A 72,089-nucleotide genomic window follows, 5' to 3' on the forward strand; every position below is an offset into this window, starting at 1 on the left:
TATCTCCTAATGCTATCCCTCCCCCATCCCCCCACCCGAGGACAGGCCACAGTGTGTGATGTTCCCCACCCTGTGTCCAGGTGATCTCATTGTTCAGTTCCCACCTATGAGTGAGAACATGCGGTGTTTGGTTTTCTGTTCTTGCGATAGTTTGCTGAGAATGATGGTTTCCAGCTGCATCCATGTCCCTACAAAGGACACAAACTCATCCTTTTTTATGGCTGCATAGTATTCCATGGTGTATATGTGACACATTTTCTTAATCCAGTCTATCATTGATGGACATTTGTGTTGGTTCCAAGTCTTTGCTATTGTGAATAGTGCCACAATAAACATACATGTGCATGTGTCTTTATAGCAGCATGATTTATAATCCTTTGGGTTCTGTTTATATGATGGATTATGTTTATTGATTTGTGTATGTTGCACCAGCCTTGCATCCCTGGGATGAAGCCAACTTGATCATGGTGGATAAGTTTTTGAGGTGCTCTTGTATTCGGTTTGCCAGTATTTTATTGAGGATTTTTGCATCAATGTTCATCAGGGACATTGGTCTAGAATTCTCTTTTTTTTATTGTGTCTCTGCCACGCTTTCATATCAAGATGATGCTGGCCTCATAACGTGAGTTAGGGAGGATTCCCTCTTTTTCTGTTTATTGGAATAGTGTCAGAAGGAATGGTATCAGCTCCTCTTTGTACCTCTGGTAGAATTCGACTATGAATCCATCTGGTCCTGGACTCTTTTTGGCTGGTAAGCTTTTAATTATTGCCTCAATTTCAGAGCCTGTTATTGATTTATTCAGGGATTCAACTTCTTCCTGGTTTAGTCTTGGGAGAGTGTATGTGTCCAGAAATTTATCCATTTCTTCTAGTTTTTCTGGTTTATTTGCCTAGAGGTGTTTATAGCATTCTCTGATGGTAGATAGTATTTCTGTGGGATCGGTGGTGATATCCCCTTTATCATTTTTTATTGCATCTATTTGATTCTTCTCTCTTTTCTTCTTTATTAGTCTTGCTAGCAGACTATCAATTTTGTTGATCTTTTCAAAAAACAAGCTGCTGGATTCATTGATTTTTTGAAGGGTTTTTGTATCTCTACCTCCTTCAGTTCTGCTCTGATCTTAGTTATTTCTTGCCTTCTGCTAGCTTTTGAATGTGTTTGCTCTTGCTTCTCTAGTTCTTTTAATTGTGATGTTAGAGTGTCAATTTTAGATCTTTCCTGCTTTCTCTTGTGGGCACTTAGTGCTATAAATTTCCCTCTACACACCGCTTTAAATGTGTCCCAGAGATTCTGGTATGTTGTATCTTTGTTCTCATTGGTTTCAAGAACATCTTTATTTCTGCCTTCATTTCATTATGTACCCAATATTCATTCAGGAGCAGATTGTTCAGTTTCCATATAGTTAAGCGGTTTTGAATGAGTTTCTTAATCCTGAGCTCTAATTTGATTGCACTGTGGTCTGATTTCACTTTCAACGTCTTCATTGATCCATTGGTTGCTCAGGAGGGTGTTATTTAATGTTTGTGTATTTGTAAATTTTCCAAAATTTCACCTGTTACTGGTTTCTAGTTTCATATTATGTGGTCAGAAAAAATACATGGTATTTTCATCTTCCAAAATTCATTAAGACTCTTTTTGTGGCTCAATACATGATCTATCATAGAGGATGTTCCATGTGCACTTGAGAAGAATGTGTATTCCACTAATGGTGTGTAGAATGTTCAATGTATGTCTGTTTACTCCATTTGTTCCAAAGCGTAGTTTAAGTCTTGTATTTTCTTAGTGGTTTTCTGCCTTGATGATCTTTCCATTGCTGATAGTAGGGTATTGAAGTTCTCTGCTATTGTAATATTACAGTGCATCTCTAACTTCAGATCTACTATTATTTGCACGATATAATTTCTGCTCTGATATTGCATGCATATATATTTGCAATTGTTATATATTTTTTCATGAATTAACTCCTTTATCATTGCATAATAACCTTATTTGTCTTGTTTCACAGTTTTTGACATAAAGTCAATTTTATGATATAGATAGAGCTACTCCTTCTCTTTGGTTTTCATTGGGATGGAATATTTGTTTTTCACTTCTTCACTTTGAGACTACCTGTGTCCCTGCAGATGAAGTGACTCTTTCGTAGGCAGTGTATAGTTGGGTCTTGTTTTTACAAGAGTAGAAAGACAACTTACAGAATAAAAGGAAATATTTGCACATAATATCTAAAACATGTAAGAAACTCCAATAACAAAATAATAAGAAAACAAATAACCTGATTAAAAAATAGTCAAACAAATTTTAATAGACATTTCTCAAAAGATGACATACAAATTGCCAACAAGTATTTATTTTAAAAAGCTCAAAATCATTAATCAGATAAATACAAATTAAAACCACAGTGAGATATTACTTCACTCTAGTTAGAGTGGCTGTTATCAGAAAGAGAAAAGGAAACAAATTTTGGAAAGAATGTGGAGAAAAGGGAACTCTTGTATACTGAGTGTAAATTAGTAACAACTATTATGAAAAACAGTGTGAAGTTTCCTCAAAAATTAAAAATAGAACTATCATATGATCTAGCTACTATTGAGTATATAGCCAAATAAAATAAAATTAATATGTCAATAATATATCTGTACTCTTATGTTCATTGCAGCATTATTCACAATAGCCAACATATAGAATTAACCCATGTTCATCAGTGAATGAATAGACAATGAAACTCTGGTATATTTGCATAATGGAGTACTATTCAGTCTTAAAAATGAATGAAATCCTGTCATTTGCAACAATGTGGATGAACCTGAGGGACATAATGATAAGTGAAGTAAACCATGCACAGCAAGACAAATACCACATCTTTTCACTTACTTGTGGAATCTAAAACTTTGAAGTCCTAGAAAGGAAGGATAAAGTTGTGGTTACCAGAGGCTAGTGTGTGGGTTGGGTTGGGGAGTTATTTGGCAAAGAATACAAAATTACAATGGGATATGAGCAATAAATATGAGACATCTGATGTAAAACATAGTGGCTATAGTTAATAATAATGTATTCTTGAAAATTGCTAAGAGAGTAAATGTTAAGCGTCCTCACCACAAGAAAAGATAAATATGTGAGGTGATGCATGTTAGTTAGCTAAATTTAATCATTCCACACTGTATACATATTTCAAAACAACATACCCCTAATAAATATAAACAGTTTTTAATTTTCAATTGAAAAATAAATTCAACACAATTTTTAAAACTTTGTTGACACTCAAAAAAGACAATTTAAAACTGTTTCTTAACAATGTCATATCTAGAAATTTAGGCTATTTATATGATTTAAGCAAATAATATGTGAGTTAATATTAGTGTTAGCAAATTATTTGTAAATTCTCTTAAAATTTTCCTCAGAGAGATAGTCCTTTCTCTTCATATTTACTTTCATTTTGACTTTTACATTTTCTACCCTTTGTCATGCGTGCACATTTGTTAGAGGTTTGCTTAAGTATTTCATTCTAAATTTTGTGATAGACAATTCAATATAAAAATGTAAAATTATAATCCAAATATAAATTTGTGTTGCTATACCATAATATTATTGTAAATTCTAGTCATTAAGAAGGCTACAAAAATAGAATTACCCACCTTTTCTGTCCTGGTGTGAAGTTCCATATTTAACTATTGTTAAGGAAAAGTCAAATTTAGTTTATTTTTATTATTTGCTACCATACAAATATAAGGTTTGTATTATTATACAAATGACTAAATAAATATATGATAATAATTCAAGCATGTAATATTAGATACAGTAAATAATATTAAACAAACTTAAGTTTAAAATTATCAAGGAAAATTATAAAATTAAGTCAGAGCAGCTTTATAATACTGATTACGAAGAAACAGTGCTAATTCAATAAAAGAATATTTCATGAGGTTTTATTTAGAAAGGTAGGTAAACACAAAGGTAAAAAGAAGACTAAAAAGCTTTAAGTGCATACAATGATAAATCAACAAAAGATCAACGATGGTATTCTTCTGTAAAGATAAGAATTAAAATGCATTCAGTCAAAAACAAGACTTTATTCTTTTGTGCTAAGAAGTAAACTGGCCTATTAATGATGTGATCGAAAAGAAATAGAGCCTTATAGGAACTAATGACTCTATATGTAATACTGTTTCTCTCTCACCTGTCAGCATTTCAGAAACTCTTTTAGTATAAGAGCAACATAATGTGTCTTTAGGACAATTGTTCATTTTTATTATCTACTTCATACTTTTTTTCTTTTCTAAACCTAGTATCTTAGCATAAATTGTTTCACTTTTTGAATAAATAGGGATAGCAAAGTGCTATAGTTTGAAAGCTTCCACCAAAACTCATATTAAATTGAATTGCCATTGTGATGGTATTAAGAAGTGAGATCATTAAGAGGTCATTAATCCATGACAGCTTTGTCATCATGAATGGGTTTGTGTGGTCAGTACAGAAGTGAGGTAATTATTGCAAAAGTGGGCATTTATAAAAGTGACTTCAGTCTTTTCTTGTCTTTCCACCTTCCACTATTGGATAACTGAACATGAAGGCTCTGGCAAGATATCAGCACCTTGATATTAGACTTCCCAACCTCCAGAACTGCGATAAATAAGATTATTTTCTTTATAAAACACCCCAGTCTGTGATAGCCACACAAAACAGACTACTATAGCAAAACACACACAAAAAATAAGATACAAATACATGTCATGTGTGTTCTTTTATTCCTCCCTACCCATGTGAACAGTCCTAATTAGACTGACTTCAGCAATCTTTTATAATGTGTCTGATGATGGTCTCAGAAGTCTCAGTATAAAACTCCAGCCAATCAGCCCATACTTGTTGATTGACAAGGCCACATGGGCAATTAACATAAACTGTTTCATGTCACTACTCATCAATTTGGGTGAAGTGTCTGTCTCTCTATCTATATTGTAAGCTTTAAGTGTTACATACATATTGTATCTTTGTAACTCAATGTTTCCCTTTGACTAAGTATATGATGCAAATTTAAATTTAATAATAACTATCAAAGGAATGACTAGGACCCAACAACAACCATGTTTTTCTCATATTTTATCTCGTGTTGTATTCACTATTATTAGTCACAAAATATTTCTGATTGTCTTTAAAACACTTAAATTGACTGCACATTCCCATTTCTTTGAGGTTAGTTTTAGACAAGGTTTGCCATAGACAATGGTTTTTAAACATCATTGAGCATCAAAATCTACGAAAGAGCTGGTTAAAACATAGATTACTAGGCCCCAACCCCAGAGCTACTGACTTAGTAATTCTGGAGCTAGGGACAGAAACTTTTTACATTTCTAACAAGTCCCTAGGCAATTCTGATGTTACTGGTCCAGGGAAAATACTTTTAGAACCCAGTTTTGTAAAATGTGAGTGAAAGGGAAGGGACTTTTAGAGTCAATTAGTGACTTGCAAATTCTATTTTTTAAAAAATTTATTCTTTTTCTGTCTAGCATGGCAACATCCACATGAAGACCTTGCTGTTATTCTGGATTACAGACTAAGGACACATAAACGATAGCCTATGTTGTAGAATATACATGGTACACAAATGACATAAATAACAAGTAAATCTTCTTGCTTCAAATAACTTCAAATAACTAATATTTTTGAGTTATTGGTTTCCATAGCATGCATGACCTAACCCAATGTTATAAATAATTATGCTTCACAATTATTTAAACATCAGTAAGTTATATAAAATAAATATCTGATGTTAAGCAGGAAAAAGTCATTTTTATGTCTTTTTCTTTTCCTTGATTGAGCGTCCTAGATTAAGTTACTTCATACACCAATTTAAAAGTATATAAGAGTTTGTAGGTAATTATGTAAATTAAAATGAAGCATACCTTTTTACCGATCAAGTTAAATAAAATGTACTTTATTAGTATTTTGTAAGATCTGATTTTTAATAACTAAAAAAGTTTGTTGACTAGTTGTTTGCACTGGTTAGAATAATAATTGCTTAACAGAAAAACAACAATGCCAATCAAACTATATCAAATACAAGCTTACAATAGCTAAGAAATAAATAAATAGCATTTTATTTTTAAAATATGTGAATTTTAATCAATAAGTGAAGTTTGATATTGGTATTAAGAGAAGTTATTCCATGTTTTCTCAAAGTCAGGATGTAGGAGGTAGAGAGAATATTTCCTAAATAAAATATATGCCCTCAAAATGGTAGTACTTTTAAATAACTCCATTGTACTGATTCTTATTTTTTCTATCAAGCCTCAGGTGTTTTTACATTAGAAATGTAAATTGAAGGATCCTTCATATCTCACACTCTGTGTATTGGCTTTCAGATAGTAGTACTGGCAACATTTGAACAACTACACAGAAAACAACCTTTAAACCAATTTCATTTGACATGTCTTGGAAAATCATATTACACATGTGAATCAGATTAATGTGTCTTAAATATCCTCCATTTTCATAAGATTATATCAGTATTATGAGATCATCCAGTTTAGAAAAGATTAAAGTACCAAGACTTACAAATTGAAAAGATAAGACAAATTTTTATTGTTAGCTTTATCTGATTAAAGTACAACAACAAACTGCATATCAAATGCTGTTGAAGGATGGAGAATACTTTGTTTATCCTCTCAGCAGTGAATTCAACTACATTATATTTATTAAATCACTGCTTAAAATAATTTCTGTATATAGAAATTGTCTGGCAATTTTAAGAATAAAATGTGATATTAAGATAATATTGCTTGAGTGATATAATGTTTTGCCATACTATGTAAATGATATGATATGTACATGTGATGTAATACACATCCCTTTTGCAATAATTTTGTCAGGATAAAAAAGCCACAACAGTTACAAAAGACAAAGAGGGACATTATATAATGATACAAGGACTGATTCAACATGAGAGTATCACAATCCTAAATATATTCACCTAAAACTGGAGCTCCAAAATTCATTTATTTATTCATTTATTTCTTTTTCTTTTTCTGTTTAAATTGAGACAGGGTCTCTCTGTGTTGTCCAGGTTAGTCTTAAACTCCTGGGCTCAAGTGATCCTTCTGCCTCAGCCCCTCAAAGTGTTGGGATTACAGATGTCAGCCACCACCACACCCATCCTGGAGCTCCGAAATTTATAAAACAATTACTACTAGACCTAAGAAATGAGATAGACAACAACACAATAATAGTGGGGAATTTCAATACTCCACTGATAGCGCTAGACAGAAAGTCAGCAAAGACAGAAAGTCAGTCATCCAGACAGAAAGTCAGCAAAGAAGCAATGAACTTAAACTACACCCCAGAGCAAATGGACTTAACCGATGTTTACAGAACATTCTACCCGGTAACTGCCCAGTATACATTCTGTTCATCAACAAACGAAACATTCTCCAGCATAGATGACACGATAGGCCACAAAACAAGCCTCAATACATTTAAGAAAACTGAAATTATATCAAGTACTATCTCAGACCACCGTGGAATTAAACTGGAAACAAACACCAAAAAATCCCTCCAAACCATGCAAATACATGAAAATTAAATAATCTTCTCCTGAAAGATTGTAGGGTCAATAATGAAATCAAGATTAAAATAAAAAATTCATTGAACTAAATGATAATAATGTCACAACCTATCAAAACCTCTTACAGTAAAAGCAGTGCTAAGAGAAAAGTTTATAGCATTGTCTACATCAAAAAGTCAAAAAGAGCACAAATAGATAATCTAAGGTCACACCTCAAGGGACTAGAGAAACAAGATAAAATCAAACCCAAACCCTGTAGCAGAAATGAAATATCAAAGATCAGAGCAGAACTAAATGAAATTGAAACAGACAGAAACAATACAAAAGATAAATGAAACAAAAAGTTGGTTCTTTGAAAAGATAAACTAAATTAATAGACCATTGGTGAGATTAACCAAGAAAAGAAGAGAGAAAATCCAAATAAGCTCAATTAGAAATGAAATGGGAGATATTACTACCAATACCACAGAAATACAATATATCATTCAAAGCTACTGTGAACACTTTGATGTGCACACACTAGATAACCTAGAGGAGATAGATACACTCCTGTAAATTTACCACCCTCCTAGATTAAACCAGGAAGAAATAGAAACTCTTAACACACCAATAACAAGCAGTGAGATTGAAATGGCAATAACAAAATTTCCAACAAAAAAGAAGTTCAGAACCAGATGTATTCACAGCTGAATCTATCAGACGTTCAAACAAAAATTGGTGCCAATCCTACTGAAACTGTTCCAAAAAATAAGGAAAGAGGGAATTCTCCCCAACTCATTTTATAAAGCCAGTGTCACCCTAATTCAAAACCAAGAAAGGCCATAACCAAAAAAGAAATCTACAGACCAACGTCTCTGATGAACATATATGCAAAAACCCTCAACAAAATACTAGGTGAATTCAACAGCATATCAAATAGATAATTCACCATGATCAAGTGGGTTTCATACCATGAATGCAGAGATGGCTTAATATATGCAAGTCAATAAATGTAATACATCACATAAACAATATTAAAAACAAAAATTATATAATCACCTCAATGAACACAGAAAAAGCATTTGACAAAATCCAGCCGTCCTTTATGATTAAAACCCTCAGCAAAATCAGCATAGAAGGGTCACACCTTAAGGTAGTAAAAGCCGTTTATGACAAACCCACTACCAACATTTTACTGAACAGAAAAAAAAAAAAAAAAATTGAAAGCATTTCCCCAGAGAACTGGAACAAGAACATAATGCCCACTTTCACCACTTCTATTCAACATAGTACTGGAACTCCTAGTCAGAGCAATCAGACAAGAGAAAGAAATCAAGGGTATCCAAACTGATAAAGAGGAAGTCAATCTGTTGTTGTTCACTGATGATGTGATTGTATAGCTAGAAAACCCTAAAGACTCATCAAAAAAAAAAAAAAAAAAAAAAAAAAAAAAGAAAAGAAAAAAGCTCTGATGAATAAATTCAGCAAAGTTTCAGAATACAAAATCAATGTACATAAATCAGTAGCACCACTATACACCAACAGTAACTAAGTTGAGGATCAAATCAAGAACTCAATTCCTTTTACAATAGTTTCAAAAACAAAATACTTAAATATCTTAGGAAAATACCTAAACAAGGAGGTGAAAGATCTCTACTAGGAAAACTACAAAACATTGCTGAAAGATATCAAAGATGACACAAATAGATAGAAACACATTCCAAGCTCGTGGACGGGTAGAATCAATATTGTAAAAATAACCATACTGCCAAAAGCAATCTACAAATTTGATGCAATTCCCATCAGATTCCATCATTATTCTCCACAGGAAAAAAAAAATCCTGAAATTGATATGGAACCAAAAAAGAGCCTGCATAGCCAAGGAAAGACAAAACAAAAACAAACAAAAACCACAAATCTGGAGGCATCACATTACTATACTACATGGCTATAGTCATCAAAACAACTTGGTACTGGCTTAAAAATAGGCACATAGATCAATGTAACAAAATAGAGAACTGAGAAATAAAGCCAAATCTAGTCAACTGATCTTTGACAAAGCAAACACAAACATAAAGTGGGTAAAGGACACCCTATTTAGCAAATGGTGCTGGGATAATTTTCAAGCAACATATTAAAGAATAAGTCTGGATTCCCATCTCTCATCTTATACAAAAATCAACTCAAGAAGGACCAAAGACTTAAATCTAAGACCTGAAATCAAAAAATTCTAGAAGATAAAGTTGGAAACTCTTTTAGTCATTGACTTAGACAAAGAGTTAATGACCAAGAACCCAACAGCAAATGCAACAAAAAACAAAGATAAATAGATGAGACTTAATTAAGCTAAAAAGCTTCATGCTGCAAAAGAAATAATCAGCAGAGTAAACAGACAACCTACAGAGTGGGAGAAAATTTTCATGAGCTATGCACCCAACAAAGGACTAATATGTGGAATCTACTTTGGGAACTCAAACAAATCAACAAGGAAAAAAAATTCCTTCAAAATAAGGGCGAAGGACATAAATCGACAATTCTCAAAAGAAGATATACAAATGGCCAATAAATATATGGAGAAATGCTCAACATCACTAGTTATCAGGGAAATGCACGTCAAAACCACTGTGCGATACCACCTTACTCCTGCAGGAATTGCCAAAGTAAAAAATCAAAACATGATAGATGTTGGTGTGGATGTGGTGAAAAGGGAACACATTTACACTGCTGCTGGGAATATAAGCTAGTGCAACCCATATGGAAAACAATATGAGGATGCCTTAAAGAACTAAAAGTAGATTGACCATGTGATTCAGCAACCCCACCACTGGATATCTACCCAGAAAAAAAAAAGTCATTATATGAAAAAGACACTTGCACATACATGTTTTTAGCTGCACAATTCACAATTGCAAAAAGAGGGAAGCAGCCCAAATGCCCATCAATCAATGAGTGGATAAAGAAATGTGATATATATATATGTGTGTGTGTGTGTGTGTGTGTGTGTGTGTATATATGTATATGTGTATATATGTATATGATATAAAAATTCCTATATATATATACACGCACACATATACACAGACGCACACACATGGAATACTAAGCCATAAAAAGGAATGAAAGAGTGTATATACATATATATACACACAGAGATACATATACACAAACATATACATACACACACACACAATGGAATACTACACAGTCATAAAAAGGAATGAAATAACAAATCTATTTGTCTATCTATCTATCTATCTATCTATCTATCTATCTATCTATCTTCTAGAGAGAGAGATGGAGAGAGAGAGAGAAACACACATACACACACAACATGGAATACTACTCAGCCATAAAAAGGAATGAAATAATGTATATACGTATATATACACACACACATACATATACACACACATATACATATATACACAAACACACACACTCTGGAATACTACTCAGTTGTAAAAAGGAATGAAATAATGAATCTGTCTATCTATTTATCTATCTATCTATCTATCTATCTATCATCTATCTATCATATATCCACAGAGAGAGAGCGCGAGGGAGAGAGAGAGAGAAACAAACATCCATGCACACACACGCACACGCATAAACACACACACCATGGAATACTACTCAGTCACAGGAAAGAATGAAATACTGGCATTCGTGGCAATCTGGATGGAGTTGGCAACCATTATTCTAAGTGAAGTAATTCAGGAATGGAAAGCCAAACATTGTATGTTCTCACTTACAAGTGGGATTTAAGCTATGAGGATGCAAAGGCATAAGAATGATACAACGAACCAACGGACTTTGGGGATTCAGAGGGAAAGGAGGGAGGAGGTGAGGGATAAATGACTACACATTGGGCACAGTTACACTGCTTGGGTGATGGGTGCAACAAAATGTCAACAATCATCACTAAAGAACCTAGCCATGTAAACAAATACCACCTCTTCCCCAAAAATTACTGGAATAAAAATCAACAAAATAAAAACCATAAAAAGAAGAGAAACTTAAGCTAGCATGCTCAGCCCTCTTACCATACCATACCCTGTGCAGCCCTGGGATTCCTCACTGTCCCCACCAGCAGGAAAGGTCTCACCAGATGTGGCCCCATGACCTTGGACATCTCGGCCTCCATAACTCCAAGAGTATTTCTGATCCAAGGGGAGACCTCTCTATTTCCTGTTGGCATTTCCCATATGTTCTCAGGGTAGCTAAGAGTCTTTGGAAGCCTGTTACCACTAGGAAATTGAAAACTCCAGAATGGTTTCATTACAGTAGGAGTCGAAGACTAGATGAAGATTCTAGCAAACACCTTGCGCAAATCCTCAAACAAGGGTGGTGGCTCACAGCTGTAGTCCTAACACTTTGGGAGGCCAAGGTGGGAGGATTGATTCAGGCCAGGAGTACAAGACCAGCCTGGGCAACATATTAAGAACTGTCTCAACAAAGTATCGAGACGGGTGGATCACGAGGTCAGGAGATTGAGACCATCCTGGCTAACACGGTGAAACCCCGTCTCTACTAAAAAATACAAAAAACTAGCCGGGCGTGGTGGTGGCGCCTGTAGTCCCAGCTACTCGGGAGGCTGAGGCAGGAGAATGGTGTGAACCCGGGAGGTGGAGCTTGCAGTGAGCTGAGATCCGGCCACTGCACTCCAGCCTGGGCCACAGAGTGAGACTCCGTCTCAAAAAAAAAAAAAAAAACTTTCATTAAAAGTAAAAAACTCTGTTACATACTATGAACTATGTGATATACTATGTATCCTTTATCAAAAAAAATTATTAGGATAAAAAAACTATCATAATGTATCTTCCTTGAAATCAGGTAGGACTTTCAAACAACTGAGAAAGATTTAAGTCACTTTGAAAACCTTGGAGTCTCCTAGGGACTTTTGTTCACACCATTTAAATTTGGAGAAAGGGGAAGTGTCCAACTTAACCAATTTTGAAACATTTTGGCTTTTTTCCTCACAATTTAGAAGCTGTCAAAACACTTATGAGATTGTACATGTCATTTTTCATTGCAGACTTTCCATAAATCAATGAATTATTGTGTGTAAAGGACTATCCTAAAATTTAAAGAACAATTACTTTGAAAACTCTGAGTACAGTCTATGTATTACTCACAAACCTCACACAAGACTATGAATATAATTTGTGTGTGTACATCAGGAATTTTATCAATATCCTCATCATAAAAAAAATCCGTATTACCACAATCTTTTTAGTAATGGAAGATCAGGAAAACTGGGCACACATCCCAAAAGAAACCAAACAGCTAGAAAAAATGCAAGAACTGCTTTTCCAACATTTTATCTTTTCTCCCAGAGATATGTGGGTCAACACTATAGATGACCTCAATACTTCTGTAAGCTGAGTACTGTAATTTGAAGTCTCCTAATCCAAAACTCACATGTATTTTGAGAAAGTGAGCATTTTATTTTTTCATGGTAGTCTACACATTGTAGTTTGGAACTATTCTTCTTCATTGTTTAAAATGCTAAGCCATAACTGGTACAGAGAACAAGTTGCACATCAATTTTCTCTTTCCTGACTTAATGATTTGAACAATCATAAACATTGGAATTTAAGAATTCCATTTTCTAACATTTAATTTTTCCAACCATTTGAAACATGGTACTCCTACTCTATGGAACTTAAAGATAAAATAAAATTATTATTTCTACAGAAACATCTCATAAACACCTTTATTATTAACACTGGATAAATTATTCTGAATTTGGCAATAACTTTAATCCTACAGCAAAGCATTAGTAACTGGAGAGCTTTCAGTATATTGCAATTCATTAAAGCAATCAACCACAGGTAGTGGGCAACAACCACCATACTACCGAGATGTGCAAACTGAGATTAGATTAGTTAAATAATTATACATTGAATTAAATAAATAACTGTCTAAATGGTAAAATATTTGCTTATTGAATCTGGGCCTGTACACAAGCTTTATAAATCACTTTCAGAATTTTAGTGTGTTATATACTACGTTTTAAAAAGCATTTTTTATTCATTTTGGTCTTAACTTGGTTTTATAATTATACCTCTGAGTAGGGGAATGTTTTAGTTTAACATCATGGCTTTTATGTGTATGACTTTTCGTTTTTAAATTATTTTCTTTATTAAGTGGTAAATCTCATCTGATTTGCAAAATACACATACTTACTGAGTTGTGAGAGCATGCTACTTACAAATAACTTATACATGTGAATGTATATTTTTTGAGAACTGCAAAATCAGAATATGGTAAATTCTATTACAATAATATGTTAATTTCTTCATAATTACAGTTTTGGAATGATAAATTACATTTGATACTCTTCTTTAAAACTATTAACCTTGTTCTCCTTGAACCACAGCAGTCTTTTGAAGTTTTAGATCATTTGGTATTAGTTTAAATATTACCTTGTGACCCTGTCTAGGCTTCATGACTCTATATTTTATGGAGTATGTGTAGGAAATATTTTCAGTGTACTAAGGAGAACATTTAAATCATTGGCAGACTTGTTTGATTTTTCGGTATCCTGAAGGCAGTCAATTAACCCCACTCCTTTATCTTACTCTGCCTACTTTTAGTTCATAATTACCTATATTTTTATTTGAATTTTTTCACTCAATTGCATTATTTCATACATTACTCAGTACACCTGTACTCATTATCTTTGATTTAATAGGACAATTGAAAGCAAATGGCATTGACAGATCCTTCTTAAATATAATTACTCAACAAGAACCGTCCTTGATCAATTAATCATAGTGTATCTCAAATTTAATATTCTGATGCCACAGGAAAATAACCATTAAGTTTTCACAGAAGAGGTGCATCAATATTTGTTGACAATTTGTAGGTGGTTTTGCTCAGTTACATAGATAAGTATTATATTGTTTTATAATTAGTATTATACTAAGAAAGTTGTATAAATGCTAAATGTATAAATAGATATAAAAAGATTAATATCTCACTTAAGTTATATACTGCTCATGATTTATTTTGCCTTTCAACAGTACTGCAGAAAACCTGAATTGTTCTTATAAAGTATAACACCTGAAATATTGGAGGTTTCTAAAATAAAACTTTGAATTTTACTACAAAATTAATATACATAGTCCTTCGTATGTGAGTATATCAAATCAATACATACAATTTTATTGCAAACACCTATTTGATCATATTATATAAGAATTAATGTCAATTTTGTAAGATCAATACACAAATCTAACATTTTTCTTTTTTCCATATAAGAAGGGATATAAATCATCAAATTGCCAAAATAATCAGATTTCTATATAATTATAAAAATCATGCTAAATAAACATTTACATTTGATCTACATGAATTAAATGGCAAAATATTGTGAGATTTTGAACATTAATTTTTTATGTACATAAACTAGATAATAATTATTTAACCTTAACTTCTTAAAGAGTTCTGAAAGTATTGTACCACCAAATGAAATGACACTATCTTTTACACAACAGCAAAATAAATATACAAAAAAATGATGAAAATGAAAACATACTTTTTCTGAGAAATAAAGGATGTTATTTTAATTTGATAAAAATAAATGAAAAACAAAGGCTTGCTTGGTTCTAAGTTAGAGTCCAATGAGGAGTATAATTATACTCTTATGCATATCACCCATATAGTCATAAAAATGAAAATGTTAAGTACTTTTTGGTGACTAACGTGATCTATCATGGTTTCAAATGAGATTATTTCTGTGACTTTCAAATCAGGTTATATCTGTAACAAGAAAAAATAATCAGACATGCATGTATATAAACACATGGCGAAAACATTTTTAAGAATTAGTCAGAATTTTTTTACTGAATTTCTTCTAACTAACAAATGTATAGCACCCAAATTAACTATAAAGTAACAATAGGAGAGGCAGAGGCTGGTACTAACATTATTTCTATCTGTCACAATTTCTGTTAGATGTTTGAGAATCATCAGTGTAGAGAAATTTATGGAGAGTTGTTGATGTTGATCTAACTTGTTAGAAATTAGATTCATATTATTTAATTTTAAATTGAACAATAGAAAATTTTATGTTGCTGTTATGGCTTGGATCTGTGTCCCTGCCCAGATGTCATATTGAAATGAGTTTCCAATGTTGGAGGTGGGGCCTAGTGGGAGTGATTGCACCATGGGGGAGAATTTTTACCTGGGTATTGTGGTGTGATAGTGAGTGAGTTATCATAAGACCTGGTTGTTGTAAAGTGTGTAGCACCTCCCTGCCCCTTCCTCCTGCTACTGCCATGGAAGGCATGCCTGCTTCCCCATCCACTTCCACCATAATTACTGAGCAAGTTTACTGAGGCTTCCCAGAAGCCAAGCAGATGCCCAGCATCATGGTTCCTATACAGTCTGAGGAACCATGAGCCAGTTAAGCCTCTTTTATTTAAAAATTACCTAGTGTAAGATGCTCTGTTTATAGCAATATGAGAAGACTAATAGTTACCTTTCGTCAAGTCAGAAATTTCTGTTTGGTCTCCCCATCTAGAATAAAATGATGTTTTTTGTTTCTTTGTGTTTATCTTAATAAAAATAAACATTAAATTAAAATGTTCCCAATAATTTCAATATGAATCAATTTATTCAATGATTTTTATGAATTATTTAAAGCACATTTTATATTTAAAATTATTGTGCAAAATATAACCTAAATTCATTATTTATTTATACTGTATTTGTTTAGTGTTGCGTACTCTATGTGTTATGCACTTACTATATGATGAGAAGTGTGTTAATTACTTTTAATAGATAATTTCCTATAATGCTTGCAATACCCCCACGAGATAGATTTTTTTTTTTTTTTTGATATGGAGTCTCACTCTGTTGCCCAGCCTGGAGTGCAGCGGCACGATCTTGGCTCACTGCACCTGCGTCTCCCGGGTTCAAGCAATTCTTCTGCCTCAGCCCCCTGAGTAGCTGGGATTACAGGCCTGTGCCACCATGGCTGGCTAATTTTTGTATTTTCAGTAGAGATGGGATTTCACCATGTTGGTCAGGCTGGTCTCTAACTCCTGACCTCGTTATCCGCCCGTCTCGGCCTCCCAAAGTGCTGGGATTACAGGCGTGAGCCACCACACCCAGCTGATACAGATATTTGTACCCTTAATTCTCATCTTGAGAGGCTGAGCTTTCAATAGTTTGTGGCTTGCCCCAAATCACACAGCTACTAAGAAGTGTCATAAGCAAGTTCAATCACTTGTTTCTCAGTGCTAAAGTACATCATTTTTAACTTTGTGGAAGGCACAGCCAAGATTCTTGAGAGAATTGTCTACATTTGCTGTCTCTACATCCTCACTTTCTACTTTTTCCTGTTATTTGAATTTGGTGTCTATTTCCACCACCTGTGGCAAATGTTCTGCATGTTGCTACACACAACCAGTTTGACAAATGGCCTCCACTGTCAAATTCTTGACTCACACAAACTCTTGACTCTTATGCTTCACTTAGTTGGCTGTCCTCAAGAACACATTTTTTTAGGATTTAGTTTTCTGTCCATTTATCCAAATACCTATAGCAAAATATGACAAAAATATATGGTGTCCAGTAAAAATTAAAATAAATGTTTTCCACCTTTGTATTGTGACTAATATAATTTCATACAAATTAGAGTTTCATGGAATTGATACAAAAGCAAATGAGCAGCCTGTAGTCTTAGAGCCTAATTTGATTAGACACATCAAGATTGAATTATTTAACAAAGGGAAAAATAACCTTTTATCTTGAGCCTCAGTTTCTCCACTAAAGCAATATCGAAGGAAGCTTTCAACATTATACCATGTGTAGAGTGATAAGCAAACACATATGTGCATACATACATACACACATACATACACAAGTATTCCAAAGTATGATGATATTGTTGAATCCATCATGGGTTCCTAAATGTGCGAAATTAGAGAGCATATGTGATTATATAATTTTAGGCCTAATTTATCAGCCACATATTTTTGTCACTTAAAATATATTAAAAATACAATCTAGTGGAATTAAATATCATTTGTCTTGAAAGCACAGTTAATTTTTTCATTTTCTATTTTAACAATAATTTCACCTGTCTTTACAGTCCTCATCTATAAAATGGAAATTGAACCATAAATGCATGCCTTTTCAATTTGTTTCATCAATATTTTACAGTTTTCACTGTGTTTTATGTTATTTATAGTTATTGTAAATTGGATTATTTTTCTGATTTCTTTTTCAGATTGTTCACTTTTGGTTTATAGAAATACTCTTGATTTTTGTGTAATGGTTTCGCATTCTGCAAATTTACTGATATTTTAAATCAATTCTAATAGTTATTTTGGTTGAGTCTTTAGGGTTTTCTAATCATAAAATCATATCTTTTGTAAACAAGAATAAGTTGACTTTTTCCTTTCCTTTTTTTTTTTCTGTCTCATTGCTCACACACACACAAAACAAATAAACACACAAACACACAAAACTGAAAGATATTCCACGTTCACAGTTTGGAAGAGTCAGTACTGTTAAAATGATCATACTACCCAAAGCAATCTACAGATTTAATGTGATATCTATCAAAATACCAATGTAGTTGTTCACATAAATTTTTTTAAAAATCTAAAATTTATATGGAACCACAAACAATCTAGAATAGCCAAAGAAATCCTGAGCAAAAATAAATAAATAAATAAATAAATAAATAAATAAATAAATAAAATAGATAAAACTGAAGGCAACATATTACCTGACTTCAAATTACACTGCAAAACTTTAGCAACCAAACCAGCAAGGCACTTGCAGAAAAAAACAGACACATAGGCCAATGCAACAGAATAGAGAACCAAAAAATAAATACACATGTTTACAGTCAACTCACTTTCAACAAAGGTGTCAAGAACATACACTGGAGAAAAGACAGTCTCTGTAATAAATAGTGCTGGGATATCCACATGCAAACCATAAAACTAGAACTGTATCTCTCACCATATACACAAATCAAATAAAAATTGATTAGATACTTACATCTTAAAACTATGAAACTACCAGAAGGAAACATTAGAGAAACACTTCAGATCATTGGTCTGGGCAAGGATTTCATGAGTTAGACCTCCAAAGCACAGGGAACAAAAGAAAAAATGGACAAACGGAATCACATCAAACGAAAAAGCTTCTGTGCAGCAAAGGACACAGCCAACAAAGTTAAGAAAGAACCCATAGAATGGGAGAAAATATTTGCAACCCATCTGACAAGGTGTTAATAACCATAATATATAAGCTCCAACAACTCAACAGGAAAAATTACAGAATCCAATTAAAAAGTAGGCAATCTGAATAGAAACTTCTGAAAAGAAGACATACAAATGGCCAACAAGTACATGAAACAATGCTCAGCACCATTAAACATTAAATAAGTGCAGATTGAAGCTATAATCAGATATAATTTCATTTCAATTAAAATGGCTTTTATAAAACAAAACAGGCAATAACGAATGCTGGTATGGATTTGGAGAAAAGAAAACCCTTGTATGCTGTGGGTAGAAATGTCAATTGGTAAAGTCACTATGGAGAACAAGTATGGAGGTGACTCAAAAAATTAAAACTGGACTACTATATGATCCACAATCCTGCTGCTGTGTATATACCCCAGAGAAAGGGAAATCAGTATATTGAAGAGTTATGTGCGCTCCTATGCAGCACTATTTACAATACGCAAGATGTCAACTCAACCTAAGTGTCTATGGAGGCATAAAGGGATAAAAAAAAAAGTGGTATAAATATAAAATGAAAGATTCAGCCATAAAAAGGAATTAAATCCTGTCATTTGTAAGAGCATGAATGAAAATGGAGGACACTGTGTTAAGTAAAATAAGCCAGGCACAGAATGACAAATATTGCATTTTTCTCAGTAATATGTGGGAGCTAAAAAAACAATATTGGACTCATGAAGATACAGAGTAGAATGATAGTTACCTGAGGCTGGGAAACATATAGTGAAGCAGGGGATAAAATGGAGATCATTAATGGGTACAAAATTACAGTTAGACAGAAGGAATAAAATCTAGTGTTTTGGTTGCACAATAGGATGACTATATCCACAATAGGATGACAATATAATGCATTACGTTCTTCAAAAACAAAAACAAAAACAGAAACAAAAAAAACCAGTGGAATCGGAATTTTCCTGACACAAACAAATTGTACATGCTTGAAGTGATGGATACCCCAATTACCCTGATTTGATCATTATACGTTGCATGCTTGTGTCAAAATATCACATGTATTCCATAAATATGTACAACTATTATGTATTCATAATCCAAAAGTTAAAATACAAAATAAATGCATGGCTTTTGGCTTATGCTTTGCACTAAAAATTATTTGAGAAAGCATATATTCTCATATTTTTTCAATTAAATTCCTACAATTTTTACATAAATTTAAATATAGTCATTTCAACATGTTTTAAATATAAGTGTTTTAAAATACTATTACTTCACACTTTTAATACAACGCTTTGAAACCTGTAAGTAAACATTTTGAAATACATCAAAAAGCTCATCTTTGTGAGAAATGTTAGTTTATTCATAAATATTTAATGTATATTTTTATTTCATTACAATCAAAGATTTTATTGTAATACATTTCATACTTTGTAATGTTACATTGATTTAATTATTTTAACTTTCTGCAAAAATGGAGGTTAAATATTCTAATTTGTGTTTTTTAAATATTAGCCTCTATGGTCCTAAGTTAAAGTTTTCAGTCACAAATGAGTTTATTAAAATTACTAGTGGGGGGCGGAGCAAGATGGCCGAATAGGAACAGCTCCAGTCTCCAACTCCCAGCACAAGCGACACAGAAGACCGGTGATTTCTGCATTTGCAACTGAGGTACTGGGTTCATCTCACTAGGGAGTGCCGGACAATCGGTGCTGGTCAGCTGCTGCAGCCCGACCAGCGAGAGCTGAAGCAGGGCGAGGCATAGCCTCACCTGGGAAGCGCAAGGGGAAAGGGAATCCCTTTTCCTAGCCAGGGGAACTGAGACACACAACATCTGGAAAATCGGGTAACTCCCACCCCAATACTGCGCTTTAAGCAAACAGGCACACCAGGAGATTATATCCCACACCTGGCCGGGAGGGTCCCACGCCCACGGAGCCTCCCTCATTGCTAGCACAGCAGTTTGTGATATCGCAGCAAGGCAGCAGCGAGGCTGGGGGAGGGGCGCCCATCATTGCTGAGGCTTAAGTAGGTAAACAAACCTGCTGGGAAGCTCGAACTGGGTGGAGCTCACAGCAGCTCAAGGAAACCTGCCTGTCTCTGTAGACTCCACCTCTGGGGACAAGGCACAGTAAACAACAAAAGCAGCAGAAACCTCTGCAGAGGCAAACGACTCTGTCTGACAGCTTTGAAGAGTGCAGTGGATCTCCCAACATGGAGGTTGAGATCTGAGAAGGGACAGACTCCCTGCTCAAGTGGGTCCCTGACCCCTGAGTAGCCTAACTGGGAGACATCCCCCACAAGGGGCAGTCTGACACCCCACAACTCACAGGGTGGAGTACACCCCTGAGAGGAAGCCTCCAAAGCAAGAATCAGACAGGTACACTCGCTGTTCAGCAATATTCTATCTTCTGCAGCCTCTGCTGCTGATACCCAGGCAAACAGGGTCTGGAGTGGACCTCAAGCAATCTCCAACAGACCTACAGCTGAGGGTCCTCACTGTTAAAAGGAAAACTATCAAACAGGAAGGACACCTACACCAAAACCCCATCAGTACGTCACCATCATCATCAAAGACTAGCGGCAGATAAAACCACAAAGATGGGGAAAAAGCAGGGCATAAAAGCTGGAAATTCAAAAAATAAGAGCACATCTCCCCCAGCAAAGGAGCGCAGCTCATCGCCAGCAACGGATCAAAGCTTGACGGAGAATGACTTTGACGAGATGAGAAAAGAAGGCTTCAGTCCATCAAACTTCTCAGAGCTAAAGGAGGAATTACGTACCCAGTGCAAAGAAACTAAAAATCTTGAAAAAAAAAGTGGAAGAATTGATGGCTAGAGTAATTAATGCAGAGAAGGTCATAAACGAAATGAAAGAGATGAAAACCATGACACGAGAAATACGTGACAAATGCACAAGCTTCAGTAACTGACTCGATCAACTGGAAGAAAGAGTATCAGCGATTGAGGATCAAATTAACGAAATGAAGCGAGAAGAGAAACCAAAAGAAAAAAGAAGAAAAAGAAATGAACAAAGCCTGCAAGAAGTATGGGATTATGTAAAAAGACCAAATCTACGTTTGATTGGGGTGCCTGAAAGTGAGGGGGAAAATGGAACCAAGTTAGAAAACACTCTTCAGGATATCATCCAGGAGAACTTCCCCAACCTAGTAGGGCAGGCCAACATTCAAATTCAGGACCTACAGAGAACGCCACAAATATACTCCTTGAGAAGAGCAACTCCAAGACACATAATTGCCAGAGAGAAAGGTCGGGTTACACACAAAGGGAAGCCCATCAGTATAACAGCAGATCTCTCAGCAGAAACTCTACAAGCCAGAAGAGAGTGGGGGCCAATATTCAACATTCTTAAAGAAAAGAATTTTAAACCCAGAATTTCATATCCAGCCAAACTAAGTTTCATAAGTGAAGGAGAAATAAAATCCTTTACAGATAAGCAAATGCTTAGAGATTTTGTCACCACTAGGCCTGCCTTACAAGAGATCCTGAAGGAAGCACTAAACATGGAAAGGAACAACCGGTACCAGCCATTGCAAAAACATGCCAAAATGTAAAGACCATTTAGGATAGGAAGAAACTGCATCAACTAACGAGCAAAATAACCAGTTAATATCATAATGGCAGGATCAAGTTCACACATAACAATCTTAACCTTAAATGTAAATGGAATAAATGCTCCAATTAAAAGACACAGACTGGCAAACTGGATAAAGAGTCAAGACCCATCAGTCTGCTGTATTCAGGAGACCCATCTCACACGCAGAGACATACATACGCTCAAAATAAAGGGATGGAGGAAGATTTACCAAGCAAATGGAGAACAAGAAAAGCAGGGGTTGCAATACTAGTCTCTGATAAAACAGACTTTAAACCATCAAAGATCAAAAGAGACAAAGAAGGCCATTACATAATGGTAAAAGAATCAATTCAACAGGAAGAGCTAACTATCCTAAATATATATGCACCCAATACAGGAGCACCCAGATTCATAAAGCAAGTCCTTAGAGACTTACAAAGAGACTTAGACTCCCATACAATAATAATGGGAGACTTTAACACTCCACTGTCAACATTAGACAGATCAACGAGACAGAAAGTTAACAAGGATATCCAGGAATTGAACTCATCTCTGCAGCAAGCAGACCTAATAGACATCTATAGAACTCTCCACCCCAAATCAACAGAATATACATTCTTCTCAGCACCACATAGCACTTATTCCAAAATTGACCACATAATTGGAAGTAAAGCACTCCTCAGCAAATGTAAAAGAACAGAAATGATAACAAACTGTCTCTCAGATCACAGTGCAATCAAACTAGAACTCAGGACCAAGAAACTCACTCAACACCACTCAACTACATGGCAACTGAACAACCTGCTCCTGAATGACTACTGGGTACATAACGAAATGAAGGCAGAAATAAAGATGTTCTTTGAAACCAATGACAACAAAGATACAACATACCAGAATCTCTGGGACATGTTTAAAGCAGTGTGTAGAGGGAAATGTACAGCACTAAATGTCCACAAGAGAAAGTAGGAAAGATCTAAAATTGACACCATCACATCACAATTAAAAGAACTAGAGAAGCAAGAGCAAACGCATTCAAAAGCTAGCAGAAGGCAAGAAATAACTAAGATCAGAGCAGAACTGAAGGAGATAGAGACACAAAAAACCCTCCAAAAAATCAATGAATCCAGGAGTTGGTTTTTTGAAAAGATCAACAAAATGGACAGACCGCTAGCAAGACTAATAAAGAAGAAAAGAGAGAAGAATCAAAATGACACAATAAAAAATGATGAAGGGGATATAACCACCGACCCCACAGAAATACAAACTACCATCAGAGAATACTATAAACACCTCTACGCAAATAAACTACTAAATCTAGAAGAAATGGATAATTTCCTGGACACTTACACTCTTCCAAGACTAAACCAGGAAGAAGTTGAATCCCTGAATAGACCAATAGCAGGCTCTGAAATTGAGGCAATAATTAATAGCCTACCAACCAAAAAAAGTCCAGGACCAGACGGATTCACAGCTGAATTCTACCAGAGGTACAAGGAGGAGCTGGTACCATTCCTTCTGAAACTATTCCAATCAATAGAAAAAGAGGGAATCCTCCCTAACTCATTTTATGAAGCCAACATCATCCTGATACCAAAGCCTGGCAGAGACACAACAAAAAAACAGAATTTTAGACCAATATCCCTGATGAACATCGATGCAAAAATCCTCAATAAAATACTGGCAAACCAGATTCAGCAGCACATCAAAAAGCTTATCCACCATGATCAAGTGGGCTTCATCCCTGGGATGCAAGGCTGGTTCAACATTTGCAAATCAATAAACATAATCCAGCATATAAACAGAACCAAAGTCAAGAACCACATGATTATCTCAATAGATGCAGAAAAGGCTTTTGACAAAATTCAAGAGCCCTTCATGCTAAAAACGCTCAATAAATTCGGTATTGATGGAATGTACCTCAAAATCATAAGAGCTATTTATGACAAACCCACAGCCAATATCATACTGAATGGGAAAAAGCTGGAAAAATTCCCTGTGAAAACTGGCACAAGACAGGGATGCCCTCTCTCACCACTCCTATTCAACATAGTGTTGGAAGTTCTGGCTAGGGCAATCAGGCAAGAGAAAGAAATCAAGGGTATTCAGTTAGGAAAAGAAGAAGTCAAATTGTCCCTCTTTGCAGATGACATGATTGTATATTTAGAAAATCCCATTGTCTCAGCCCAAAATCTCCTTAAGCTGATAAGCAACTTCAGCAAAGTCTCAGGATACAAAATTAATGTGCAAAAATCACAAGCATTCTTATACACCAGTAACAGACAAACAGAGAGCCAAATCATGAATGAACTTCCATTCACAATTGCTTCAAAGAGAATAAAATACCTAGGAATCCAACTTACAAGGGATGTAAAGGACCTCTTCAAGGAGAACTAGAAACCACTGCTCAGTGAAATAAAGAGGACACAAACAAATGGAAGAACATGCCATGCTCATGGATAGGAAGAATCAATATCGTGAAAATGGCCATACTGCCCAAGGTTATTTATAGATTCAATGCCATCCCCATCAAGCTACCAATGAGTTTCTTCACAGAATTGGAAAAAGCTGCTTTAAAGTTCACATGGAACCAAAAAAGAGCCCGCATCTCCAAGACAATCCTAAGTCAAAAGAACAAAGCTGGAGGCATCACGCTACCTGACTTCAAACTATACTACAAGGCTACAGTAACCAAAACAGCATGGTACTGGTACCAAAACAGAGATATAGACCAATGGAACAGAACAGAGTCCTCAGAAATAATACCACACATCTACAGCCATCTGATCTTTGACAAACCTGAGAGAAACAAGACATGGGGAAAGGATTCTCTATTTAATAAATGGTGCTGGGAAAATTGGCTAGCCATAAGTAGAAAGCTGAAACTGGATCCTTTCCTTACTCCTTATATGAAAATTAATTCAAGATGGATTAGAGACTTAAATGTTAGACCTAATACCATAAAAACCCTAGAGGAAAACCTAGGTAGTACCATTCAGGACATAGGCATGGGCAAAGACTTCATGTCTAAAACACCAAAAGCAATGGCAGCAAAAGCCAAAATTGACAAATGGGATCTCATTAAACTAAAGAGCTTCTGCACAGCAAAAGAAACTACCATCAGAGTGAACAGGCAACCTACAGAATGGGAGTAAATTTTTGCAATCTATTCATCTGACAAAGGGCCACTATCCAGAACCTACAAAGAACTCAAACAAATTTACAAGAAAAAAACAAACAACCCCATTAAAAAGTGGGCAAAGGATATGAACAGACATTTCTCAAAAGAAGACATGCATACAGCCAACAGACACATGAAAAAATGCTCATCATCACTGGCCATCAGAGAAATGCAAATCAAAACCACAATGAGATACCATCTCACACCAGTTAGAATGGCGATCATTAAAAAGTCAGGAAACACCTGTAGTCCCAGCTACTCGGGAGGCTGAGGCAGGAGAATGGCGTAAACCTGGGAGGCGGAGCTTGCAGTGAGCTGAGATCTGGCCACTGCACTCCAGCCTGGGTGACAGAGCAAGACTCCGTCTCAAAAAAAAAAAAAAAAAAAGTCAGGAAACAACAGGTGCTGGAGAGGATGGGGAGAAATAGGAACACTTTTACACTGTTGGTGGGACTGTAAACTAGTTCAACCATTGTGGAAAACAGTATGCGATTCCTCAAGGATCTAGAACTAGATGTACCATATGACCCAGCCATCCCATTACTGGGTATATACCCAAAGGAGTATAAATCATGCTGCTCTAAAGACACATGCACACGTATGTTTATTGCGGCACTATTCACAATAGCAAAGACTTGGAATCAACCCAAATGTCCATCAGTGACAGACTGGATTAAGAAAATGTGGCACATATACACCATGGAATACTATGCAGCCATCAAAAAGGATGAGTTTGTGTCCTTTGTAGGGACATGGATGCAGCTGGAAACCATCATTCTTAGCAAACTATCACAAGAACAGAAAACCAAACACCGCATGATCTCACTCATAGGTGGGAACTGAACAATGAGATCACTTGGACTCGGGAAGGGGAACATCACACACCGGGGCCTATCATGGGGAGGGGGGTGGGGGGAGGGGGGAGAGATTGCATTAGGAGTTATACCTGTTGTAAATGACGAGTTGATGGGTGCTGACGAGTTGATGGGTGCAGCACACCAACATGGCACAAGTATACATATGTAACAAACCTGCACGTTATGCACATGTACCCTAGAACTTAAAGTATAATAATAATAAAAAAATAATAATAATAAAAAAATAAAATAAAATAAAGTAAAATTACTAGTAAATAATTCCTCAAGCATAAATAAAAATTAAAAATAAGGAAATTTACTGTAACTGAATTTCTTACTGGACAAATATTCTTGTTAATTATTATAATTGGTTATTGTCTGTGGATGGATATTATTTAATTCTAAATAAGACAATGTTCATCCTTTAGTACCATGTTTCATTTTATCCCTATTGTTTGTTGCATAGTGTTAAGTGAGAAACTTTCTCACTTAAGTATATGGGAACAAAACTTTTATAAAATTATCATTCCATTCTTTAAATTGTTTTGTAAAAATTCCAACAATAACCTATTTATTTAGCTTTAAAAATTAAAGATTTAAAAAAAATTTTTCTGGAAGCAAACAATTGGAAATTATTCATTTAAAAAATTATATTACATAATAGCTAGGAATTTTTTTAAAAAAATGTTTCTTTCCACATTCTAGAGGATGGACCTGTTAATACTGGCTATTGACAACCTAAAGTATAAGGAACTTAAGAACCTGTGACCTGTGCAGTCAGCCAAAGTCCAGAGAGGTGACGGGGGGAGGGACTTATCTATATGCACGTAACTAGTTTCCTCTTCCATGTTCACATTTATGATAAACCATTACTCAACAGGAAGATGTGTGATAGAGGGAAGCCAGGGGCACCATACTACTGGAAGGAACATAAGAGTAGAGAATGACTTAACGTTGTCACAGCAGTAACTTAATATTACATTCTTTTTTAACTTTGTCATTACAGAAATTGTGTGTGCAGAGTAGGGCCTCCTTTATCTAAGCCCATATCCATATTTAGAAGGATTACATATGTATATGTGCATATATCTTGAATATATATGTACATATGTATATGGATAACTTTTTAATACATATTTAGTAAAATTATTGTATCAAAGAATAATAATAGACTACTTGCTTTTGTTTAATATTGTATTTTTGAAGGCTTTCTATATCAATATACACACTCTATGTTTTCTTGTCCATTTTATGTTACACTTTTCTCAAAACTGTCTTACAGTTTTCAGAATGCTTTTAGGCAAAATTAATATTATCATTCAAGACATCAGATGATTGTGATTTCTATAATTATTTCCCAGAGCAGGTTTCCCTTCCATTTTTTAGATCACTAACTCACTTTTCATCTCCCTTTTATGTATTTTATCATCAATTATTATTAACTTGCAACTCTTCTTTTATTATTTTTTTTAAAAAATTAGCTTTATCATTAATAAAGATAATTTTCCTGAACATTTATTTATCTTCTAGGATAATTTGTTTTCCAATAAGCATTCTTCATGTGTCTCACTTTTAGATTTGTTACTCTGTTTGTTCTTTTTTTCATATACAAGAAAACACAAAACACTGAAGTTAATTTCAGTTAGTATTGTCAAGTTTTTCTTACTTTATATTTACATAAATATTATGAAAATGCATGTAAATACCCCAGTTCTCCCTCCTCACACTTGTACATTTTTCTTTTAAAAAAGTGATACCCAGTAATGGGAAGACTGCGTCAAATGGTATTTGTAGTTCTAGAGCCTTGAGGAATCGACATACTGTCTTCCACAGTGGTTGAACCAGTTTACAGTCCTGCCAACAGTCTAAAAGTGTTTCTATTTCTCCACATCCTCTCCAGCACCTGTTGTTTACTCACTTTTTAATGATCGCCATTCTAACTGGTGTGAGATGTTATATCATTGTGGTTTTGATTTGCATTTCTCTGATGGCCGGTGATGACGAGCATTTTTTCATGTGTCTGTCGGCTGTATGCATGTCTTCTTTTGAGAAGTGTCTGTTCATATCCTTTGCCCACTTTTTGATGGGACTGTTTGTTTTTTTCTTGTAAATTTGTTTGAGTTCTTTGTAGGTTCTGGATAGTAGCCCTTTGTCAGATGAGTAGATTGCAAAAATTTACTCCCATTCTCTAGGTTGCCTATTCACTCTGATGGTAGTTTCTTTTACTGTGCAGAAGCTCTTTAGTTTAATTAGATCCCATTTGTCAATTTTGGCTTTTGTTGTCATTGCTTTTGGTGTTTTAGACATGAAGTCCTTGCCCATGCCTATGTCCTGAATGGTAGTACCTAGGTTTTCTTCTAGGGATTTTGTAGTTTTAGGTCTAACATTTAAGTCTTTAATCCATCTTGAATTAATTTTCGTACAAGGTGTAAGGAAGGGATCCAGTCCCAGCACCATTTATTAAATAGGGAATCCTTTCCCCATTTCTTGTTTTTGTCAGGTTTGTCAAAGATCGGATGGTTGTAGATGTGTGGTATTATTCCTGAGGGCTCTGTTCTGTTTCATTAGTCTATATTTCTGTTTTGGTACCAGTACCATGCTGTTTTGGTTACTGTAGCCTTGTAATAGAGTTTGAAGTCAGGTAACATGATGCCTCCAGTTTTGTTCTTTTGGCTTAGGATTGTCCTGGCAATGCAGGCTCTTTTTTGGTTCCATATGAACTTTAAAGTAGTTTTTTCCAATTCTGTGAAGAAAGTCATTGGTTGCTTAATGGGGATGGCAATGAGTCTATAAATTACCTTGGGCATTATGGCCATTTTCATGATATTGTCTCTTCCTATCCATGAGCATGGAATGTTCTTCCATTTGTTTGTGTCCTCTTCTATTTCATTGAACAGCGGTTTGTAGTTCTCCTTGAAGAGATCCTTCACATCCCTTGCAAGTTGGATTCCTAAGTATTTTATTCTCTTTGAAGTAATTGTGAATGGGAGTTCACTCATGATTTGGCTCTCTGTTTGTCTGTTATTGGTGTATAAGAATGCTTGTGATTTTTGCACATTGATTTTGTATCGTGAGACTTTGCTGAAGTTGCTTATGGAGATTTTGGGCTGAGACTTAAGGAGATTTAGGAGCTTAAGGAGATTTTGGGCTGAGACGATGGGGTTTTCTAAATATACAATCATATCATCTGCAAACAGGGACGATTTGATTTCCTCTTTTCCTAATTGAATACCCTTTAGTTCTTTCTCCTGCCTGATTGCCCTGGCCAGAACTTCCAACACTATGTTGAATAGGAGTGGTGAGAGAGGGCATCCCTGTCTTGTGCCAGTTTTCAAAGGGAATGCTTCCAGTTTTTTCCCATTCAGTATGATATTGGCTGTGGGTTTGTCATAAATACCTCTTATTTTGAGATACATTCCATCAATACCAAATTTATTGAGAGTTTTTGGTATGAAGGGCTCTTGAATTTTGTCAAAGTCTTTTCTGCATCTATTGAGATAATCATCTGTTTTTTTGTCTTTGATTCTGTTTATATGCTGGATACCCAAAAGATTATAAATCATTCTGCTATAAAGACACATGCACACGTATGTTTATAGTGGCACTATTCACTATAGCAAAGACTTGGAACTAACACAAATGTCCATCAATGACAGACTGGATTAAGAAAATGTGGCACATATACACCGTGGAATACTATGCAGTCATAAAAAAGGATGAGCCCATGTCCTTTGTAGGATGCAGCTGGAAACCATCATTCTCAGCAAACTATTGCAAGAACAGAAAACCAAACACTGCATGTTCTCACTCATAGGTGGGAATTGAACAATGACAACACTTGGACACAGGGTGGGGAACATCACACACACTAGGGCCTATGGTGGGGGGCCGGGGAAGGATAACATTAGGAGATATAACTAATGTAAATGACGAGTTAATGGGTGCAGCACACCAACAGGGCACATGTATATATTTGTAACAAACCTGCACGTTCTGCACACGTACCCTAGAACTTAAAGTATAATAATAAATAAATAAATAAATAAATAAAAATCAAAAAAATAAAAAGTGATACACTAATTTGTCTTTGAATACTTCTATAGAACAAAAAATATAAATATTTTTAGCAGTAAGTATTTCTTAGACCATTGAGATACCATTAAGTCACCCAGATGGCTTAGGTATGCTGTAATATGTACAGTAGAGTCTTATAATACTAGCAAATTTTGGTAATTTCAAGATTTTTCTATATAATGTTATTGTGAAGTTTTGCTGTATCCCTATGAATGAACTGAACAAGTGATATTATTTCTCTTTAGGTGGCTCTTTATTTAATCTATTTATTGGAATTTGGAGCCTTGTTTTCATTAATTTGTCTCATCTGTGTTTTTAATTTACTCAGTAAAAGTAACATCGAAAGCTATGCTGTAAATTACAAAACAGAACAAGGGGGATATGAGCTATCTGCTGCAATCTTATAATCTACATTATTTGCTTCCTGAGTAGTCATGAAATACTAATATTATCCAAATATTTACATTCGTTCTTATAGTATTTTTTCTTATATACTCTCTTTCTAGTTTATCTTAATAAATACTCTGCGTATAATAGTAAGAATGCTTGTTCTGTATTTTATCAAATATATTGCCAAAATTTAACGTAGTTAATGTCAAAGAATAAGAGGCATAGGGTGGTAATTGTTGAGACATATATTCCCCAGTAAAAAAATAAAGAGGAGGAGCATTTTTGCCAATTAAGTAAAGGTTTGCCTAAGGGTATATTCACTGAGTATCGTGGCAAAGCTAGTGTGTATCACTCACTGAGCAAAGCAGGCCAAACTTACTTTTGTATTCTTCACTCTATACAAGTTTTTGTTCTAATATAAGTAGAGATCAATAGATTTATGAAAATGTTTCTCTTACAATAGTCAGTTTTAGTTTTTGTAAAGGTAAATAAGGCTGCTAAATATTAGTTTAAATGCTTATAATAGAAAATAAATCAGTTCTACTTAAGTGCATAAGCAGACCACCATTTTAGTATGTTTATACTTAATTGTTTTCTTTTATTAATGCTGTGTATAATTACTAAGAGAAAGTATGGTTATAAAGTATTTTATATATATCTTTATTATCAAAATGTACATGCTTGAGGCTATTTCCTGTTTAATAATATACAATGTCCTAGAACAGTAAAATTATCCAGAAATGTATATAATATTTCACACTGTAAATGTTACTATTTTATGAGAACTTTTATAGCCTCTAATTCTGCTGCTCTTTTATTTTAATGGCTTTTCTGTTACAGTAAATTTTTGATGTGTGGTGAGACATACAAAAGTAAACATATACATATTAATTCTGTAAAATTAATTTAAAATTCTTTAAAAAGTATTATCACAATCTTATCAATTATGGAAAAATGAGTTTATAGTTTATGCCTCATCAGAAAGAAGGTTTCTCCTTAATACAGGAACAAATCAATTAATTAGGGCTAAGGTGAATGTTTGAAGAAAATAGAACTTTTCCAGTATGGCATTATACAATGCTCAAGTAAAGCATAAAAATAAATAATGAGGCAAGCAGGAATTAGCACTGGCAAGCAAAATGGGAGAAATTAGCACTGATAAGGAAAGATCAGCAATTCATACACTATTAAATATGTGATATCAGATCAACATGTTATTTATTATTTTAGTCATTACTTGTAAATAATTTTCCAGATGAAACACTTTGGTCACCTAGTTGTTCCCATTGGATACGTGGGAATAGAGAAATAAATGAAGAGATAAAGCCTTTCTTCAAATCTTCAGTGATTACAGCATTATACATGTTAAGTCACTATGTGTCTATTCATGAGTTTATCCTGCTAATTTGTTGTGCTATTCATTTTTCAATCTCTAAAGGGCTTATCTTCACTCCCTGAAGAAACAATATTTAATAAATATTCTTAGAAGGTTCTAAATATTATTAAACGCATATATTGGAAATGATTGATTAGAATGAATGATTTTATAAGAATAGACATCCATATATTGATATCAAAATGTATTCCTTCATATAAAAGTGTCATCAGGTATATTTGGTAGCAGTGTAAAATGGTACAACCAGTCATTAAAATATTTCCAGGTTTCTTAAGAAATGAAAATGCCCATATCTTATGACTCACAATTATACTTTCAGGTATTTTGCCCAAGAGGATTAAAAATATATTTATGAAAAAGATTTGTATAAATTTCTATGACAACTTTTTTCTACTAACCCCAAACTGAAATAACTCAGTTGTCGAGGAATGGATGTATAGATAAAGAAACTCTGTAATGTTTATAAATTTTAATATAACTCAGAAAAAGTAAGAAATGAAATAGTGATACATACAATATGATGAATCTTAAAATAATCTTGTACAGATGGGAACAAACCAAGAACAAAGAAGTACATACTGTGTGATCCAATTAACATGAATTTCTAGAACAGATAAAACTAAGCTGATAGAAATCAGGGTAATGATTTAACTATCTGTAATGAAGAGTTTACTGAAAAGCAGCAGGACAGAACTTATTGGGATGAGAGAAATGTTCTATATCTTAATTGAAATTAAGTTTACATTGATAGACACATTAATTAAAGTTTATCACCCTTCCTTCCTTCCTTCCTTCCTTCCTTCCTTCCTTCCTTCCTTCCTTCCTTCCCTCCTTCCTTCCTTCCCTCCTTCCTTCCTTCCTTCCATCCTCCCTCCCTCCCTCCCTCCCTCCCTTCCTTCCTTCCTTTTTTCCTCCCTCCCTCCCTTTCTTCCTTTCTTCCTTCCTTCCTTTCTCCCTCCCTCCCTCCCTTTCTCCCTTCTTTTCTTTCTCCCTCCTTCCCTCCCTCCCTTCCTTCCTTTTTCCTTCCCTCCCTCCCTCCCTCCCTCCCTTCCTTCCTTCCTTCCTCCCTTCCTTTCTTCTTTTCTTCCTTCCTTCCTCCCTTTATTCTTCCCTTCCTTCCTTCCCTCCTTCCTTCCTTTGTAATTAGTCATATAACCATTAAGCAGAAATAAGTGAGGCATAAGTCCCAGTAAGTTTCAGAAATTAGGTATATACAGGGGATTAAATAAATATACTGAGGAAAACTGGAGCCAAAATTCACACTTGAAGAAAAATATTCAAATATGAAAAGGGCATGTGCAAGAAAATAAATCCTGCAGTATTGGATTGAACTTGGAAGTGTAAATGTGAACTAATAGATTAGAAAACATAATTGTAGATGTAAAAGTCTGTGTATGTGTGTTTGCATCGGTGTACTCATGTATGTGCACATGAATGCATCTATTTTCTAACTTTATCCACTGACAGGGCTTGGGACTAGCAAATCCCCAGCAGAAATAAGAATACCTAGATCTCAGACCTCAGTCTATAAATAGTCTCTTCTAAGTGGAACCACTATTCCTTGAAGAAGTTGATCTTAGGACTGGAGCAGGGAAAGAACTGATAAGAATGGAATATTTTGCCATAAAAGAAAGCGAGGAAATGCTCAAAGAATTAATGGCATATTACCAGGACACAGAAACCAGTTTGAAGAGGCTAGAGGCTATACTGATTACTGGATAAACTGAAAAATTCGAGTGTCAAAATAAATAATGATCATGAGTACAGTATGTGTACAAGCACACCCCTGACATACATATACACCTTTATATTACATTGAATAAAATAAGAATCCACAAGAACACCACAGTATAAATGAATAAAAGAATGGGAGAAGAAAAATTGCATTACAGTAGTATGCCTAAAATAAACATAGAAATATTATAAAATTAGAAAATCGCCCTTGATAAGCATCATTACAATAATTAAATTCAGGTAAGTAATATCAATTGATGCTAAAAGGTAACTAGAACCTGAGTATGAAATAGGATATCTACCGAGTCTCCATGTGTCTCCTCCAGACTGCTTACTTATTTACAAAGAAAAAGAAGTAATTTTACAGAAAAGAATCCTTGCTGATGTCACTTCAAGTAGTTACATCAAACATCACAAATAATTTGAAAAATTGACATCACATGGCAACTATTGGGATTCAATGACACAAATACAGCAGTTTTCTTGTGATATTTATGCAGCGAAGGCATGATCTAAATCTCGTCATGAGGTAATATCAAATAAATTCAAATTAACAGATAATCTAATATATAACTTTTCTATTATCTTCAAAAATGTATAGGACATTAAGGTCGAGACAGACTGAAGAAGTCTGAAGAATTGTTGAAGAATTGTTCTGGATCAAATGACATTGAGATTAAATGACATTGAAGTGCAACAGATGATCTTGGGTTACACATTTTTGAAGTAAAATACATTACTGGTGCAGTATGAAGGATATATGAAAATTTTTAACTTTTCTTAATTTTTTACTGTAACTTTGAAATGAATTTAAAATAATTAGAAAAGCAAACAGAAAGCAAGACAATATTGGACTGTGCTTCTTGTTTACAATCATGTTTTAGTGTATGCTTTATTGTAAATTATACCACATTATTATGTAAAACAAAAAGGCAGAGTAGCAGAGGTCATGAAATTAAAAAATCAAAGTGAACAAACAACTCACTGAAATAAATGTCAAATGCCCAATAAAAAATGAAAAGAGGTTGGGTGCCGTGACTTACGATTTTAATCCCAGCACTTTCGGAGGTCGAGGTGGTGGATCATGAGGTCAGGAGATCAAGACCATCTTGGCCAACATAGTGAAACCCCATCTCTACTAAAAATACAAAATTAACTGGGCAGGGTGGCACATGCCTGTAGTCACAGCTACTCAGGAGGCTGAGGCAGGAGAGTCACTTGAACCTGGGAGGCGGAGGTTGCAGTTAGCCAAGATCATGCCGCTGCACTCTAGTCTGGCTACAGAGTGAGACACTGACTCAAAAAAAAAAAGGGAAAAGATATTCAACTTTACTTGTGCTTAAAACAGTGTGTGTTAACATTTACTCGATTGACAAATATCTTCAAATGTAATAATATATCAAAATATGTATATTGCACCATATTGCAATATACAAAATATGTATATTGTACTATACATATATATATAGGAGTCAGAAAACAAAAAAAATAAAGTAAATTTCTAGCTCTATTCAGATGTTGCTAGTTTTTCCACCAATTAACTTATATACCAATTAATTTAATACATAAATATATATATATATATATAAATATTGGTAGGTTTGATTTTTTCATCAAAGTTTTGTGTACTTTACTTGAGTTCACTCATTCTTTTCCAAACTACTGCTTTTTGCTATTGAAAGACATCATTACTAATCTAGAAAGCATATCAGATGATTTGTAATCATTATATATTTTTCTAAGGGCCTAAGCTATTTCCATCCATTTCACAAATCCAATGCTCACGTTCAGGTGTGGATATTTCTCATGTATGCACAATCACTTTAACTCTCACTAGATTCCAAGGCTCACACAGTTTTCAATTTCCTACTGATGTGTTGGGTCTCTGGGGGGATTCACATGGTTTTCATGCAGCAGCTCAGGACCCCAAGCAAAGTCACAGGACATCAATCATCCTTTTCTGCTGGATAGGAGAAACCACCAGCTGCTGATTTGTTAAAATGTAAAAACAGACAAGAACACCCTTAGGAGACAAAGGGTAAGGTAGACTCATGAGAAGGCTGAGCAGCCTGTAGAAATCAATTCAGTTCCTAGAAGTTTCAGCTTTCTTTGATGATATTATTACCTGTTGCCCATCACTGATACCTCACCTGAAACTGTTCTCGCTGAGTCTTTTGCTTTTCCCACATTCTTCTTTCTCACCTTCTCCCCATAAAAACCTATTCTGTATTCTATGAATATTTTTTGCTGTGTGTATGGTTAGAGTGTAGGTTTTGTTTTAGTGCACAAGGTTGAATTTATTATCATAAGACTAAGGCATATATCTCACTCTATTGCTTCTATTTTGTTTCTTCAGTGCTAGGGTTTTAAGATAAATCTATATTATTATGTGTCTAACTAGCTAGTCGCTTCTGATACATACTATTTCATGACATGCCTTGACCACATTTCAATTATTCATTCTTCTAAGGGTAGACAATAGGTTGTATAAGTCCTTGTACATACTTTCAATGGACTTATATGAAAAATTTACTCAAACTTTAATTCCTGTATTAATAGTTATATAGATTTATTTAACCAAGTGGAATCAATTGCTCTTAAGAATAGCTACACCAGCAAAAACTCACAGGACTAGAATTGTTCTGTTGATAGGGTTAATGAGATATCTAAGTATTTTCACTCTCCTTCATCTTATTCCTAATACATTACAAAATATCTTCATTTATTTCTTAGTTTATGAGCTTTCTCTTCTGTACATTGCCTGTTTGTCTCCTTGGCTCATTTTCCTATTTGGAGTGCTATCAACTGATTTATAGTCATTAGTATATTTCAGTAAAATCTCTGCATGCTAAATGTTAATCCTTATCAGTTTTATGCACTTTCTCCCTTTATCTTTTTGTTGTAATATCTTGATTTAATGTCATTACTCTCTCATCTTTTTGTTTGCTTTGTTTCACGGCTAGTGCTTTCAAAATCTTGTTTAAGACATGCTTCATTGTTTCTTAGTAAAAATGATAGTTTTTAACACTTTTTGTTTGTTGAATTTATGATTTTATTTTTCATCAAGGTTTTAAACCATCTGGAATCCACCTTTCTATGTGGAGTTAGGTAGAGATCCAAGTTTATTTTTTTCCATTTAATGAGCCAATTTTCTCAACCTTTAATAAACAATCTGCTCTTTCTGCATGAATTTGTGATACCACTTTTATCATGCATTACATTTTTATATATCCATGATCATGACTCTGAGAAACATTTGGAGTTGGCAGTTGGTAAACTTTGTGATCTTGGGGGAGGGGTGAAAAATCAATGACTGTGAATGGTCAAGCCACAGTAGTTTCCATCAATTTCATGCATGCATAGAATGTAGGTCCTGTCCTGATATTATTTCTATTGACTCTAATTGCTAATATACAGTCAGTCAATAAAAAGCAATGGTACTAACACTATTTCTTCAAAAGTAGTCTCTCTCTTCTTCTTCAAATAAAGTTTTGCAGACACCAGACTACTACATACACTGTTCCTAGAAAGGCTTCAGTTTCTCTAGAGCTTTCTCAAGGAGGTTGCATTTATTGTTGTTGTTAGTTATTAGACTGTGCATTTCCCATTAGCTAGTGTAGTTTCTCCACGCTTACTTGTTTCAGCAGTTTGAGTTTTCTGTTGATTTAGTATGAACTAGAAATTCCTCAACGATCTCTTCATATGCCTCATATTTCTTGACTTCTCCCAAACCATTCTCTTATGCCTTCTTTTGCTCTACATCCAAAGAGTTTCTCTTCTTAATCTATAGGAAACTAGCTCTTGTAAACCTTATTCTTTTGCAGGGTTAGGCCTTTGGAAATAGTTTTGTACTGGAATCATTCTTTGAGATAAAAAATCACAGAACTTGCCTACCTGATTAAATGGGAAACAAGAAAATAGAAAGCATGGAAAAAATAACATTTAAAAAGGCACTTTTTATACATATGATAGTAGAAATTAAGAAAAGTTCATGCATCACACCAAAAAAGCCACATTTGATAACCTCCAATTCATGTATTTATGTAATGCTTTGTAATTTACAAAATGCTGTTAAATACATTCACTCGTGGAAGGTTGACTAGTAGCGTCTATCCACCTCACTAGTGTAGATATGTATTTAGTCTAGTCTATCTCACAATGTAGGGTCAGTTGTTTTGATTCTCCAGCTTTTCATACACAGCAAGCTTTCTTTATTATCAAAAATTTTCAACTCATCACATGCATGTACTGCTTAAAAATATTTTCATTTTAACTAACAAAAGTGGTTGGCTCTCCTTTATCACATTATTTTACTTAGCTACCAATTATTACGCCCTGAGGAAGAAAAACTAATTTTATTATTAGCTTAGGTATAACATAACTGGAAAGTTAAACTTACTACAGAAAATAATCTCATATAAATTCCTTTAAAATTAACTGTACTTTTAGATTATTCATGCCTCTGTTTCTCTTCAACAGCATGGGTAAGTGAAAGTTGATGAAATTGCTAAATTGAGTTCTTCAGAACAGGAAACTGAAAACTTTCCAGGAAGTTAACATTTTTCTTGATTGAAGATCAAATCATTTATTTTAAGGATAGTCTCTTCACAGTATCACCCCAGAGCATTTGAACTGGGGGTTTCAAAATCACAGTTTGAAGTTTCTCATCTCGCCAACTCCCACATCGGAGCTAGGGTCAAACATATTGAAGTTATGAAACAATATAGTCTAAACTAAAACCAAAGGATTTTAAAAAAAAAAGTAGAAAGTCAACTAAACGCAATTTTATTTGTTTCCTGCTTTCAGACTTTTAGACTTTAAGGAGAATGACACCTCCTGAAATCTTTGTATTTTGTTACATAATTGTCTTTTTTTTAAAATGTCATCTAATTCCCTGTTTATATGATATAATTATTTGATGATTTTGATGTAATTACATGACAATTTTTTAAATGCCAATTGAGTGCATAGAAATGACTGATTTATTGATTGACAGGAAAAATCGAGGACTTGGTTTTTATGTTGTATAGACAATCAGATTATAGTTTTCTGTATTGGTTAATTTGACATTTTGAAATACGCTCAAGTATATCATACATTCTGCCATAGTTTGCAAAGAATTTCAATAACCTAAATCATTATTGTATTCCATTGTTTATTGGGTAGTAATACTCGAATGCAAATCCCCTTTTGTTAGTTTCCTAAAGAAATCCGTCTGATAATACATCTTCCAGTGAGGAGCTTTCCTTAACGCTATAAGGGGTTGACTTATGGCAAACTCTGGAGGACACTTTTCCACAAATTTCTTCAGGCAGCAGCCCTGTGAATTTGCCCCTCAGTGGCCAAGGCTGTGCTTCTTCAACAAGATCTGGATCTTGTCCTGGAGTATCCTCTTCCATGGGTGCTCTCTCTCAGCTCTAAGGGTAGTAGCTGCATGTCAATATGCTATTCCTGTGTTCTTTAGAGTTCTCTTTACTTCTCAGTAGCCAATTCCTCATTACTCCAATCCCTTACTATAGTCAATAGTTCTTTATATTAAACTCTTCCAGTTACTGTGTGGTTTCTACCTCATAGAGATTGGATCCTGACTAATATGCATGGAGATGGTGGCAGAGTGAGGCTGAGCAGGATTACCACTTCCTGCTTAATGCTCACAAATAGAGAGATTGACCTTAAAAGAAATAAATGGTAATAGAGGCTATTCTCATAGAAACTGTAATCATTAAGGAAGAATGATGGTACTTAAAATGGAGAGGGAAGATGACAGTGGCCAATATCCTCAATTAATGTGACAGAATAAACAGATGTTCAGAAAATGACAATGATGATCAAAACACAGGGAAACTCACAAGGATGAAGACTAATCATTTACATTAAATAAGAGTCTTTTCATAATTTTACTTCAGAATATTTAAACGTGATAGCAAGCACCCAAAGAACATGCAGACTTTATGAGTGTGAAACTTAAATTTTGAAACTAAAACTAAAGAGGTAAGAAAAACATGTTTACTAATTTCTCCTTTTTTACACTCTTGTTATATGCAATTAAGTGAATATGAGATTTTCCCCTAAAAATAATTTCAGGGAAACTGGTCTCCTAGATGAATAGCCAAAATTCATTTGCTAGTTTATATATATTTTTTTACTCTGAAAGAGTGCTGTATTTTAAATTGTTAAATCATTATTTGTTTAGTAAAAGAATTCAGCTAATTTTTTTAGGTCCACAATCGCTACACATTTTTGGATAATGTCCAATAACCTTGGATATGTAATTAGAACAGATGGCAATATAAACAAAATGATAAATTCCTAGCTACCTAGGCCCAACCACTAATAAATTTAGCATATATTAATACAATTAATGTTTAGATTTTAATTGAGCATAGTCATGGACAATATTTTGATCACTTAAAATTACATAGTTAACTATAAATGCACAGCATTATCTGGTATAGCTTTTACATATTGTCAAACTTGTATTTAACTGCCAAGCAATTATAAAAGATAGAATGTGAATAGAATATCTATAAAGTGCCAGATCACAATAAGAAGTAGTTTCTTCAGTGTATTCTGAAATTTAAAAAATCCTGGCTAATATTTAATATTAATTGAATTTTTTAAAATCATATGATTTATAAAGCAAATCAAAATCTCTTATGAACAATTAAAAATTACTATTCCCAATATTTTTATAGTCATAAAATTAAAAAGCTCATTTTTTAAAAAAAGTTATTCTTTTCAAAATCTCCTTTGAATAATCTCCAACATAAAGATTTTTATAAGATTTGAGGATAACTTAATGAAACATATTTTTTATTTTATTCCTGCTCCTTTAAACATATACCTTATTGAAATAACCTGACATAATATTTTATTTTTAATTATTTTCTGATAATTAAAAATTAGTTCAATAATTTAATAAGCCATAGTGTTATTAATTTTGGTACAAGCAAATATAGTTTTATTTTATAAAACAAATCACTTTAAAGATTTTTTATTATTCAGTCCTTGCCTTGTACTTCAATTTTTTCTATTTCCTCTTTAAGGGTAATAATTGACCCACCATTCCCAGCCCAATGGATGGGACTCCCTCCAAATCATAAAAAGAACTTTCTCAGAACCCACCTATCATGAAGTCCCAAACTGCATTCATTCTTGTATGGCGGTTCAACAATTAGTCTTCTACTTCAGAAGATGTAATTTCTATTTTAAAATATAGTTTTGACATTTCCCAGTAAGACAGTGTGCAGTAAAAGAGGTGTATGTATTATCTCTATATTTGTAAATAATTAAACAATTCATAAATATGCACTACTTTGGAAATTAGATGAGAACCAGATGAAGGAGTAAAAAATAAATATCTTATAAGAGGCTTATGAAGATTTAGTGGCTAAGGAGAAAGATGAGTTAGAGTTTTCTGTAGGCAAAGTCAAGGGAATATGAAACTGTATAATATATTATTATTATTATATTATCTAAACAGACGCTTCTTTTCAGAAAGAAGATTAGAACTTAACAGAGAAACCTTTTTGATTTTTGAACCTCTAATGGGGAATTTTCATTTCCATGATCAAGCAGATAATGAGATACCCAATTTTGTGTATAGAGTTTACTGGGCATGAACTAAGACTTTCCGATACCTGTGTATCTTGAAACATTTAGGCCACTGACTATATTATACAAGAATGGTGGAAAAATAATTTTAAATGTTTTATATATATTAGTGCTTCAAAATTATTGCACACAATTCTTTGTAATAAGGAAGTAAGGGTATTTGCTTTTTTTTCAACTTTCCTTTTGGATTCTCCTAGCTCTATCAGCAAAACCACCGAGCTCTATCAGCAAAACCACTGAGGAAGGCAAAACTACCAAGCTCTATTAGCAAAACCACCAAGGAAGGGAAAATTCTGAATTGTCTCCCAAGACTCCTATGTTTTGGTTTACACCCCCTGGATTATCCCCTCCCTTTGAATGTAGGCAGAATTAAAGCGATTTCATAGATATAGTTAATATCCCAAATTAGCTGACATTGAGATAATATAAAAGGAGTTTATCTTGGGTAGAACTGATCCAATCAGGTGAGTCTTTAAAAGAAACTGGAGGCCAGGTGTGGTAGCTCACACCCATAATCTCAATACTTTGGGAAGTCGAGGCAGGCGGATAACTTGAGGTGAGGATTTCAGGCCCAGTGTGGCCAACATGGTGAAACACCATCTCTGCTAAAAATATAAAAAAATTAGCTGGGCCTGATGGTGCATGCCTGTGATCCCAGGTACTTGGGAGAAGGAGAATTGCTTGAACCTGGGAGACAGAGGTTGCAGGGAGTTAAGAATCCACCACTGTACTCCAGCCTGAGTGACAGAGCGAGACCCTGTCTCAAAAATAAAATAAAATTAAAATAAATAATAAACGAACACATAAGTAAATAAAAGGAACTCGTCCTTTACTAAGGGAAAAGATTGAAAGTGTGAGAGAAACGATGGGAGTGGGGGTCATGTGGCAAGAACCAGAGTGTGATGCCTGGAAACTGAAAGCAGTCTCCTGTTCACAACTATTATAAGGAAAAAATAATAATAATAATAATAATAAATGGATGTGTTCTTACTGCTATGAGGGAGCTAAAAATTTGATCTCATGGACATAGAGAATAGAACAATGGATGCCAGAGACGCGGTAGGAGGGGAGTCTGGGTGGATGAAGATAGGTTGGTGATATGGTTTGGCTCTGTGTCCCCACCCAAATCTCATCTTGTAGTCCTCATAATTCCCACATGTTGTGGGAGAAACCCAGCGTGAGATGACTGAATTATGGGGGCGGGTCTTTCCCATGCTGTTCTCGTGATAGTGAACTGGTCTCACGAGATGTGATGGTTTTAAAAATGGGAGTTTCCTTACACATGCTCTTTTTATGTCCTGTTGCGATCCATGAAGGATATGAGTTGCTCCTCCTTGCCTCTCGCCATGATCGTGAGGCCTCCCCAGTCATGTGGAACTATAAGTCCAATAAACCTCTTCCTTTTGTAAATTTCCCTGCCTCAAGTATGTCTTTATCAGCAGTGGGAAAGTGAGCTAATACAGTTGGTTATAGGTAAAACACAGTCAGATAGAAGAAATAAATTCTAATGTTTGATAGCCGACTAAGATGACTTAGCAGCAATATTATGTATATTTCAAAGTAACTAGAATAGGAAACTTGAAATGATACCAGCACATACAAATGGTAAACATTCAAGGTGAAAGATACTTCACTTACCCTGACTTAATCATTACACATTCTTAACATGTAACAAACACTCACATGTAACCCATACATATGTATGTTATTACATATTATTAAAATAAAATTTAAAAAACTAAAATAAAATTAAAAGGAATTGAGAATATCAGTCACATAACAGCAAGGAAACAATTCCTTCCAACAACCTGAGAAAGTTTTTCTCTTGAGAAAAAGAACATACCCAGTCAACACTTAATTTCAGCCTTGTTGGATCCTGAACAGAGGACCCAGTTCAAATTTGTCAGGCTCCTGACCCATGGCAAATCTTAGATGATAAGTACTATATATCCTGTGGCTTTGTGTTGATTTCAAATCATGGATGTGTTTGGGCTAAACAAGTTTTGTATCATTTTTGGTTCTGGTTATGGTAAGTCACAGAACTATGCTAGTAAACAGACTAATTCCTAAATAATCCTAACCAAAACTCTCAATGCATTTTTCTGTCTATTGGCAGAAATTAATATTTCACAAATACATAAGAATTAATTGATTTTGTAAGTAGAAAAATTTTTAAGTAGTTGATATTTCCTATAACTATTTTTATTTAATGCATTTTATACTACTTTCTCTGCTGAACTGTTAGGAAAACTAACTCACAAATGTTAACAAGCAAATAAAATGGTGGATATAGTTTTAATGTGAAAGGAAAATAACTAGACACAGTTTCAAGGAGTAGATATATCACAAGATTATAACTGAAATAATTCTAAATAAAGTCTAGATGCTTTATCATTTGCTTACTTACTTTAATATTTATTCACATCTTAGTGGATAAGTTTAGTATTAAATCTTACATACTTAAGATAAATAATACTAAGGCTATTATGAAACATTATCTTTACTGAGATTACAAGCTATCCTATATTTGGTTTACTCTTCTCTTTTCAGTAACTTCATATATAAGGTTGCAGTCATATAAATTAAAAGAAAATAATGAAATACAATTCTTGATAGATTAGTTAATATATTAATGGGATGCAATGTTATACAATGTTTTTTGAGTAACAGTACTGATAATAAACAAAACCAATATAAAATGGTATATTAGAACTTTCAAAATAAAAAAAATGCAATTTTTAATAAAATCAAGTACTGCTAAAGTTCAAAAAACTAAGTTACATACAATAATCTTATCAACTCAACAAATGCCTTAGTAAATTAATTGTCAAAAAGTCATACAATTTCATCTAATTACTTATGCCTTAAGTATCTGTAAATGTGACATAATACTAGAATGCCTTGTATATACATAATTTACTAACTCTTTAAGGTAACTAGTGAACTGTCAAGGAAAAAAGAATAACAATCCAAAGTAAGAAGATATTAAGAGACATAATTACACCTAATCTTTACTACAATGGAAATCGCTATTCTCTATAATCCTAAGGAAGCATACAAAAAGGGCCTTTTATTAATAACTTAATAAATAAATATTGCTCCTGACAATACCACCAGTCTGGGGGTACAATAGGACAAGTAAATGATAATATGTCATATTTTCTATAGCTCTGCTCTTGCCAGTTATTATCATTGGGTTTTGTCCCAGTCTCTTGCTTAATAAAGGTTAAAAATTCTGGAAAGAGATTAAAACCTTCTGTTTTTCCAGTTTCTGTAGTTTTCCCTATCTTCCTTCTATCTGTGGTATTGATTGAATCATCTACATTATCTGTATGCACAGAGACTCTGTTGCCTTACAATGAGTCCGTGAAGCACAATCCTATGTTCTGCTTCCTCTAAATCATGCATTCTGAGATACAATGTTTACTCCCTACTTTGTATTCCCTATTAGTCCTGCCCTAAAGCCAATGACGCATTTACCCAGATGTTAGTTCTATTGTATAACCAAAATTGTGCAAGTCTTATAGGACTATGGGAGAGGCTGTTGTGCAAACAAGTATCATTGGCATTGAAGTGGTGATGAAACTGAAAGGGTGTTAGATGTTATACCAGTCAGAATTCTCTAATTGCAAATAATGGAAACCAAATTCGTGTAGCTGAAGTTGTAAAGAGGAAGCACAGATAATCCTTCTAGCAAGTCAGCACTAAATTGACACAGCTTAAAGAAAAGTTATAGTCTTTTACTTGCCCTTTTTATATTCTATGTTTATCTTGGTGACTGAGGGCAGGAGATGATAATTGGTGACACAGGTAATAATATATATAACGTTCACTGAAACCATACTGTTTGAAGAAGCATTTTCAGGGAAGAGTACATTGAACTTAATTGTTATGTAGGGAGAAAGGAAACAACTAAACCAATGTGTGAGTAAAATGTATGAACAGATAATCATAAAGAATAGCAGGGACAATATAGTAAGTAAAATCAAATGATGCAATAGGTCACTCTAGGTTTATTAGATACAATTACAAAAATACGTTATTTATTTATAGTCTGGAAAGTTTAAATAACCAAAATATTGGTCTCTTAAGACAGAAAGAAATTATGAAACACCAATCTAATAATATTAATAATCACATTTGAAATATCTTGTATGTTTATTGTTCTATTTAAGTATCCTATTTCTCCTTTTTTTATGTTTTGTTACCTTTTTTTAGGAACAAAACAAAATTCTTAAATTTTGTTTTTAAACTTGTTACCAACAGTAGGCATCTTTCTAAACTGAATTCCAGTGATCCCTGCCTCTTTCTGATATTCATGCTCTGGTATAATCACATGCCCTTGAGAGTGACCAACACCTAATGCATTGCTAACAATAGCAGAAAAACACAAAAGTGATTAGATGTCACTTCTGAGATTTATAAAAAAGACTATATGCTGGGCATAGTAGCTCATGCCTGTAATCCCAGCACTTTGGGGAATAAAGGCAGGGGATTACTTGAGCCCAGGAGTTTGAGAGCAGCCTGGGCAACGTAGCAAGACTCTGTGTATACTAAAAATAAATAAATAAATAAATAATTAACAAAGCATGGTGGTGTGTGCATATAGTACTAGATATTCTGGAGTCTGAGGCAGGAGTATTACCTGAGCCTGGGAGGTGGAGGCTTCAGTGAGCCATGATGGAGCCACTGCACTCCAGCCTGGGAGACAGAGCGAGACCCTGTATCAATAAATAAATAAATAAATAAATAAATAAATAAATAAATATAAAGGCTGTCTTCAGTCTTGTCCCCACTCTCTTTCTAACTCTTCTTGCTTGCTTGTTGCTTATTCTAATGAAGAAAACATCCATGTTCTAAGGTATCCCATAGAGAATCTGATGGCGAAGGAAACAGAGTAAGGCCACTGAGAGACAATCAACAAGAAGCTGAGGCACTAGTCTAACCTGAGAAGAAAGGTATCTTAACAACAAGTTACGAGCATTGATGAAAATCCTCCCTCACTTGAGGCTTGATATGATTTCAGTCCCATTTGGCACCTTCGTCACAGCTCTGAGAAAAACTTATATATATTTAGGGTGTAGAATGGTATTTTTGATACATGTAAATATTTTTAAACGATTCAATCAAGCTAGTAAACATCCATCATCTCATGTACTTGCTATGCTTTTTGTGATGAAGACATTAAAGACCTACTTGCTTAGCAATTCTCAAGAATATAATGCATTATTCATAACAATAGTCACCCCACACAAAATAGATCTTCAGACATTTTTCTATCTTTCTGAAACTTAGTATACTTTGACCAACATCTTTCCATTCCTCTGATCCTTCTCCTGCTCTACCCTTACCCTTGGTAATTACTGTTCTACTCTCATCTTCCGTGAGTCTGACTTTTTCAAATTCCACACATATGTGGGATTATGCAACATTTGTCTTTCTCTGCCTGGCTTATCTCACTGAGAAAAATGTAATGTAGTGTCCTCCAGTTTTATCTATGTTTTTGCAAATGATAGGGTTTTCTTCTCTTTTGAGTCTGAGAAGAATTCTATTCCACTGTGTATGTCTATGTCTGCATTTTCCCCCATTAGTGATAGTTCTGCTTTCTGTGTTTCTTCAGTTACTGGCAGTGCTATGGTTTGCATACAATTTTTCCCCACAAAACTCATGTTGAAGTTAATTGCCAATCTAACAGTGTTGGGAAGTGGTGCAGCCTTTAAGAGGTGTTTGGATCATAAGGAATCCTCCCTCATGAAGGTATTAAAACAGTCTTGTAGTAGTCAATGAGTTCTCACTGTCCTGAAGCTGAATTCGTTACCGTGACAGTGGGTTGTTATGAAGCAGACTCTCTCTCCTGTTTGGTCTCTTTGCACACACCAATTCTCCTTCTGCTTCTCCGTCATGTTGTGATGCAGGATGAGGCTTTTATTGGAAGCAAAACAGATACTGGTGCCATTCTCTGGATTTTACAGCCGTCAGAATTTTGAGCCAAGTAGATCCCTTTTATTTGTAATTTACCTAGCCTCAAGTGTTCTGTTACATCAACACTAAAGAGAATACAACACGTGGTCAACCAGGATTTAAAAATATTTTTTAAAATTCATAAATAAACAATTTATGTTTCACATTGAGCACCAATTTGGGTAGCTGGTAAAATCTTATGTGGTCCCACCCTTTCTTGCCCAGGTCATGAATGATAACTTTATGCAGTGTATCCACACTGTATATGCTCCCTGCCAACTATTCTATAGGTAAAAAACATAGTGTTTGGGGTTTGATATGATCCACAGTCTCAGGTAGCCACTAAGGAGCCTGGAACATAATCCCTGTAGATAAGGGTGATAAGGCTGGACTACCATATATATATTACACTCCCCTACACACATATAATATGCCATTAAATTAGATAACCTAGAAGAAATGGATACATTCTTAGAAACATATACCTTACCAAAACTGAATCATGAAAGATTAGAAAATCCGGACAGACTAATAACTAGTAAAGAGTGAATCACTAATCAAAAGCTGCCAAAAAAGAGAAGCCCAGGACCTGAAAGCTTCACTGCTGAAGTCTACTAACCATTCAAAAAAACAAGAAACACTAATATTTCTTAAGTATTTCCAGAACACTGAAGAGGAGACAATACTTCCAAGCTCATTTTACATGATCAGCATTACCCTACTTCTAAACCCAGAAAAGGATACTACAAAAAAAGAAAATTAAAGGCTAATATTTCTGATGAACAGAGGTGCAAGTCTTCAACACAATACTGGTAACCACATTCAATAACACATTAAAATAATTATCCACCATGATCAAGTGGGATTTATTCTTTCATGCAAGAGTAATCAAACATATGAAAGGAATAAACGTGATATATCACATTAATAAAATTAAGGATATAAATCATATGATCATCTCAATAGATACAGAAAAAGGAATTGACAAAATTCAACACTTTTTTATTTTAAAAACTTATAAGGAATTAGATATATAATAAATATATTTCAATATAATAAAGGTCATATATGACATATTAGTAGCTGATATTGTATTGCACAGTGAAAAGCTGTAAACCTATTCCTCTAAGATCAGAAACAAGGCAAGGATGCCCACTCAAGCCATTTCTATTCAATATAGTACTACAATTCCTCGCCATAGGAAGTATGTAACAGAGATAAAAAGTATTCAAGTTTGAGAGAAGTAAAATTATCTCTGTTTGTAGATGACATGAATTTATATATAGAAAACCCTAAAGATTCCATCAAAAACCTAATAAAACAAATAAATTCAATAAAGTTGAAGCATACAAAATCAACATATAAAAATCAATAGCAGTTTTATACACTAAGAGCAAACTATCCAAAAAATCAAGAAAGCAATCTTACTTACAATAGCATCAACAAAACCTATAATACTTAGAAATAAATTTAACCAAGGAGATGAAGCATTTGTGCAATGAAAACTGAAAATCACTGATGAAAGAAATTAATGGAGACACAAACAAGTGGAAAGACATCCCACGTGCATGAATTGGAAGAACTGATATTGTTAAAATGTCCATACTACCCAAAACAATCTGCATATTTAATGCAATCACAACGACAAAGTTACAATGACATTTTCATAGAAATGGAAAAAAAAAATCTAAGCTCTGCACAAAACCACAAAAGACCTGGAGTAGACAAAATGATTTGGGACAAAAAGTATAAAGCCGGAGGCATCACACTACCTGATTTAAAATCATAGTTTTAAAGCTATAGTAATCAAAGCAGTATGGTACTGGCATAAAAACAGACATTTAGGCCAATGGAATCAGAAGAGTTAGAAATAGATCCAAATATTTACAGTCAATTGATCTTCAGCAAAGGTGCCAAGGACATAAAATTAGGAAAGGACAAGTTCTTTAATAAATGATGTTGGAAAACCTGAATATTCACATTGGGAAGAATAAAAATGGATCTTTATCTCACACCATATTAAAAAATCACTCAAAAAGGGTTAAAGACTTAAACAAAAGACCTGAAACTCTAAAACCACCAGAAAAAAATCATAAGGAACATAGATCTTGGCCTTGGTCTGGGCAATGAAGTTTTGGCTATGACCCCTAAAAGACAGACAACAAAAACAAATATAGACAATCAGATTATATCAAACTAAGAAGCACAGCAAAAGGAAACATTAACAGAGTAAAGAGCCTCCTATGTAATGACAGAAAATTTTTGCAAACCATACATCTCATAAGGAATTAATATCCAAAATATATTAGGAACTGAAATAACTAAATAGCAAAAAATAGAAATAATAAATGTAATAAATGGGCAAAACACCTGAATAGACATTGCTTAAAAGAAAATACTTAAATAGCCAACAAGTATATGAATAAATGGTCGACATCTCTATTCATCAGGGAAATGTAAGTTAAAATTGCAATGAAATACCACCTCCCACTTGTTAGAATGGCTATTATCAAAAAGACAAATGATAACATGTGTTGGAAACGATGTGGAGAAAAAGGAAGCTTTGTAAACTCTTGGTAGGAATGTAAGTTAGCAAATCCATTATGGAAACCAGTATAGAGGTTCCTCAAAAACTTCAAAGTAGCACTACAGTATGATACAGCAATCCTATTTCAGGACACATATCCCAAAAATATGGTATCAGTATGTTGAAAAGGTATCTGTACCCACCCTGTTTCTGAATTGGTATTCATAATAGCCAAGATGTGGAATCAACCGCATATTTATCAGTTAGTAAATGAATGAATGAAAAATAGGGCAATATATGCACAATATAATATTAATAAGGCCAAATAAAGAGGGGAGTCTTTGTTATTTACAGCATCATCATATTGTTTATACATGTTTCTAGTAAACAGCCTTCATGAAGTTCTTTTTTTTATTATTATATTTAAAGTTCTGGGATACATGTGCAGAACGTGCAGGTTTGTTACATAGGTATACACGTGCCACGGTGGTTTGCTGCACCCATCAACCCATCATCTACATTAGGTATTTCTCCTAATGCTATCCCTCCCCAAGACCCCCACCGCAACACAGACCTCAGTGTGTGATGTTCCCCTCCCCATGTCCATGTGTTCTTATTGTTCCACTCCCACTTATGAGAATATGCAGTGTTTGGTTTTCTGTTCCTGTGTTAATTTGCTGAGAATGATGGTTTCTAGCTTCATCCATGTCCCTGAAAAGGACATGAACTCATCCTTTTTATGGCTGCATAGTATTCCACAGTGTATATGTGTCACATTTGCTTTATCCAGTCTATCACTGATGGACATTTGGGTTGCCACCAAGTCTTTGCTACTGTGAATAGTGCCACAATAAACATACATGTGCATATGTCTTTAGAGTAAAATGATTTATAATCCTTTGGGTGTATACCCAGTGTATTGGGTATTGATTGTTGAGTCAAATGATATTTCTGGTTCTAGATCCTCGAGGAATCACCACACTGTCTTCCACAATGGTTAAACTAATTGACACTCCCACCAACATAGTAAAAGTGTTCCTATTTCTCCACATCCTCTCCAGCATTTGTTGTTTCTTGAGATTTTAATGATTGCCATTCTAACTGGCATGAGGTGATATCTCATTGTGGTTTTGATTTTCATTTCTCTAATAACCAGTGATGAAGAAATTTTTTTCATATGTTTGTTGGTGGCATAAAGTCATCATTTGAAAAGTGTCTGTTCATATCCTTTGCCCACCTTTTGATGGGGTTGTTTGTTTCTTTTCTTTTAAATTTGATTAAGATCTTTGTAGATTCTGGATATTAGTTCTTTGTCAGTTGAATAGATTGCAAAAATTTTCTCCCATTCTGTGGGTTACCTGCTCACTCTGATGACAGTTTCTTTTGCTGTGCAGAAGTTCTTAAAACAGTGTGTGTCTTTTTAATAAAACAATCCATTCACTTTTTAAAGCAACAAATAAGATTTAATACTTTAATATTTATTTTTCAGGAAAGATGATACGATTTACAGTTTAAAAATAATAGAACAAAGGTGGAAAGAAAAGGCGAGTGGCCACAATCTTTTACAAGCATTTTCATGCCATGTTGTCAGAAAATATAATTTGGTCTAACTTCCTACTTCCTTATGTAGCCACTTGCTTTGTTTACTACCTCAGTTGACTCTTGGAGTAAGAAACATTTCCAGTGAGTATCCATACTTTGAAAAACTTTAATAACACTTTAAAATGTTGCTCTGTTGAAAGCATCTCTTATATAAAAATTGTATTTTAATTAATAAATTTCTACTCTTTTTATCATTAATGCTAGATTCACTGCAATACAAATAAGTGCTATGTTTCATTTCTGTTTTAAAAAAATTATATGGCTATTCTTATGACTTACTAAATTGCCAATATCTGCTCAAAAATATTTATTATGCAAAATGGCAAGCACTAATCATAGAAAGAATAATATAGTAAATGTAATATTTAATAGTTATTAACATTTACCATGTCTTATGTATTTTTTTCTGTAGTGTTACATACAAATATATACATACAGGTACAGAGATAAATAGCATAGCAATTACATATGTAACTTACTATTTACTTGGAACTTGTCAGAAAATGATTTGAAAAATATTACTGACATCATAATATTTCATCACTAATTCTTTAGCATGCATCTATTTTTAAAAGGTACATTATCCTGTATTCACATTATCAAATATAAAAATACTGAAATAACATTTTCTCTCTTCATTGACAGTATAATCCTATACTCGTAAAACTCTAAAAACTCCGCCAAAAGGCTCCTAAAACTGATAAATGACTTCAGTAATGTTTCAGGTTACAAAATCAACATAGAAAAATCAGTAGCATTGGTATACATTAATGATGTTCAGGCTGAGAGTCAAATAAAATCAAACTCAGCAATAGAAAACCAAATACCACATGTTCTAACTTACAAGTGGTAGCTAAACTTTGAGTACACATGGACAAAAAGATGGTAACAATAGTTACAACAGAATACTAGAGGAGGGAGACAGAGAGAGGGGTGTAGGTTGAAAAAGTACCGATTAGGTACTATGCTCTCTACCCGGATGACAGAATTTGTACCCCAAACCTCAACATCATGCCATACATTCGTGTAACAAGTCTTCACATGTACTCCCTAAATCTAAAATAAATTTGAAATTAGATTTAAAAAAATCACCTAGATCCCAGTTTGTTTTTTGCTGTAGAGGTACCATTGTTCTTGCACATATCAATAAACAACTCCAGGAAATATATTTTCGTTAAAATAATTCTGCCTTTATGTTTACATTTCCAATCAACATAACAAAGTTCATTCTTTTTTTAAGAATTTTATGTTATTATATTTCAAAATATTGACTCCAAATAATGCCATTTGGATGTTATGTTTTATTATATATATATCAGTTTAATATTATTTTTATATATACATACTTATATATTTACATACCTGAATAAATTCACAATTTGAATAACGTAATAAAATTACTAAGAGCAGCTTACTTACGTTTTTTGTTTGTTAAGAATATACATACCTTGAGGAAGGGTAGAGGATTAGGAGCTAATAGCTAAGGTTACAGGGTTTTATTTTGATGTGGTGAAAATGTTATAAAATTGTGTAATGCTTGCACGTAACTGTGTATATATTAAAAACTATTGAGTTGTATACTTTGGGTTAATTGTAGAGTATGTAATTATATATCAATAAAACTGTTGAAATACATCCTTTACATTCTTGCTCCCTTTGAAATCAGGCAAATTTATTTTTAATTTTTAATATTTAGTTTTGAGAATTCTTTATATATTCTGGTCACAAGCTCCTTATCTGATATACTATTTGCAAAGGTTTTCTCGCATTGCATGCCTAGTCTTTTCACTTTCCTGATGGTGGCCTTAACTTTTAAATGTTGATGAAGTACAATGATCTGTTTACCCATAGTCATTTATGCTTTTGGTGTAGTATAAAATATCCCCTAAACCAAAATCATAATGATTTACTCCTATTTATTCTTGTAGGAGTTTTAGAGTTTTAGCTCTTACAATTACATCTATGATCCATTTAGAATTTTTTTTTTTTACAGGATGTAAAGAACATGTCAACATTATTGTGTTGCACATGGTTATTCAGGTGTCCATGCACCATTCCTTTCTCATTGGATTATCTTGGCATGCTTGTGAAAATCAATTAATCATTAATCTAATTACTTACATTAATGATCTAATTAATTAATTTCTGGGCTCTCAATTTCATTCCATTGATCTATACATCTACCTTTATTCCAATATCATGTTGTGTTGATAGCAGTAGCTTTGTGATAAACTTTGGAATTGGGAATTGTCAGTTTCTAACATTGCTCTTTTTCAAGATTTCTTTGACTATTTTGAATCCATTGTACATACATATTGTCAGATCAGCTTATCAATTCCTGCCAAAAAAAAGGCTAGCTAGGATTTTGACAGGGATTATGTTAAATTTATACATCAATTTGGAGAATATTGTCATCTAAATAATGAAGTCTCTCATGATTTTTGAATGTGGGATGTCTTTTGTTTATTTATGTCTTCTTTCATTTCTTTCAAAAATGTCTTTTAGTTTGCCATTACATTTTTCAGGGCTTTGCTGGCTTGGAGTCGTAGATTTCTCAGGCATTTGCATTGTATCTTCCAGAGAATATTTTTTGCCTTGGAATTATAGCACCCCTCTTATATTTTCAATACAGGTTAAATCACATTTTTATTTTTTATTTCTCATGAAATTTTAGTGGAAAGAGACATGAAAGTGTGTGTACATTTTGTCATGATGAACCAGAATGCTTTTTATTTTAAAGTTTTTCTCCAATGTTACCTCTTCAGTCAACTTTCCACAGACCTGACCTACAGTTTGTATGTTTCTGGTGTGCATCTTAACATTTTATAGATCTATATTTGCACTATAATATTAAATACATATCTTTGTGGCTGTTTCTCCCACTTAGAAAGCTGATATCATGTTTTAATTATTGTTGGATCCTTATAGCACAACATGATAAAAATACATAAATGGAAACAATGTGATAATCTTATGGCCAATGTCTTGAAAAGTATATCATTCTATATAAAAAGTAGTAAATATTTAAAGCAGATACAGCTTTGTAATTCTATAATATCATATTAATATCTTCATAAGTAGAAAGTTTGCATGTAATTGGTATAGGTCTGCATCAAATTAAGTGGTAACAAATATCAGTGTTGTTCGGAGCTGAATGTGTGTTTCTCCAAAATTTATATGTTGAAGCTCTAAACCCCGTACCATAGAATGTGCTTGTATTTGCAGAAAGGACTTTCAAAGGTGATTAAGTTAAAATGAAGCCTTAGAATGGGCCCTAATCCAATCTGACTGATGTCTTTATAATAAAAAATCAGGACACACAAATAGATGCCACCACAGATGCGTGGACATAAAGGAAAGACCATGTGAGGGCAGAGAGTAAAAGCAGTCACACCTGACAGCCAAGGAGAGAAGCCCCAGAAGAAACCTACCCTGCTGCTGACACCTTGATTTTGGACTTCCGGCCTCCAAAACTGGGAGAAAATAAATTTCTGTGTTTACACCACACAGTATATGGTATTTTGTTATGGCAGCGCTAGCAAACTAATACAAGTGTCCAGAAACAGTAATAAACAACCATGATCATCTGTTTATGTACTGTTTGTAGCTGTTTCCAGGCTCCAAAGGCTGAGTTGTAGTTGTGGCAGAAATTGTATGTCCTGCAAGTCTAAAATATTTACTCTCTAGCCCTTGACAGAAAATATTTGCCAATTCCTGGTGTAGGGATTGGGGATATATGTACATTAGTAAAGAAATTATACAGGATGATGCTATAATTTTTAAATCAGATTTTAAAAATGTTTTGAGTATTCACTAGGGAAACCCAGTGTATCAGTAACGTTTTTAACCTCTGTAGCATGAGAGAAAGAAAAAAGAGGTTCTAAATAAATTAGGGTTGCAGAGCTTTAGCAGCACATGTGTACAGTAATTTATTAATCAAAAGTACCATTACGTATCATAGCAAAACTGACTATTACTTTTATAATAAAACTGAAATATTGAAAGGTTAAGAATAAAGTTCCATGAGTTAGTTCTGATGATGACATATCTGGAGTCAATAAGCCATGTTTCAAACTGAGGATATTTTTTCAAATAATTACTCAGATAAATCCAAGTAAATATTGTATTCAAAAGCTAAAAATAAGATATGTTAGATAAAGTCAGATTAAGTTGTGTTAATTATTGTAAATAATTATTTACAGAAGCAGCAGTGATAGTGGTATTGCTACCATCAAGTGGTTCTTATTTTCTTGAGAGTTGGAAGAAGTGCAAAATAATGTCAATGTCAGTAAATAAAATGTCATTCCAACTTCTTTGTTGAAATTTGGGAAAATAACATATTTCTCATGGGACTACAGTAGGTGTAGAGAATTGCAAATGCGTAGGCCTTCCAAGAAGAGAAGACTCTACAAGTCCCAAGGGAGGGAGGTGCATGATAAAAGGAAGCTTCCTTGCCAAAAGTTGTTGGATTTGGTTTCTGCAGCTCTATTCAGAACAAAAACAAATTGTAGTCAATAACCTGGGTCTCCCAGCAACACAGACACACAAGAGAATGAAAGATTACATTTCATGAACTCCCTCACAAAATTAAGTGTACAAAGGAAAACATATAAACAGGTAGAGTAGCACTGTATTCTTGTGTTCTATGAATGGATACCCTACTCTATGCCAGGTGCTGTCAGTGGATCTGAGATACAGAGAAGGAGACAGGATTCTTGTATTCATGCAGGTCATAGACTCATAGGGGCTATATGGTAGTCTAATCAATAAAGTTACTAATATCATCATTTCCTTAAAAATAAAAATCATAACATTTTAGTTTCCTAAAAGTACTCTATGAGATAAATTGTTTAATATTTTTTCAAGAATTATCAGAAAGCAAAAAAAAAAAAAAGTTTCTAACCCACAGAAACTCTTAGAAGACTATCTTTTTTAGAAAGTCCTAATATCTACTTTTAAATTATCAAGAATATAGCTAGTAAAAAATACTTTAGAGGTAGAGAAACATAAAAGAAAACTACCAAATCACGGATTTAACCAATTTTGTATGCTTGAGATTTTTAACATTAGTTGCTCAGCACAAGTGGAATAACAGTACCACATACATCATATTTATTTTTTCTATATAGAAGTAAAAGTATAATTTCATAGGAATACTGCATCCAATTTTATATTTCATAATGTGTGTTCCCTATAGATCCATCAGCTAGAAGCCAGAACGGGTGAGATGTACACATGACACAAAGTGGAAAGTGGGAGCTTCAATTGTGATTACCTATTTTGAAATGTGGAAATGGTGGTAAAAATGAGCTTCTCACCTTCGATGTCACATATTCAGGTACTTCATAACTTCTCTAAATGTGCAAAGTAAGTTATGCTCTAAGACTGAGGTAATTTTCTTCAGATTTCATTCATTACAATTAAATGGACTGAATACATGTATAGAAAGCTCTTAGGGGAATGTCTAACTCAAGTGCTATAGAAGATGCAGAAACTGTACCTTTGCATTCCTAGCTGGTACAAGGTTGACAGTGCATCAAAGTTGTTGTAATTTGATACCATGTGCTTGTTTTAATTGTAATAATTTGATATTTATTGATTGTAACTTTTTCACTACTTCCAACTCAGGATATTTGTTTGTCGTTGTCATGGTAAGATTGCCAAATTTACCTGAAACAGAACCTAACCTTATATCCTTAAAGCAATTCCTTCAACTAAGATTTAAATCCACAAGCTGGGTACAGTGGTGAACACCTGTAGTCCTAGCTATTAGAGAGGCTAAGACAGGAGCCTGAGCACAGGAGTTTGAGTCCAGCCTGGGAAACACAGCAAGACACTGTGTTTAATTTAAAAAGGAAAAAAAAATAAGGATTCAAATTCGGATGACAGAGCTGTGTCCTATATTCGTCACAATTGTTCTCCCTAAAATAACAAAGTTTACAGCTCCTTATCTTTTTTAGGTGATAACATCAATAGCAATTAGTAAAACACAGGTGATGTTTAATTTACCTGCTCTTTATTTCAAATTATTTTTCTATTAACTTCATTTATCTATTTAATTATCTGCAATTAAGTAGACATTTAATCATTTTACCTCTTTTTCATTTTGTTAATATAGATTATTGCCTAAAAAACTTGTAAGCAAAAATCCTACCAAGACCTCCAACTGGAAAATTTGAAATCCCATTTGGTGATCTAGAAGTACACTTTTGCATGTAATCAGAAGAAAGAAAGAAAATAAGAAAGACAGAAAAATAATTAAGTAAAAGAATAAAGAAGAATGAAGAAGAAAAATTATTTACAAAGTAAGAAGGAGATAAGAGGGAAGAGATAGAAGGAAAAAACAAAAAGAATAAAAATGTTTAATATTTGAGAAAATCTAGCAACTCACAGAAGAGTTCATTTATATTAGGATAAAGAAAACTAAAAAATGTTAAATGGGTATGTAAGATAGGAGTCAATGTAGAGCAACCTATCACAAAAGTTAATTGGAACAAATTTATGTTTATTTAAATAACACCTAGAAATACACAGTTATGCCAGATTAATAATTCTAAAATTTTAAATGTAACATTTAAATGTAATTGTTTAAAATATAATTAATCCATTATATTTATACATATTTATTTTTCCAATTGCTTACCAATATATAATAGTATATCTCATATTGTAAAGTCAGTCTTGTTTTTCCCCTTCCTTCTCTTCCTCTTTTTCTTTTCTCTCTTCCTTCCTTTGTTTTTTTCACCACCGTTCTCTGTTTTCTTTCTTTCTTTTGTCCACCCTTATTTATTCTCCCCCACCTAAGAGGAACATAGAAATCACAATCAGACCCACAGAAATTGCTTAGAGTATGGTCAGCAAATGAGGAACACATTTATTGATTAGCTTCTTTGAAATATCATCTATTTATATCTTATAAATTCAAATTTAATTATCTATCTTATAGAAGAAATTAGACAATTATAAACTTTCTAAGTATTAAAACAGACATCTGGTTATTTCCTTGAGTATTAAAACATCCTAGATTTTACTTCATACAGGGAATTCTGAATCATTTCCTGGACTTAAATAGATGTTTTCTCATGTTTCTTTATAATCCAGGTTTATTTATGATCACAAGAAGTTGATGCAATATTAGTCACTGACAAGCTTCATTCACCCTACTGTATGATGGAAAAAAGAGTCAAGCTTTGCCTATGACATTTTGTACTCCACGAGCCTTACACTTTGCTCTAGGTATGCACAATGGAATAGACATTATTTTTTTCTTTTCCTCAGGCAGTATATTTCATGAAAAATTCATTTCTTCCATCTCCCACCTCTCAGTAACTCTGTAAGAAAGGTAGACAAAAGGAACTGACCTTTAGTCCATTTGAATGACTAGTCCTGAACTGTTGGCTTGCTGTTTTCTGCTTTCACTGCGAGTGTCCTACCTCTTATCCTGACTCTTGCATACAAATTTAGCTGCTATCTCCTGTTGTGCTTCACTCATACCAATTAGGTTCTCCACACAGACCTCAGTCAGTGGCTATTTTTGAAGTAGGTTGAGTTCGAATTCCTCAAAAGACTAGATTACACGTCTCAGTTTTTCTAACTCTTTAAATGGAAGCACTGAATTAAGCAAAATACTATTGTTCTTAAACATAAAAGGAAATGCAACAAGCCAGGAAATTTAAAGTTAGGAAATTATCATCATACTGCATTACTCTGTCTAACAATGATTACAGTTATGAGATCAGGAATGGGTAACTGTGCAACGGCTGAATACATAGACAAAAAGTTAAAGAAAGGAACAAACAAAGAATGCCAATAAACATAAAAATTGTAGCATGTTATTTGTGAATAAAATAAAATAGATACAAAATAGTATTAATATAATCATAATATTTACTCAGCATTTTGTATACCTCCCTTGGCATTTTTGGGTCACTGCCAGAAAACACAGGTGTTTATAACTATGACAGTTTTTTTTTTTAAAAATGCATCTAGGAAAAAAATGGACTTAATTCCATTCATCAAAAATTATTGATATGAAATTTCAGAGACGGACATATTTAAGAAAACATTTTCAAACTTTAAAAGGCTATAGTAAGATATCTAGGGAAGGAGTTGAAAATACAGATATGAGATAGTTATTAAAATTCAATGTAAAGGGGAAAACAGTTTATTCTGTATTTTACAGTGCTCATAATGGAATTTGAGACTGGTTGATAATATTTAGCCTGAAATAACTACCTCTAAGAGTTGCTTTTCTTTCTTTCTTTTCTTTTTTTTTTTTTTTTTTTTTTTTTTGGTTTATTGAGATGCGCTGTGTCATTATTACAAAACATGAAGAGAGCAGACATTTCACTTTGTTTCAGAATTCTTGTTTTAATATTATGGTGCAGAATTAGTAGTATTATCATTCATGGGTTTTTCTAGCTGTCCAAAGAGCTACACTTTTAGGTTTTCTGGTATGAACATCAGAAAATAAGATGGCCTGATCTTTCATTTAATTCATAAGAATTATAAACTTCAGGAAATCTATTTTGGCCTAAGATTTTCCATGACTTACATGTGAATAAAAATAGAGGGATTTAACTGTCATCTTTGCTTATAGATAAATCCAAATGTATTAACGTGGCTCACAGGGCCCATTATGACCTTGTGCCAATTGATCTAACCTGTCTCCTTTGCTTCCTCTCTCACTTAACACCTGTATGCCTCAAATACAAAATTTTCACAAGGCCATATTCTCATTTCTTACAAAAGAATTTTACATCCTTTCTCTTTTAAGAGAAAGGCCATTTGATGGTGAGCTTGGACTCCATTTTATCAAGGAATTCTTCTTAAGTCTCCAAATACAGCTTTTTGTTCCTTCTTTTGGTTCCCATGGCTTTCTGCATTTAAACTATTGTTATTCTTCATTTCATCTCTAGCAGGATATTTAATTGTAATTTTTGTTTGTTTGTTTTTTGGTCATCAGTAAAATTTAGCATAGCTCTTGGACCATATTTTTCTGGTTTATTTCCCATTATCTGGTTTCTACCATGCCTGTCTGGATAGCACTCTATTTTGGCCCTGACACAATTTAGTTCTACCTCTTTTCAGGCTATCTACATTCTCTCTGTTCTCCTTAAAGCCGCTCATTGGGTTTAATGGGTTTCTCCCTGCTTTCTATACTCCATGACTTGTTTAGACTTCTAATTTGCCAGTAGATAACACTGGTTAAGATAGTCTAATACATTAAAAAATAAAATGACAGAATTGTGATGTTGGAAGGGAATCTCAAATGCTCACAATCAAAAATAAAGTCTAGAAATGAGGAAGTACAGAGTGATTAAAGTAAAATAGTTTGAGATATTCTCTTTACCGAGGATGTTTACATCTGTCTTTGATCAAATAATAATATGAGAGAAAGAGATTTCAAATAGAAGGAACCTAAGTATTATATAGGCTAACTTGTCCATGGTCTCAGAGTTGTGTTTTCAATACTAATCAATATGCCCCAGAGTCCATGCTGATCTCATGAAGAATGATAAGGAGAGAGTGATTTTCGTCAATTAAAATGAAATCATTTTTGTAAATTAAATTATAAACTATGTTGTTAAGAGTGAATAAGTGATAAATAAATGAAAGCCGCACGCATGGATATCCTGTGGAAGAGTTCAGTGATGAAAAAGATGATGATGACATAAAGACAGTAAAGTTGAATGATACTTAAATTTTTTGTACATAAAGATAAAAGGTCACCGTAAAGGTAAAATTGAAGATGAGACAATGCAAAATATTGAAAAAGCAAGAGAGTAGGAGGAAAAAAAGAGAGAAATAGAGCAAAGTGAAGGGAGAATACTATTTAACTTGGGCTTTGAATGGACTTTAGTTTCGAAAAGACTTACGTGAAATTCAGGAAGAAGCCAGGAAAAGGAAAACGGATGAAAGAAGCCACAAGCAATTTAGAAACAGAGAAGAATTAATGATGACTTTTTCTGTATGTAACTCATGAGGTCTACTTTGGGAGAAGGATTAATAAGGAATTCGGGAGGCTGAAAAATTGGAAAAATTTTGGAACATAATCATAGGTCATGACAAATTCCGCAGACAGAAAACACTTTTTAATTTTGTTTATCCCACACATCACAAACCTCTCTGGCCATGAAATTAAAAAATAATAATAATAATCTCTTTTTTTTTCATTTTCACTTTCTTACTCTCTCTCTTTCTCTCTCCTCTTTTTCTTTTTTTTTCTCTCTCTCCTCGGAAAAATCAGTAGTCCATGAACTCCATTATGAGAAATACTGACATTTTGTATCAAAGTTATGCAATTCAAAATCATTCACATAATGCCCCTAATAATCATAAACGAAACTTAAGTTGCCTTCCAAACGTGGTATGCAATGACTATTTTCAACCAATCATCCTCTGCCATCTGAAAACCACTACTGTAGTAACCAATCATTACAAAGGTTAAACCAGCTCTTCATTTTTGTTTTATAAACCAGCCTGCAATGGCATACCTCTGAGCTTCCTCCTGCCACTTTTGGTTTGATATTTCCTGGCTCCAAACTAGTCTTTTGTGTTCATAATAAAATTTTACATTTTTTAACTTTTTCTGATTTTATTTTTGACACTTGTGAATATTACATTTTCACTATTTTTTCTTTTTAAATTCTTTTTAAAAATTTTTGTTTGTATTTTTAATTTTTGTGGGTACATAGTAGGTACATATATTTATGGGTTACATGAGATATTTTGACACAGGCATGCAGTTAGTAATAATCACATCAGGGTAAATGGGGTATCTATTACCTCAACTATTTATCTTTTGTGTTGCAAACAATCCAATTATATGTTTTTATTCATTTTAAAATGTACAATTAAAAAAGTTAGAAAGAATGAATAAGATCCATTATTTGCTAGTACAACAGGGTGGCTATAATTTATTTTTTCTTCTATCAAATGTAGAATTTTTAAATATTGACTTATTTGCAATAGCTAACCCTTTGTTTTATGCAACGATTCTATTGCTTTATTCTTAAAGTTTTAGTTTCTAATTAATAATTAGTAATAAATTATTAATTTTATTCTAATAACTGTTTTATTTAATAATTAGTTTCACTAAGTCACAAATTTATTAATATAAGGATGTATGTTTAGGAATTTTGTATCATGGTTTTGACCACATATCACAACATTTGAAATACTCTATTTCTATTTATTGAAGACTCTCTTGTATCATTTAATTTTAACTGAGAACAAAAATTTTTATTCAATCTCTAAGATTTTTGAGTGATTGTAGTTTAGGATTTTCTTGGTGTCAATTAAATTTTAGTTGGTTGTTTTCAGAAAACTAGTCTGGCTTTAAGTCTACTTTTCATGATTTATTAGAGTTTTTTTAACATAATCATCTAATTAAAAATGTTAGGTGACTATTTTAAAAATATATTTGCAGCCATTAGAGATATATATAAGTATATATATAGTATATAGTATATATAGTACACAGTATATATAGTATATGGTATATACTGTATATAGTATACCATATACTATATATAGCATATAGTACACATACTATATATAGCATATAGTATATATCGTGTATATATACTATATAGTATATATCACATATATTGTATATATGTACAATATGTATATATAGTATATCAACTATATACACTATACAGTATACTATATAGTATATATACTATAGTAATACTATATAGTATATATACTATACTATACTATACTATATATATATACTATACTATACATACAGTATATATACTACTATATAGTATTGTACATATATATACAATGGATGCAAATATAGTTTTAAAATAGTCACCTAACGTTTTTAATTAGATGATAATGTTTAAAAACCTAATAAATCATGAAAAGTAGACTTAAAGCAATGTATTTTAAAAATGTATATATATAGGTTGCAAATATATTTTTAAAATAGACACCTAACATTTTTAATATATATAATACATATATATATACACTATAAGCTTAAAGCTTATTTAATAAAACTTCTTAACCTTAAACTTCATAAACCTCTTTATTTTTACTATGTTGGTTTCATTGAGTTGAACATGTTTTGAAAAAGCGACAGAATCTGTCAATCTAGTTTGTCCCATATTTTTAATATGAATACAAAATTTTAGTCAATATATTTCTATATTTCCTTAGAAAATTTATATTTATGGGATAGAAACTTTTGGTAACACATGACTTTGTTTTTGGTCTTGTTTAATATCTTTGCTTCAAATTCAATCTTGAAATTAAAACTGTCACATGGGCTTTGCTTTATTTTGATATTTCCCTGCTTATGATAACCAGCACATAAGACCTGAAGGTCAAACAAAACTGACTTTAGTAATTTACTGTAGCAATGAACAAAATACCTTGACATTCTCTATGGTATGTCAAAAGGGGAAAGTTAATATAACCTATGCATTTTATATATTTATAAATATGAGAGACAGAGAGAGTTTCAGATCAGTCTTTCAATGCAGGAAACTGAGATTAGGTAAAGTCTTTGTCCCAAGGAGAAAAATACTCTGAAGCAATTTTTGTTGGTCAGATTCTTGTTCAGAAAGTGAATTGTCGGTCCCAGTGAACATATCAATGTTCTGGATAGAGAACCATTTGCCAAGACAAGTGAAATGTACATCAGTATAAACTAGTTTGCCAAAAAAAAATTTTTTTTTTTTTTTTGAGACAGAGTCTGGCTGTATTGCCCAGGCTGGAATGAGTGGCGCCATCTTGGCTCACTGCAAGCTCCGCCTCCCGGGTTCCCGCCATTCTCCTGCCTCAGCCTCCCAAGTAGCTGGGACCACAGGCTCCGCCACCACGCCTGGCTAGTTTTTTGTATTTTCAGTAGAGACAGGGTTTCACCAGATTAGCCAGGATGGTCTTGATCTCCTGACCTCGTGATCCTCCCACCTCGGCCTCCCAAGAATGTTTTGAAGGAATAGTGAAGTTACTTAATAGTTTGTCAGCTTCATCAGTAAGCATTTCTTGGAGTAAATAGTTCAGTCATGTTGACATAGGTGGTTTCAGTGCTCGGTCAAATAATTTATGTTAAAGCAGACAAACTCCCGTTTATCTATGTTCATGAGGAGACTTTTATACATTCTGTACCATGTCTTTTAGAAAACTTTCTTCTAAATGGCATTTTATTAGTTTTCTTTTTTATTCTCTATTTTGTTTCTTAGATCTTTATTTCTATCTATATGTCAATAGGACCTATGTTTTCTTTTTCTTTAAATACTTACATTTATACCGGTGACCCATTTTAAGTTAAACTTTTGTGTAAGGTGTCAGATAAATTTTGTAATTCTTTCTTGTTATGGATATTCAAATGTTTTAACATTTTTGGAAAAGACTATATTTGTCTAATTAAAATTCTTTCATGTATTTTTATAAAATCATTTGGCCTTATGTAGGTCGATTTATTTAGAGACTTTTCACTGTTTCTCAATAATCGATATGCCCATTTTTGTGTCAATAACTCATTGTCATAATCTTTGTAGCTTTATATTGGGTCTTAATATCAGGTAACTGAAGTGCTCAAAACTCATTTTTCATTGGCAAAATTGTTGATGTGATTCTAGATTTTGTGATTTTCCATTTGAATTTGAGAAACAGCTTGTCCGTTTTTTGCCCCCGATCCAAGAATATTGCCTGCTGGGATTTCTTTAAGGACTGCATTCAATCTATAGATCAATTTGGTGAGAATTGTCTTTCTAATAATATGGGATTTACTGATTAATAACATGGTATATCTCTTCATTTTCAGATCTTTAATTTCAGCAGTGTTTTGTAGTTTTTATTTAATGGGTCTTTTACATATTTTGTTTAAAATGTTAAATTTATCCCTATTTCATAGTTTCAAATAGCAGGGTATTTTAATTTTATTTTCCAATGATTTTCTATTACATAGAACTACACTTTTTTTTTGGAACATTGCACAAATTTTCTAAACTTGCTAATGGGTTCTAGGAGCTTTTCTATGGATTCCTTCAATTTTTCTACATGTGTGATTATGCCCTTTACTAAAAGGAACAAATTTATTTCTTTCTTTTTATCCAGTACTCAAATTTTTTATGTTCTTTTTGCACTAAGATACACAGTATAATGTTAATTAAAAGTAGTGAACAAATATATTTGCCCTGTTCTTTATATTTGTATAAAACCTTCAGGTCTGTGTTGTTTAATATAAGGTTAGCTCTACCTCTTCATAAATATGCTTTTTCAAGTTGAGAAAGTTTCATTCAACTTTTAGTTTGCTGCAGATTTTATGGTAAATGTGTGTTGAATTCTTTCAGATGCTCTCCTGCATCTACAGATCTGTTCAAATTATATTTTTCAACGCATTAAGGGTGTAAATTATGTTGATTGATTTTTTGTTTTTTTACTAATTGTGCATTTTGAGAATAAACTCAACTCTGTCATGGATCACACTTTTTATAAATTATTAGATTCAACCTGCTGAAATTTTAAGTTTTTGAGGGTCTATACTCATAGAAGACTGTGGTCTGTGTTTTTGTTTTTGTTGTTGTTGTTGTTTTTCAATGTTTTTGCCTGTTCTTTGGTAACAGTGCTAGTCTCATAAAATGATTGGGAATTGATTGGGAATTGTTATCTCCTCTCATTTGCTAAAAAAAAAAAAAAAAAGGATGTAATCCCAGCACTTTGGGAGGCCGAGACGGGCGGATCACGAGGTCAGAAGATCGAGACCATCCTGGCTAACACAGTGAAACCCCGTCTCCACTAAAAATACAAAAACTTAGCCGGGCGAGGTGGCGGCGCCTGTAGTCCCAGCTACTCGGGAGGCTGAGGCAGGAGAATGGCGGGAACCCGGCGGGGGGGCGGGGCTTGCAGTGAACCAAGATGGCGCCACTCACTCCAGCCTGGGCGACAGAGCGAGACTCCGTCTCAAAAAAAAAAATAAATAAAATAAAAAAAAAGGAAAAAGAAAAAAATGGGTGGAATTTGAACTATATTTTTCTTAAACTGAGGAAGGATATGTTTAACTATGAATTCTTTTTTTTTTTTTTTTTTTTTTAGTTGGAGTCTCGCTCTGTCACTCAGGCTGGAGTGCAGTGGCGTGATCTCGGCTCACTGCAATTCTTCCCATCCCAGGTTCAAGCAATCTCTGCCTCAGCCTCCTGAGTAGCTGGGATTACAGGTGCCCACCACCACGCCCGGCTAATTTTGGTATTTTTAGTAGAGATGGGGTTTCACAATCTTGGCCAGGCTAATCTCGATCTCCTGATCTCGTGATCCACCCTCCTCAGTCTCCCAAAGTGCTGCGATTACAGGCGTGAGCCACCATGCCTGGCCTGAATTCAATTTTTAAATAGATATAGAACTGCTCAGATTATCTATTTCCTCTGTAGATAGTTTGTTAGGTTGATGTAGATAGATTTATAGTTTTTTTCTCTTTAAACGAATATTTTCATCTCTAACTTGTTGATAAAAAAGCCTAGCCTGAACATTTATTTAAGTTGTTTAAAGGTATATAACTTTTATTTCTAGTCATATACCCAAACTTCACTCCTACTGGATATTGAACAGTGTTATTTCCAAGAGTACTTGTTTGTATACTTTGCATCATTTATTTTTACCATATACTTATTCAAACCCTGGATTTTTATTTTCAAAAATCAGATTCACCTCCAAAGGAAAAATAATAGCAACACACTCAGAACCTTTAAACCAATAAATAAATAAATAAATAATTCAAATACAATTTCCATAAATGACTAGGATATCATTGGATTAAAAGATTTTCAGAGTGACTGCTGATTTGAAGACTATTATTGTTTTCTGTGTATTTGTTTTAAAACAAGCAATATGTCTACAATTTTACCATTCACATTTAAAAATGTAACCATCGTATCAATAGATAAAAATAATCAGAATTTAAAATGCACCAATAGATTTTCCTCTGTTCTCTACTGAAACTCATCATAGAATCTTCCAGATATAGGGTATATAATTAGCAAATCAATGGGTTAATTTAAAAAAATGCAATTTTCAATAATAATGAGAGTTAATATTTCTTATGGGAACTGGCTTAAACTGGGTTATGGGGAAGTATGAATAGCAGAAATAGATTAATTATCTTTCAAATTTGGAATATTGAGATTGAATACAATGCTTTTAAACACTCTATTAAAATGATATCTTTGTGTGTGCAATTCAGGTCATACATCTCATTTTTTTTCTTTCCCCCATTCCGCCCTGCCGCCAGATTCATGTTTTAAACCATTTCATTGTGAACCACTGAATGGAAGTAATGTTTCCTGGAATTCTTGCCAATGACACTGAAAATATATTAACTGTTTTACATATCTTGATACAGGTAGATTGAGAATCACTGAACAAGCAAAGGTTCTTCACAAGCAATATCATTTTTTGAATAGACATCTTTTATTTGCCAATCATTTATTAGATGCAAATTTTAAACTTAGATGTCTGCACTAGCACATTTATTCATTTTAGCCAATTTGCTAAAATAAGCTATAAAATTAGGTTGTAATCTGAAAATTGTATTAGCCCTCAATTATTTGCATACTGATGCTAAGAAACTAATATTAATCCACTTCTATTTTTTATGGTTTCAGCATTTTCGTACATGCCTACTGCTGCAACATTTGTAACTCTACAATTTGTTCTTGGAAAGCTGGCAAATGGCTGTCTTCCAGAAGTTCGTGCCAATATAAATTAATATGTACCATAAGAAGTACCCCCAGTGGTATAAAAATGCAGTCTCTTGGTAGTTTTTTCAGAAGAAATCTGAAGGAAAATTGAATAGCTCTGGCTCCCATACAGCAGACATGAAAACACTTTTGTCTTTAGTGTTGTCTCTGATAGTATGTACTAATTCACTCTAAAGTATTCTCGTTTCTATTTTTAAAGGGAGAATAAAAAAAGGCATTCAATGTGTGGATATATGTAAGTATGTCTGCTTGTGAATACAAATGCATATAAAATAGTTACATCTATGTATCTATCTATCTCTAAATAGTCTTAGTGATATATTTTAGCTCATGTATGAAACTCATATACTCTTGTTCTTCAGTCTAAGAAAAAATCTGATTAAAATATATTAACATACAATTTTAAAGCTATAAATGGTTTTCTTCAAATAACAAGTTTTCTTCTTGTATGAAAAATTATTACAAAAATGTTGTTTTTTATATATAATAAGCCTCTGTTTTAGAATGATAAAATAATTTATCCATTTTTAAAACTGATAAAAATATGGTAAGATAATTGTAAAGTCATAAGTGAATTTTTTATATTAAAATCATCTTAAAATACTTTAAAAAATGAACAAGAAGTCATTTTCGCCCGAAATCTCATAGCATACAGAGACTCAGAGGCACCCACATACATACAACTTCATAAAATGTGTAAAACTATGTTTTAAAAAGAGGATTCTTGTGGGATATATATGTGGAAACCTCAAATAATAAAACAACTTATTTTTCTTAAGAAAAAGAAGAGGAAACCTCAGGGAATATGGCAGAAACCTCATGGAATATGGCAGTATTTTGACACCGTCAGGGTATAATTTTAGTTGTTTACTTAAAACTTTTTAAAATTAACTTCTACATTTCTTGTAATACAGTTTACATTTTATTAGAAGTAGAGAGGAATATTATAGCCTTGCTTCTTAACACCTAATTTCTTTCTTATTTCCCACAGAATTTTGCTAAGCTACCTCAACATCAACGTCTCTGATTTAAATTTAAATTCTAATAAATAGATCCATAGGGTAATATAAAAGCCAAAGGCCATAATGTTATTAATCACCTTAGTTGTAACTATATTTGCCAGGATTATTTTAGAATATTTACTTTATTTTTAGATATCCATCACCTTAGAATAAGCATCTTACTTTCTTGAATGTATTAAATACACTTGCCACAGATGTATGTAACTACTCAATAATGTTTATTCAGGTTATTCTTTTTTCAGAAGATTATTCTCCTGATGCCCTGTTTTTAGGATACTAGAAGCGTTTTGGCTGACAACTCTCCTTTCTCTGGACATTCCTCTTTTATCTACTCTTTGCCAAGTTAGGTCTCAAGGTCATTTCAAGTATCGAAACTTAGCTGATAAATCAATGAGACTGCAAAGGAAGGGACATGTATATATCGTAAATAACATCATTGATGTGAATAGGTTTATTTTTGTGTATTTGTTTATATGGAAAAACAATAGCTGATGTGTTTCATAAGCATTATTTTGTTTATTAAAAATTCCATGTGCTCGATGTTTTCAAAAATGTGTTTGCCTGAATTCAATATTTCTTTTTACTAAAGAGGGGATTGAAGAAACTGCTACTTAGAAAGTGAAAATATAAATAGAACGTAGTGTTCTTACCTCCCTATCTTTTTGATATGATTGATGATAACATTCCCTAGCATTATAAAGCATAATTGAGATGTAATTATGAAACACATGACTTGTCTTTTCTAATGATTCAAATCGTATCAATTAAAAGCACAAAATTTAAAGGTCAGCTTATTGTTTACAGTACTCCATTAGTTCAATCAATACTTATTAGTTTTTAGTTAGTCACATTAGATCAATCACATATTTATTGTGTCTACTCTAACGTAAATAACCTCCAGCAAGCTGCTGATATGAAAGTTCTAGCTTTCATGGTTCTTTAATTCTAGTGAGGGGGGCAGACTCAAAATAACACAGAGATATGTGATGTGTTAGGTGATGAAATCTGTAGTGATAAAACAGTACCTGTGAGATGTGAACGTAGTTAAGCAGCAAAATACAAAGGAGATAGGTAAGAAAAGGGAACTCCTGATGTAAAGGCTCAGTGTTAGCTTCCTGAGGGTACTGTAGCAAATTCCTTCAGACTGGGTGCCTTAAAAATAACAAAAATTTATTCTCTCAGGGTTTTAGTGGCCAGAGTCTTAGATACAGGGCCACACTCCTTCTGGAGGCACTAGTAGAGAATTCTTCCTTATTTCTTTCAGCTTCTTGGTTTCCAGCCACACTGCTCCATCTCTTGCCTCTGTGTTCACATTGCCTTCTCCTCTGCCCCAGAGTCTCAGAGGAACCACCGCGCTGTTGATACCTTGATTTCAGACTCCAGCCTGCAGAATTGTTAGACAAGTTTCTGTTGTTTAAATCTACCCAGTTTTCTGATACTTTATAAAGCAGTTGAGCAAATTAATACAGGCAGGTAACTGAACTAGGTGCAGGTAAATCTAGCGCTCTAAAGAATGCATCTAACCATTAGAGACTGTTTAGGTGCATGCAATAGAAAACGTGAATAACAACTTTTCTTTTAAATATATGTATTTTAAAACTTTATCACATAAGAGGTCCAGGGCTGTTATGATGGCTCCAGTTTTTCATTAAATACTCAGGGTAATTCTATTTTACAGCCTCCATAGGGTGTGGTCCCTATCCACTTACTTCTAAGATAGCTGCCAAGTTTAAATGACACACTTCATTTTAGAATGCTGAAAAGAGAAAAGAGCAAGGACAAAATAGGAGTGCCACTTGGACTTGCTACCATTGTAGAACATTCCTGAAAGCACCATGCAAAAATTTCTGGTTCTATCTTGTCAGCTTCTATCTTTCCTCTCTATATAAGGCATAATAGGGAATGTAATGCTGGGGATAATCACTATGTCACTTCAAATAAAATCAAAATTCTATTACTGAAAAAAAAAGTTGAATGGGTGTAAATTGACATTGGGTAGCCTCCGCATATTATAATAACAATATAAAAAATTTCTGATGATTTTGAACAGAGGATGCCAAAAATCGACCAGTATTTTCAAAAGTTAACTCTGCATTGTTGTATACAGACCATAAAAGAATAAGTGTAAGAACAAGGAGACCAGTTCAAACATGTAGGCCAACATCAAACATGCTGGGAGCTTAGCCTAAGATGCCCACAGCCTAGGTGAGGAAAAATGGTGAAAATGGATATGATTCAAAGCATATCTTTATGATAAAGTTGACAAGAATGGAATTAAGGTACTTGCTAAAAGGTGGAATCAAAGATGACTGCAAGATATTTTGTCTGATAGACTGGAAAATTGGAATTGCTAAGCACTTACTGAGATAGGCAGATATTGGGAAAGAAACAAGTTTGATGGTAGAAGTCAGGCGGTCTGCTTTGTAATGTTGTTTGAGATGCTACTTACAATTCTAAACATAGATTTTCAATATAAAGAAGAATGTATGAATCTGAAATTTAGAATTATATCAGGATTGAAAATCTATATTAAGGAATCATTATATAATAGATTTTTTTGCTTATTTATGTTATAAAAATGTCAGTATGATAAAACAAATGTCAATTTGCAAAAATATAAATATGAAAGTTTAAGTTAGTCATATTATTATCATTAATGTTTTAA

General features: G+C 33.4%; 1 long non-coding RNA gene across 1 annotated transcript; it reads right to left on the reverse strand.

The window, feature by feature from the left end:
- Positions 1-3,632: 3,632 nt before the first annotated feature.
- LOC126947905 (uncharacterized) lies at positions 3,633-59,121 on the reverse strand. The gene is made up of 4 exons (XR_007723246.1): positions 59,049-59,121; positions 58,331-58,487; positions 46,243-46,318; positions 3,633-3,666 (listed from the first exon to the last, which is right to left on the reverse strand). It is a non-coding gene; the product is annotated as an uncharacterized LOC126947905 (long non-coding RNA).
- Positions 59,122-72,089: the final 12,968 nt, after the last annotated feature.

The sequence above is a fragment of the Macaca thibetana genome, chromosome 2 (assembly GCF_024542745.1).
Source record: "Macaca thibetana thibetana isolate TM-01 chromosome 2, ASM2454274v1, whole genome shotgun sequence".
Taxonomy (NCBI): Eukaryota; Metazoa; Chordata; class Mammalia; order Primates; family Cercopithecidae; genus Macaca; species Macaca thibetana.